This window comes from Hypanus sabinus, chromosome 15 (assembly GCF_030144855.1).
Source record: "Hypanus sabinus isolate sHypSab1 chromosome 15, sHypSab1.hap1, whole genome shotgun sequence".
NCBI classification, from domain to species: domain Eukaryota; kingdom Metazoa; phylum Chordata; class Chondrichthyes; order Myliobatiformes; family Dasyatidae; genus Hypanus; species Hypanus sabinus.
In genome coordinates, this window is record NC_082720.1 from 68259262 (window position 1) to 68331350 (window position 72089).

General features: G+C 41.9%; 1 protein-coding gene across 1 annotated transcript; it reads right to left on the reverse strand.

The window, feature by feature from the left end:
- Positions 1-32852: 32852 nt before the first annotated feature.
- Positions 32853-34112, reverse strand: pou4f3 (POU class 4 homeobox 3). Its single transcript, XM_059989880.1, has 2 exons — positions 33993-34112; positions 32853-33743 (listed from the first exon to the last, which is right to left on the reverse strand). Exons 1-2 carry the CDS (start codon positions 34110-34112, stop codon positions 32853-32855), a joined length of 1011 nt encoding a protein of 336 aa, XP_059845863.1.
- Between the last annotated feature and the right edge of the window lie 37977 nt (positions 34113-72089).

Below are 72089 nucleotides of genomic sequence, written 5' to 3' on the forward strand. Positions count from 1 at the left end.
TTGGTGAGCTTCTGATTCAGTGTCAGTAGTGTGTTCTGCTGACACTGTGCTCTTTAGACTCCGTATAAACCTTTCTGCCAAACCATTTGTAACTGGGTAGTATGGTAGTAATATTGTAGTAATATGTCTTATTCCATTCATTTTCAGGAATTACTGGAACTGTTCTGCAACAAACTGTGAACCATTTTCACTGATAAAGAATTCTAGAACACCAGTCCTTGAGAATAGGCTTCTCAGCAAATCAAAATTGTGCAAAGCTGTAGGGAATGCTTTTGGGAACACCGTGGTCACTTTGTAGCTGCAACCACTAATACCAAGAAATTTGTACCCATGCATGGTCTGACAAAATCCACATGAACTAGAATTTCTGCTGCACATTTCAGCCATTTTGGGTTGCTATGCAGTCCTGAGACAGTGTGAGGTCTTTTCTGGTTTCCCTTTGGATCATCCGTGCTGTAATAGGGAGACAGTTGATTTGCATTAGGGAGAACACACCAAGAAGAATGTACTCCTTTGTAAATTTTTCAGCTATTTCCTTTCCAAGGGTAAACAGGACTATCCACCAGCATTTCTTTCGAAAAATAGAGGGTAATGCGGTAGGGAAATTCTAGGCAGCTTCTAGAGTAGGTTACGTGGTCAGCACAAAATTGTGGACCAAAGGGCCTGTAATATGTTGTAGATTTTCTATGTTCTATTTCCATGATTAGTTGTCATCTTGAATTTGATTGTGCAATTGTGTCCTCCAAGAAACAGAGCCCACCTCTACATTTACACTGCTGCCGTTAGAGGAACACTCTTCAGTGGATTGAAAATGGACACGCAGCTGATGAAGTAATGAAGGTAAACTCTCTCCCACACAACCCAATCAGACTCAAAGCCACTATGTCAATCAGTGTGTAATTTTTCTCTTCGGCAATAAGGAAACACGTGCAGAGGCTGGGGGATGTTCACTTCCATCACTCGTAACGTGTGACATGACTGCACCTACAGCATAAGGCCAGGCATCACAGGCAAGCTTCACTGGATGATGCGGGTCATAATGTGTGAGTATAGTGTCTGATGTCACCATTTCCTTCTGACATCATGTTGTGTTCAATGTTGAAGGACAGTACAGAGTTCACCAAGACACCAGCATGCAGGATATTCACTGAACTTTATTGATAACGCTATGTGAACTCCTCCCATGTGGGGGTGGCTAACTGAGTGACATAGATATGATGCTATTAATTACCAGTTATGTTATGTTTTGTCTCTCCAGAAACTAATTGAAAGAAAAACACACAAGCCAGGGATACTTATTTAGTGTTTCTTTTCCCTCTTTTCTTTAGTGAGGTGCTCACATATAACATGGTGGCTTAATGATGTATACCATTCACATACTTCTAATATATAACCCATAATGCATTATGTAAACAAGCAAAGAATGCTTAATAAAACAATATATTTACAATGCTATTCAAATATTACTGAAATTTAAATACAGTACAGTATGTCTTTGGAATGTGGGAGGAACAACCAGGTGGTTATGGGGAGAACAGACAAACGGATCCTTACGGATTGCAGCAGGAATTGAACCCGATCACTGGCGCAGTTAAGCATTTCAATAGCCTTTACACTACCACGACCCTCCCCCCCCCCCATGATATATACAGTATTGTGCAAAAGTCTCAGGCACTCATATAGAGCTAGGGTGTCTAAGGCTGTTGCACAGTACTGTATTCGTCAACATGGAGCAGAGAGCGAGTTTGTAAATCTAGCTCAGCAAAGGATGTTGATATTAGTCAGGATAGAGTGCCACGGGACAGGTGGCAGAGATCAAGAGCCAGGGACGGGGGCGATGCAGGTGCAGGCACACCCAGCTCTGAGACATCAGGCAAGGTAATTTGATTCCAAAGAATTGGTTTATTGATCATTACAAAATGTCCCTATGTTTTGTCCTGCTCCCTCCCTCCTCCCTTCCCCTTTTCTCAATCATGATTCCCCTCTTCCTGCTCCATTCCGACTCTCAGTCCACAATAGAGACACATATCAGAATCAGATTTATCATCACTCACATTTGTCATGAAACTTGTTTTTTTTTGTGGCAGCAGTACAGTACGATTCATAAAATTCCTACAATACTGTGTAAAAGCGTTGGGCACCCTAGCTATAGTATGTGCCAAAGACTTTTGCATAGTACTGTAGTGATATATGAAATATGGAGATTTAATAGTTTCCCAGAAATTGTTTTGTATTGACCTATGTTTGGTGAGAAGCTCGGGCTTATTGAGGGAAGTCAGTCCACCCTATCTCTGATTGCATAATATTTGTTACTTTATGGTAGGCCATTCAGGTGATTATTGGGTAAGGCGATAGCGGAGAGGATGGCAGAGTTTCTGGTTGTCAGTGAGGTTCCATGTCAATTATTGTTGATGCTTATGCATGTGCACTTTGAGTGATAATAGCTGAAGAGTCAAGATTATTTGTCATACGTCAGTATACAAGTATGAAGGAGAATGAAATGATTGCTACTCTGGAACTAATGCACCATAAAATACTCAATAAGTGTAAAGAACACAATAAAAATACAAAAATAAATCATAAGATTAACTTATATACATAGACAGATTGCCTATGATCATCTCTATTGCTTCTCTCCAATTGAGGCATCGAGTAAGGTTGAATTTGATAAGGACGGGAGCAGAGGACAGGCGGATGTTTGGCGTTGTCTGCCTACATTTGACCGGACTTCCTCACCCTCTTGCTAGCTGCTTTTGGAGGAAATCGCAGGAGTCTTGGGATCCATGTTGCAAGGATTGATTGGTGAGGCAGTGGACTCATTTTGGGGGGGGGGTTGAGGTTCTGGTTGCATGTGTTCCTGGATTCTGGCTACTCTTTTTTTTTACAGCTTTTTTGGGATTTGATCAGGGCAGTCGACGTGGACTGGGGCACTTCGGTGAAGAACGACTCTGTAGTGGGCTAGAGGCCCTACACTGAAATGAAGTGAACGCGAAAGTGAATACTACTGGACTCCTAGTTTGACATTTGATACTCAATCTGTTGTTCGCTCGTTTTTTGCCTTTGGTATAATTGTCCTTTTTTCATGCATTGGGTGTTTGATGTTTTCATGATTGGGTTATGGAGTCAAAGGAAAGTACAGCACAGAAACAGTCCCTGCGGCCCATCCAGCCCATGCTGAAGCCATTTAAACTGCCTACTCCCATTGAGCTGCTCCGGGTCCCTAAGACTTCAGCCCTCCATATCTGTACCATCCATGTACCTATCCTAACTTCTTTTAAATGCTGAAATCAAGCTTGCATGCACCATGTGCTGGCAGCTCATTCTACACTCTCATGACCCTCGGAGCCAAGAAGTTTCCCCTCCTGCTCCCCTTGAACATTTCACCTTTCACTCCTAACCCATGACCTCTGGTTGTGGTCCCACCCAACCTCAGTGGAAAAAGCCTGCTTGCGTTTACCCTATCTATACCCCTCTTAATTTTGTATACTTCTTATCAAATCTCCTTTCAGTCTTGTTTGTTTAATGGAATAAAGTCCTAACCTATTCTGTTTTTCCCTATAACTCAAGTCTTGTAGACCCAGCACATTGCTATTTTACCTGCCTCAACCATTTCCAGATATTTCATTCGGAGTTTCCATGCTGTTCCCTTGTTTCATGGCTACCCATGGAAGGATGAAACTCAGAGTTGTATTCAATACACATACTTTGATAATAAATGTAATTGAAACTTTGATTGTATGTACAATAAAGTGATGCTTGGTACAGGAGTACTTGTACACAAGAAGGCACTGACAGGAAATGATAAAGCTTAACAGCACAGATTCAAAATTCAACACCCAAGATTGTTTAATGTCCTTTCCAGCACACGAGTGTAAAGGAGTCCAAAATAATTGTTATTTCGGATCCAAAGCAGCACAAAAAAGCACAATAAGATAAAGGACACAATAATAAAAACACAATAAAGATAAATATAAAAGCTAGTTTACATACAGTTCATAGACTGATTGTATGCCTGCAAAGCGACACCAGACACAAGAGTGTCTGTAGTTAAGGTGACACAGAAAATGATAAAGTAGAGTTGGTGGGGGTGAGGTGGAAGTGTTTAACAGCTTATTGCTTGGGCAAAGTAAATGGTTTTGAGTCTGGTAGTCCTGGCTTGGAAACTACGTAGCCTCCTCCCTAATGGGACTGGGACAGCAGTCCATAAGCAGTCATTTTCTGGCACCTTTCTCTATATATATCCTTGATGACAGGTAGGCTGCTGCCAGTGATGCGCTGGGCAGCTTTGACTACCCGCTGTAGAGCCTTCCTATCCGCCACAGTGCAGTTTCTGTACAATGCATGATGCAGCTTGTTAAGATGTTGTAGATGATGTGAGCACTAATGTGCATAGCCCAGCTCTCTTCAGCCTCCTCAGAAAGCTGGCAGCTTTCCTGATTATACAGAAGGCGTTCGGTACCATGACAGGTTGTGCAAGATGGGTACTTCCTGGAGTTTGAAACTGCTTTCATCTTCCACTTCCGTGCCTCCAGTCTGAAGAGGGGCAGAGATGGAGTGAGTTTTTCTGAAGTCAATAGTTTTCTTCATTGACATTGAGGAAGAGGATATTTGCCTGGCACCAGGCCTCAAACTCTTCCACCTTGTCTCTGTAGGTCATCTCACCATTGTTGGTGGTGACCCCCACCACTGTCATGTCACCAGAGTCGGATGAGAAGAGTTACCTAAGGGGCATGAATGATTATGGGTATTTAACTCAACTCAATGTAATTGAATTCAATGCCTTTACCGGCATCTCAGCCACACTAGCTAACTGAGCCCAGACTGCAATCCTCTGATCTGAATAACTCGGTTAGCTTATGTGTTAACTGGTTGAAACCACTACAGTATAAATTTCCTTTGATAAAGTCACCCTGGCTTAGTAGAAGCTTTTACATCCCTGAGTTATAAGGTCATGGATTTCAGCCGCACACAGGATATTCAAACAGATAATCTGAGCAGAAACCTGAGCACAGAAATGAGAATGGTGCATCACTGCCGATGCTGAGGTAGACTTCGTTCTCCACTACCTGGCTGATAGTCTGGCCAAATGGATTTGTGAATTCTTTTTGAAAACTCCACCCTGCTATGCACCAACTCAGATCTTAAACTGAGTTTATCTTCACCTCTTCAGGAGGAGATAAGACAACTCAAGTCACTTCTTCAAAGAGAATGGTTTCTTGACCAAAATACAGTCCCTAATCAACACAGATCAGTTAGTAATTTGCATCATCACTGTTGATGGGATCTTCCTGTGAAGAATTTAGCCGTCACATTCGTTTTCAAAACTTCGGGGCTGCAAATGAATAAACCCTTATCGAGCATTCTGTGAAAAGCAACGTAAAGCCTTTTATTTCACTGTAGAACCAGATCTGTAAATTTACAATCAGTTTGCAGAGCTAGTGACTTAGAGAACCATTCAGTGCATTAATAGTTCAAAATAGAAAATTAACAAAAATAGCAAAGCAAAAATATTAAAAATGTTGCTATGGTGACTTTCTACACCAACCTAATTCCTGTGCAGCATCATATAAAATAATAATGGAAATAAATTGAGGAAACAGGTATCTTCCAATTAATACATGTCTATGACTTATTGTCTTTTAATTACACCCATTGTAGATGATTACATCAAAGAATACTTTCTCAATGACAGGAAGAGACCTCAGGTGCCTCCCTTCAAATTGATAAGATCAGTGCTTATGTCCATAATTAGAGAGCAAAGCAAAAGCTTCTTAACTTGTCTAGTTAAATGATGAATGAGGGGTGACCTCATTGAAACCTATCAAATGTTGAGAAGCCTTGATAGAGCAGATGTGGAGAGGATGTTTCCTATGGTGGGAGAGTCTAAGACCAGAGGACACAGCCTCAGAATAGAGGGCATCCTTTTACAATTGAGATGATGAAACATAGACACCTAGAAAACCTACAGCACCATACAGGCCCTTCAGCCCTCAAAGTTGTGCCGAACATGTCCCTACCTTAGAAATTACTTGGCTTACCAATAGCCCTCTAATTTTCTAAGCTCCATGTACCTATCCAAAAGTCTCTTAAAAGACCCTATCATATCCACCTCCACCAATGTTGCTGGTGGCCCATTCCACGCACTCACCACTCTCTGCATAAAAACTTACCTCTGACAGCTCCTCCGTACCTACTCTCCAGCACCTTAAACCTGTGTCCTCTTGTGGCAACCATTTTAGCCCTGGGGAAAAAGCCTCTCACTAGCCACACATTCAATGCTTCAAATGCCTGATGAGGAATTTCTTTAGCCAGAGAGTGGTGAATCTGTGGAATTATTTGTCAGAGGCAGTATATTTCAGAATTGGAATCAGATTAAATATCACTGGCATATGTCGTGAAATTTGTTAACTTAGCAGCACCAGTACAATGCAATACATGATGATAGATAGAGAGAGCGAGAGAGAGAGAGAGAGAGAGAGAGAGAGAGAGAGAAAGAGTTGAAAAACTGACTTACAGTAATATATATAGATATAGATATAATAGTTAAATTAAATAAGTAGTGCAAAAAAATTAAAAAGTAGTGAGATGTGTTCATGGGTTCAATATACATTCAGAAATCAGATGGCTGAGGGAAAAAAGATGTTCCTGATTGTTGAGTGTGTGCTTTCTAGCTTCTGTACCTTCTTCCTGATGGTAACAATGAGAACAGGGCATGTCCTGGGTATTGTGGGTCCTTAATGATGGATGCTGCTCTTCCGAAGCACCGCTCCTTGAAGATGTCCTGGATACTACCATGATGGAGATGACTAATTTTACAACTCTCTGCAGCTTACTTTGATCCTGTACAATAGCACCCCAACCCACGCATACCATACAGTAATGCAGCCAGTTAGAATGCTCTCCATGGCAGAGGTTGATAGATTCTTCGTTAGTCAGGGCATGAAGGGATTGGTGGGGGGGGGGGGGGAAGGCAGGAGATTGGGGCTAAGAGGGCAAATGGATCAGCCATGATAAAGTGGTGGAGCTGACGTGATGGGCCCAATTCTGCTCCCATGCCCTATGGTCTTATGGTTCAGGTACTGAAACCGGAAGGCCAGGATAAGATCAGACCATTCCTAATATAATCAGAGCATTTAGACAGGAAACCTACATAAATAATTGTTTTTCCCCCAAAGAACAGCACTCTTTTCTAGATCTCTGTAAAACATTTTAATGTGGTAAATAACTATCTGCACAATATTCATCAAGGAAGGTCATTAAGGATTCATTAAGGATAGCAGTTAGCATAATACTCGACAGCAGCAGTGAGTGGAAGATCAGGGTTCAATTCTCATCATTGTTGGTACATTCTCCTCATGACCCTGTGGGTTTCCTCTGGTTGCTGCAGGTTCCACCCACATTGCAAATAGACGCACGGGTTAGTAAACTGTGGGCATGCTATGTTTGTGGCCGGTCCCAGCACATCCCCGGAGAGTGTTTGCTGCTGACACAAACAACACATTTCTCTATGTTTCCAAGCTTTGATGTACGAGTGACAAATAAAGCTAATCTTTTCTACATCAACAAGACAAAGGATAAATTCATCCTGTCACCGGCATCTTTGCTACACTCCCTTTGACAGTCAGTAAATGCTACATGCTCTCAAAGTTCTAGACAAGCCATGCACATGGCTGCTGGATATTGGAATCCTGGAAGACAAGTGCGTGTGTGCACACCACAGTGACCATCTCAAACTGGGCGTGACACTGGGCACAGGCTTTTCAGGCGTTGAAAGCATGATCCTGCTATCAAATAGCTTGGCGCAACCATTCTGGTCTGTTGCCTGTTTTAATTTGCTTCAGATACCAAGAGTGCCCCTATCGATTTTCTCTGTGCTTTTGTTTGGGTTCTGAATAATTGATGAGATAATTTTTCCATCAACATCATCTGCAAAGGCAAATTTTATGTAAAATGAAAATCAATCAAACAAATGCCACGGGTCTCTTTGCTTTGTTCTGCTTCTTCCGTCTCCAAGTTAAGCAACTCCAGGGACCGAGTGGAGATGATAAGGAATGCGGGGAGAAACCTGGATCATTGATTGATGACAATACTTAATATTGGACAGCATTAGGGTGCTGACACCCAAAAACAGCTTCTGTGAGGTGGAAAGATTTATTTGGTGTAAAGCTTCGTGATCACTTTCCAAAAAGATCTAGCTTTACCGACTTAAGTAAAGACATCCAGATGCTTTATTATAAATAAAGATAAATAATCTTGGGCGGCACGGTAGTGTAGTGGTTAGTGCAATTACTTTCTGACACCAATGCTCACCAATCCGGTTCCAATTCCTGCCGCTGTCTCTAAGGGGTTAGTACGGTCTCCCTTTGACTGCATGGGTTTCCTCTAGGTGCTCCAGTTTCCTCCCACGTTCCAGAAAGACATACGATTTGGGTCGGTAAGTTGTGGGCATCCTATATTGGCAACAGAAGCATGGCAACACTGGTGGGCTACCCCCAGCACAATCCTTGCTGACTTGATTTGACTCAAGTGATGTTATTCACTGTATGTTATGATGTTTCAATGTGCACGTGGCAAAGGAAAGATTATCTTATCCACATATTCCCCATCTTTATTTTAGATTATTCCCATCGACTTTCAACAGAAGAGAAGTCAACAAAAACTTCTACAAAGAAATTCCTCTTTCTGGCAGTTTATTGACCTTGGTTTTGTTTGCCTACTCTGCTTGTGGACTTTCAGATTTGGACCTGAACAAGTCACGACAGACCAGTCCCATTTTTGAATGACTGGGCTTTCTGCAAAGTTGTGAAAAGTGAGCAGGGCATTGAAGAAACGATCATTACCTCAGTGCCCTGGTCTGGGAACCTCACACACTATTAGATACCACAAACCTCACTTGAGTCAATCTATCACAATGGAAGACAAATTGAGCTGTGTTTATGAAGTTGCATAATTAATCTACATTAATAAGCTAGTAGTAGGACTGAGAAGTCAGTAAATTGCATTTTGGCTTTGAATGAGAAAAGAGCTGAAGCTTGAGTGAGGAGTTTGTACAGATGGTTCAAGACAGCAGCACAACACCTCCTTCTCAAGGGCAACTAGAAATGAACAATAAAATGTTAGTTCTCCAAAGACCTCAATTCCTCAATCTTTTGAATATTTAGCCATCTACACCTTAAATACATTCAGTGGCCACTTTATTAGGTACACCTGTAAACCTGCTGGTTAATTAGCCAATCAAGTGGCAGCAACTCAATGCATAGAAGCTTGCAGACCTGGTCAAGAGGATCAGTTGTCATTCAGATCAAACATCCAAATGGGGAAGAAATGTGATCTAAGTGACTTTAACCATCGAATGACTAGTGGTGCCAGACAGGGTGGTTTGAGTATCTCAGAAACTGCTGATCTCCTGGGATTTTCACATGCAACAATCTCTAGAGTTTACAGAGAATGGTGAAAAAAACAAAAAAAAGTAACAAAAATAACTCCCAATGAGCAGCAGTTCTGTGGGTGAAAAAGCCTTGTTAATGAGAGAGCTCAGAGGAGAATGGTCAGACCGGTTCAAGCTGACGGGAAGGTGACAGTAACTCTAATAACCACACGTGAAAACAGTGGTGTACAGGAGAACATCTCTGAATGAACAAGACGATGAACTTTGAAGCTGATGGGCTACAGTGGCAGAAGACCATCAGCATAATAAAGTAACCACGTTATTAGGTACAAAAAGTACTTAATAAAGTGGCCACTGATATAATCCAAGCACTTTCAAATCACTGAATCAGTGCCTGCCCATTCTGGGATGAGAAAACTATTGGTATGGTTATAGGTTATTGTTTGTAACTGTCAACATGTTCCAAAATAAAGTGAATATCTTGCCTGGCACTGTTCATATAGATCAAATCATTACACACTGGCAAAGAAAAATACAGCGTAAGAGGTACAGAGAAAGTGAAGACTCAGAACAAAGTAGACAGTGAGGTGAAGAGGAAATGTCTTATCGAGCAGGAGCTCCATTCAAGAGTCCGATAACAGTGGGATAAGAGCAGTCCATAAGCCTGGTGATACATGCACTTAGGATTTTGTACCTTCCCTGTAAAGCTTCTGCAGAAACATTAACAGAATTATAAGTGCAAGTGACCAGGAACTCCACGCCATGCATGTAAACTGAACTTAAATGATTCACAAAGCTATCACGCAGTGCGAACTCTGCCTTTTCAAAGTTGCAGAATATACAGTACAATATTTAAAAGAGACAGAGACTGAGCACCAGGATCATGTGCTTGGGGATCTGTGTGAGGGGGAAAGCAGTCATACCAATAAGTTGTTCTCTCATTATGCTTCCAAAGCTATGTTGGAAGTGGTGGAAGTCTTGTTGCATACAGTATAATGCATTTGGAATGCTGAAAGTGAAGTAGAAGTATAGGTAATAAAAACAGAAAATGCTGAACGCACTCAGCAGATCAGGAAATTTCTGTGGAAAGAGAAACAGAGTTAACTTTTGAGAACAATGGCTAATTCTGATGAAAGATCTTTGTCCTGAGGCATTAACTCTTGTTTCTCTTTCCAAAGATGCTGTCTGGTCTGCTGAGTGTTTGCATCATTGATAGTTCTATGATTTTAATCACTATTGCAAATACTGCCATTTCTCTCCCACGAGAGCCCACCGTGAAGTTGTGCTCCTCTCTCCGGGGGCCTCCCTCATCCTACCCCACCCCCTATGGTTTCTGCTACCCTGCCCATTCCTTTGTCCTATACATCCCTCCACCAGTCTCCCTACAACTAAAACTAATCTTTACAGTAACATTCCTGGTTCTCTCTCCATAGCTGCTACCTGACCTGCTGAGTGTTTCCAGCAATCATTGGAGAGAGGTTCTCTGGCCCTCCAGCTCCACACTGACCATTGGTATCCACTTATTTGTTCTACCCACATTCCAGCCCCCCGATTCCACCACCCACCTTCTTGGTCAGAACAACTTAACATCCTTGGCTAAATAATGTCCCAGCCCACAGCTTTGGGGTTTGAGAGGGAACCAGAGCACCTGAAAAAAAGCTCACATGGTCACGTGTGAATGTGCAAACCATAGATTGTCAAGAGCAGAGCTCAGTATTGAACCTTGGCTGCTGGAGCTATGAGGCACCATTTCTTCCATTACAAACATCAACAACTATCCCAGTGGGTGCTACAGTAGCATAGCAGTTAGCACAACGCTTTACAGTGCCAGCGGTCAGCAAACGGAGCCCAATTCCCACCACTGGCTGTAACGTCCTCATTCTGACCGCGTGGGTAATCCCGTTTCCTCCCACATTCCAAAGATGTACGGCTTAGGGTTAGCGAGTTGTGGGCGTGCAATGTTGGTGCAGGGAGCATCGTGACACCTGTAGGCTGCTCCCAGCATATCCTTGGACTGTGCTGGTCATTGACACAAACAATGCATTTCACTGTATGTTTGGATGTGACAAATAAAGCAAATCTTTAATCATACGTTATGATGGAAAGGAAATCACCGATGAAGCTATCTAGGCCTAAGGTACTGCTCTAAGCAATGTTATATTAACACACAATAACTGAGAAGCAAGAAACAGACGAATTAGTGGGAAACTACTGGTACTAGTCATACCAAGAACATCAAAGGTACAACTACCCCCTAAATGAAAGTGGGGACAAGGTCAAATGCCTGCTCAAGATTCACTCAAAATCAACTAGAGTCCACTGAATGAAACTTTCTGTCAGCTTCTCTTGCTCTGCTCTCCTAGAAACATTAGCTACTGTTGGTTGGGTGTCAGGGGTCTGTGCGCTTGCCTCACTGAAGTATTCTCACCCTGTCTCTCCTTGATCCCATTACATTCCAAGCCCAACACCCACCACCTTCTCCAACCTCACCCTTAGCGAGAAGGCACAGTACTCTCAACATCAAGCCATCAAGGTACCAGAAAAAGGCCAACAATATCACGAAGAATCCCAGCCACCCTGCTCATGGACTGTTTGTCCCACTCCCATCATGGAAGAGGCTACGCAGCATCTACAGTAGAACCAATAGAGTCAAAACCAGTTACTTCTTCTAAGCCATCAGACTGATCAACAGCTCCACCCACGAACCATCCCCACCACCACTACTTTATCATTTCCTGTCAGAGTCACCTTATGTACAGACACTCCTGTGCCTACCATCACCTTATATGCATACAATCAATCTATGTATATAAGTTATCTTATGTATTCATATTTATTGCATTTTATTGCGTTCTTCTGCTTCATTGTACTTGTGAACTGTATAATAATATGTAATTTTGAATCTCCTCTGTGATAACATTTAGAGTGTACAGTGTCGTTTGTGGATTTCTCTGTGCCGGTAGCACATGTAGGAACCTGGATAATAAATCAAGCATGAAGGTTAAAAACCTGTGGCTAATATTATTGCTGTCTGAATGTTTACATACTCTTAACGTTATTCTTCAAGTACTCTTAAAGTACTTTCAAATGTAAGGAAATTATGAATTATTGATTATGGTAGTCTATAGATATTCCGACAAAGATGAAGTGTACTGGCAGGCTTCAAGACTGCATTTGCAGGCTGTAAGGTTCAATAAAAATTGGGCAACCTTGAGAGAGAAAGCACAGTGACTGAGATGTGTGTGCATTGTGGCACTGCCTGGTGCTAAAAACTGGAGCAAAGGAAATCTGACAATCCTGACAAAGCAACACCAGCAATACCCACAGAATATAATATCTTATGAACCCCATATACCCATAAGACCATAGAACAAAGGGGCAGAATTAGGCCACTCAGCCCATTGAGTTCTGGAGTGCTACTATTTCAGAGGATCTGTCCTCTGCCCCACACGTAAGTGCAATTGTAAAGAAAACACACCAGTGCCTCTACTTCCTTAGGAGTCTGCTGAGATTCAGCAAAATTTTGACAAACTTCTATAGCTGTGTAATGGAGAGTTTATTGACTGGTCTGGTATGGAAATATCCACTTAATTACGTTTTGAATGGAAAAACCTGCAAAAGCTAATGCATTTAGTCCAGTATATCATCAGTAAAGCTTCACAGCCATTGAGCACGTCTACATGAAATGCTGTCGTAGGAAAGCAGCGTCCATCATCAGAGATCCTCACAATCCAAGTCAAACTCTTTTCTCACTGGTAGAAGATACAAAAGTCTCAGGCCTCAAATCACCAGGTTCAAGAACAATTACTACCCTACAACCATCAGGATCTTGAACAAAGAGAATAACTACTCTCACTGCCCATCCACAACCAATTGAGAGGTTTCCACAACCAATGAGTTCACTTTAAGGACTCTTTGTCTTGTTATCTCATGTTCTCATAATTTAATGCCGTTTATTTATATTTGCATTTGCACAGTTTGTTGTCTTCTGCACTATGGTTGATCCTTTAATGACCCTGTTATAGTTACTATTCTATAGATTTGCTGAGTAAGCCTGAAGGAAAATGAATCTCAGGGTCGTATATGGTGACATATACTGTATGTACTTTAATAATAAAAATTAACTTTGAACTTTGCACCTGCTCTGCTATTCTATCATGGCTGATTTATTATCCCTCTCAACCCCCATTCTCTTCTCCCCATAACCTTTGATGCTTTTGCTAATCAAGAACCTAACTCCCTCTGCGTTAAATATACCCAAAGATTTGGCCTCCACAGCCATATGTGGCAACAAATTCCTCAGATTCACCAGTCTCTGGCTAAAGAAATTCCTCTTCATCTCTGTTCTAAAGCAATGTCCTTGTATTCTGAGGCCGTGCCCTCTTGTCCTAGACTCTCCCTCTATAGGAAACATCATCTTCACATCCATACCGATTATTACTAGTATGATAGAACATAGGAGAGTACAGCACAGGAACAGGACCTTTGGCCCACAACGTTGTGCTGAACCAGTTAACTTAGTAATCAATTGGCTAATGAATCTAATTTCTTCTGCCTACACAACATCCATATCTTCACATTCATTAGCCTATCTAAATGTCTCTTAAAAGTCTGTAGACATTTCAATCCTTTAAAAAGGGTATTGTCTGTCTACGTCTATCTATGCCTCTCATCATCTTATAAGCCTTTATCAGATCTCCTCTCAGCCTCCACCACTCCAGAAAAAAACAACCCAAGTTTGTCTAAACTCTCATTATAGCACATGCCTTCTCATTCAGGTAAAGGTCTTCTGCACCCTCTACAAAACCTTAACATCCTTCCTATAATGGGGAGACCAGAATTGTTTGTAATGCTCCAAATACGGCCTAATTAGAGCTTTATAAAGCTGCAATATAGCTTTCTGACTCTTGAACTCAATGCTTCAGCTAATAATGATAAGCATACCATTCGCCTTCTTAAACACCCTATCAACCTTGTGTAGCCACTTACAGGAAACTACGAAGATCCCTCTTCTTGAATCGTGTATGATGTTCTCCTAAGAGGTTGCCTATTGGTGGGTTCTCAGGTGGCTTCAGAGGCCATCCAGGACTCACGTGAACTGGGACGTTAGGGTGGACTCTCTTAATGGAGAATGCCAGTCTGTTGTCTTCTGCACTCTGGCTGATCTGTCATTGATCCTGTTATAGTTACTATTCTATAGTATGCCTGAAGGAAAATGTATCTCAGGGTTGTTGACAGATTGGGGTTGGGGTCCAGTGGCATGGAATGCAAAACAACTGTGGACCCTTCACTGCTGCAGGCTTCCTTCACCTTTACTCCCATTGTATCAACATCTTCCACCAGCTCCACTGTAGAAGTCTCAGCTGGATTGCTCTTTGTCTAGAACCTCCCCCTTGACCATACTGCCATAGGTGACCCTACCAGGAGCTAAGCACCAGATAGCTAAACTCCAGACAGCTTGTGGGATCACTGGAAGCCACAAGCTTCTCCACCATGAAAAGGTGACTATCATCAGAGAGGATGACAATCATTAATCCAACTTTTCCAGATATTTATCTATATCAGTCTTCAGATTTGAGCAAAATCTGTAGGGGCTGGAAATCCTACACAACATCGGGGAATAGCTGCAGTGCTCTGCAGGTACTGGTATCGGTAATGCTATAGTTAATGCTATTAGCTTTGGTATTGGTATTAGTTCATTATAGACATCTGTACAAATATACAGTGAAAAGTTTGTCTCACATGCTGTTCATACAGATCAAATCATTACACAGTGCATTGAATTAGAATAAGGAAAACAATAGCAATGCAGAATGAAGTGTAAAAACTATCAAAAAGCGCAGTGCAGGTAAACAATAATGTGCAAAATCATAACGAGAGCCAAGAGTCTATCTCATCGTACACAAGGTCTGCTCTAGAGACTGACTGCCAACCATTGAAAGGCCTAAATAGAAAGGACATGAAGAGGACGCTTTCTATAGGAGGCAAGTCTAGGACCAGAGGGCACAGACTCAGAATACAAGGATGTCCCTTTAGATGAATAGGAATTGCTTTAGCCAGACGGAGATGAATCTGTGGAATTCGTTGTCACAGATGGCTGTGGAGACCATCGGTGGGTATATTTAAAGACGGGATTGATAGGTTCATGATTAATAATGGTGTCAGGGAGAAGACAGAAGAATGTGGTTAACAGTGATAATAAATCACCATGATAGAATGGCAGAGTAGACTTAATGGGCCAAATGGCCAGATTCTGCTCCTCTGACTTACAATTACAGTGGGATAGAAGAGATTCAATGTTAAGTTCCTGGGGATCACTAACTTCGAAGACCTGTCGTGGACCCATCATATAAATATTATTGTGAAGGAAAGACGACACTACCTCTACATCTGCAGGAGTTTGCAAAGGTTCAGCATGTCATCAAAAACCTTGGCAAAACTCTATAGAAGTGTGGTGGGAAGTGTGCTGACTGACCGCATTATGGCCAGGTATAGGAACACCAATGCTTTTGACTAACAAATACTACAGAAGGTAGTGGATTCAGCCCGGCGCATCATGGGTAAAACACTCCCAACCCTCTACATGAAATGTTGCCGTGGAAAAGCAGCATCCATTATCAAAGATTGTCACCAAGCAGGCCATGCTCTATTCTCACTGTTGCCATCAAGTAGAAGGTACAGGAGCCTCAGGACTCACATCACCATGTTCAAGAACAGTTATTACCCCTTAACCATCATGCTCTTGAACAAAGGGGATAGCTGCACACATTTAAGGACTGTTATATTGTTATTTCATGCTCATTATTTATTACTGCATCCACATAGTTGCATTTGCACAATTTGCTTATAGTTACAATTCCTGATATTTACAGTTACTATTCCATAGATTTGCTGAGTATGCCCGCAGAAAAAGAATCTCAGGGTTGTTCATGGTCACATGTATGTACTCTGATAATAAAATTTGACTTTGAACTTTGAACATTTAAAGCTGTTCTTGAGCCTGAAGACTCTTAATAAGGTCATGGACCCTTCATCAGAAATGAAACACGGAAAAAGTCAGTGCATTTAAATTGCAGTGAGTGAAGTGGAGGGAATGAAGGGAATGTCTGTAAACAGACATTCAAGCCTTCAAGTCCGACCTTCCAAAGTATATCACTTCACACTTTCCTATACCACCCCTCAGCCCAGCTCTGCATCTTATCAGTGTCCTTATCAGTGACCTGAGAAAACCTTCCACACGTTCACATCACTATCAACCTTTATCTCATCCTTTCACTTCCTTATCCAAGTCATTTATAAAAATCAGAAAAAGTAGGGATCCAAGGACAGATCCCTGTGGAGCACCTCTGGTTACTGACCTCCACAAAGAACGTGCTGCATCTTAGTACCACCCTCTTCTATCTGTGGATAAGCAAGCTCTAAATCCATGTAGCTAATTTCCTTGGATCCCATGCCTACCATATGGAGCCCTGCCAAATGCCTTACAAAAATCCATATTCACTACCTCCACAACTCTACCTTCATCAGTTTGTTTTGTCACTTCCTCAAAGAATTTAAACAGATTTGTAAAGCAATTGTTACCTTGACAACTTTGGTCTTCACTTCATCACAAATAGTCCTTCCATTCATTCCATGCCTACCCACTCATCTTCTCAGTTTTGAATTTAGAACGTGGCTCATCAGCTCAAAATATAAATCCTCTTCTTGCCCCACAGAAGCTGTCTGTCCTACTGAGTAGATACAGCATTTTCAGTTTGTGTATTAATCTTTAATTTGTTAATTCATTTTCATATTTTCAAAATTCTGTATGTAAAAGAAGCTGACTTGTCACCCTTCCTCTTCTTCATTTAAAACTATACTTTTGTTGGCGAGTTGATGCTTGTGTTAAATATAGATAAATATATATATTAAATATAACATTCGATATAGGCTATTCTATTCTATACAATTCTATTTAGTATGTTGTGTTGCCCTGGTATATAAGCTTCTAATTCCATAGCTCTGAAAACTGGGCAAGAATGAATTAGCATTGGAGCACACAAGACTTCTTTTTAACTCTGTAAAAATGCAGAAGGGTCAGAAATTTTCATTTTAAGGTAAATGGAAAATCCCAGCCGGACGTTACTTGCAATATAAAAGGAAAAAATGAAGAAAGTTCCGAGATGTGTTCGCCATATAACAAAGTAAAGAGAGAGAACTCTGGGTACTCTGGGATCCTGGTGGCCACATAACCAAAGGCCAATTCAGTCATATTTGAAGCAACCATTGACTATTAAGAAGTTAGTGATTGTCAGTAATTACTCTAGAAATAAGTTACTGTAGTATTGGACTGTAACAGTGATGGGAACTGAGTGAAGCTTTTATTATCTCATTGATTTCCAACTATTTTAAGTGACAATTGCTGAACAACCTTATTTCAACTACTTATGTGATTCTGATTGCTTCAATTGATTGCCAAATACTTCAACTGAAAAAAATATCTTAATATATAATCATAAATTAAAATGTTACTAATAATTCATAGTTATTTTTTAAAATGTAATATGAAGAGTAATATCTGAAATACTCATAACAGGATACGCTGATAATATGAGTATCTTGTTCACTTACCAATGAAGGGTCAAACATAAAACCTTGGAAATGCTATGAGAGGAACTGTGCTACGAGGCATTGGCCCAGCATGAATTTATTTTGCACTTTGTATTTCTAAATAATTTGTGTTCATTGAGACAATAATAATCCACTTCAGTTCAAAAAGGGAACAAATTTATATGTAATAACATAGTGGTAGAGCGATCAGTTCAGTTTAGCATGATGTTCTCTTAAGGAGCTGTCTTTTGATGGGCCCTCATTTGGCTGTAGAAGCCAATCCAGGATCCACATAACTGTGATGTTAGGGTGGACTCCCTTGAGAATACCTTCACATGACTTTGTTTAATGTGGTGAGGCTGATGCACAGGCAGCCACCATATGTGGATTGTGATCAAGGTCCAGTGGCATAGAGTGCAAAACTAATGGGGGATCCTTCACTGCTGCAGCCTTCTTCAGCCTTCACTACCATTGTGTTGTGTCATTATCTTCTGCCGGCTCCACCACTGAGGTCTTGGTTGGAAGTGTCCACCATGCCAGCTCCACCATAGAAGGTTTGGTTGGGCCCCTCTTTGTCTGCTACTACCCTCTTGACATTACTGCCATAGTGACACTAATAGGAGCTAAGCTCCAAACAACATTGCTCCCGGAAACTCATAAGCCTCTCCACCACAACAAGGTGTTGATCCTTGGAGAAGATCTAAATCAAAGTTGAAAGTTCTAAGTTCAAAGTAAATGTATTAGTAAAGTACCTATAGGTCACCATATACATATACAACCCTGAAACTGATTTTCTTTTGGGCATTCACAGTAAATACAAAGAAAAAAAAATAAGCTACTTAATAATAAGCAATAAATATTGAGAACATGGCATGAAGAGTCTACAAGATGTGGGAGCAGTTCAGTGATGGGGTAAGTGAAGTTGAGTGAAGTTATCCCATCTAGTTCAGGAGTCTGGTGACTGAGCAGTAATAACTGTTCCTGAACCATGTGGTGAAGTCCCAAGGCTCCTGTACCTCCTTTATGATAGCAGCAGCAAGAAGAGAGCATGGCCTGGATGGTGGGGGTGTCTTAGGGAGGGTGCTGCTTTGACAGTGTATGTGGTCAATAGCTCTGTAACTCTGGGTAGAAAGGAACCAGTTCTCCAGATATTTGAGTTCAACCTACTCCAACCGCTGGCAGTTGGTGAGAAGAAGGAACAAATTGTGTCACATAGATATGGGCCAATAACTTGGTTGTGTGTGACAAATGGTCTAACATGGCCAACGTATTCCATACTAACATGACCTACAGATTCAGGTTCACATTCACATTCATGTATTGATCACATGTACATCAAAACATAGAGGGAAACAACCAACAACCAACACAACCTAAGGGTGTGCTGGGCATAGCCCTCAAGTGTCAAAGGACCATAGACCATAATATTTAAGAGCAGAATTAGGACATTTGGCCCATCAAGTCTGCTCCGCCATTTCATCATGGCTGATCCAATTTTCATCTCAGCCCCTCTCCCCCTGTCAGGAATTGCCTGAACCAGTCAGGAATCTATCAACCTCTGCCTTAAATATACATTAAGACTTGGCCTCCACAGCTGCCTGGGCCAAAGAATTCTACAGACTCACCATGCTCTGGATAAAGAAATTCCTCCCCATCTCTATGCTAAAAAGACACCCCTTTATACTGAGACTGCATCCACTGTTCTTAGACTCTCCACCATAGGAAACATCCTCTCCACATCCATTCTAACAAACTCTTTCATCATTCAATAGGTTCCAATGAGGTCACCCCTCATTCTTATGAATTCCAGTGAATACTGACCCATAGGCATCAAACTCTCTTCATATGACAAGCCATTCAATCCTGGAAACAATTTTGTGAATCTCCTCTGAATCTTTTCAAGTTTCAGCACATCCTTTCCAAGATAAGAAACCAAAATTGCTGACAATACTCCAAATGAGGCCTCACTAGTGCTTTATGAAGCTTCAACATTACATCCTTGCTTTTATATTCTCGTATTCTTGAAATGAAAACTAACATTTGCCTGCCTCACCACAGACTCAACCTGCAAACTAACCTTTAGGAAATCCTGCTCAATGACTCCCAAGACACTTTCTGCCTCAAATGTTTATATTTTCTCTCCATTTAGAAAATAATTTGCGGTTCCATTTCTTTGACAAAATTGCATGACCATACACTTCTTGACACTATATTCCATCTGCCATTTCTTTGTCCATTCTCCTAATCTGTCCAAATCCTTCTGTAGCTTCTCTACTTCCTCAAAACTACCTGCCCCATTCACTTATCTACATACTGTCTGCAAACTTTGTGACAAACTCATCAATTCCATCATCCAAATTATTAACATACAAAGTAAAAAGAATCAATTCCAACACAGACCCCTGAGGAACACCACTAGGTCACGGCAGCCAGCCAGAGAAGGCTCCCTTTAGTCTCACTCTTAGCCTCCTGTTTTATCCATGCTAGGATCTTTTCAGTAATACCATGCACTCATGGTTTGCTAAGCAGCCTCATGTATGGCACCTTGTCAAAAGTCTTCTAAAAATCCAAGCACAGAACATCATCCAATTCTCCTTAGTCTATCCTGCTTGTTACTTTTTCAAAGAATTCCAACAGATTTGTCAGGCAAGATTTTCCATTCAGGAATCCATGCTGGCTATAACATAATTAATCATGTAACTCCAAGTACACTGAGAACTCATCCTTATTAATTGACTCCAACATCTTTCCAACCCCTGAGGTCAGACTAACTGACCTATAGTTTACTTTCTTATGTCACTTTTCCTTCTTAAAGTGTGGAGTGACAATTGCAATTCTCCAGCCTTCCAAAACTATTCCAGAATTTGGTAATTCTTAAAAGATCATTACCCATGCCTCCACAATCTCTTCAACCACCACTTTCAGAACCCTGGGGTGTACAGCATCTTGTCCAGGAGACTTATCTACCTTCAGACCTTTCAGTTCCCAAGAACATTCTCTCTAGTTATGGTAACTTCACATACTTCATGACCCCTAACACCTGGAACTTCCACCACGCTAGTGCCTTCCACAGTGAAGACTGATGCACAATACTTATTCAGTTCATCTGCCATTTTCTTGTTCCCCATAACTACCTCTCCAGCATCGTTGTCCAGCAATCCAATATCCACTCTTGCCTCTCATTCACACTTAATGTATCCGAAGAAACTTTTGGTATTCCCTTTAATATTATTGGTTAGCTTACTTTTGTATTCCATTTTTACCTTCTAAATTACTTTTTTAGTTGCTTTCTGTTGGCTTTTAAAAGCTTCCCAATCTTTAACTGCCCACTAATTTTTGCTCTAATGAATGCCCTCTCTTTGCCTTCCCACATCCCACAAGAGGAGCATTCAACTAACCTGCCTGGCATCTCTACTGTCCTAGCTGAGCAAATATAAAGAAGGGAAGGAAAAAAAATAACTTTGATCTTTTCTTTCCTTTACTTTCTCTGTTTGAAGCCTCTCTTTGCTGAAGCCTCAAGTAGCTAAAGCCTCAGGATCACTGCCCTGTGCCTATCCACACTGACAGTGGTCGCAGTGCTTGGCCCTGTCCTCCATTAATTTGCTCTTGCTAATCAATCCCAGACACTGATTGGTCGCTGCTCAAAGCTCTTTTTCACTGTAGCGACCCACTGCTGCATTCTGTGGACCTGGTTGAGGACCCCTCTCTCACAACTTCTGACATCCAGACTGGTGAAAGCTCTTTTCTGGAATGGTCACCACACATTCCGGTGCCAACATAGCATGCCCACACTGACAATGACCCATATAAACTGAGGATGCCACCAATTTTGATTGCTGCTGAAAATTCCAAGGTAGTAAGAAATACTGTGCCAACAACATCCTGAAGGAATTAGCAGAGTGCTGCCAGTGGTTCCTTGCTAAACTATAACTCCCTTGACGATGTATAACAAATTGCTGTGCTGACAAGAGATACCTATTGTAACAAGAAGTAGCAAAGCTTAATGGTATAACTTATGGGAAGCCTTCAAAGTTCAAAGTAAATTTATTATCAAAGTACTACCCTAAGATAGATTTTCTTGCAGGTATTCACAGTATGTACAAAGATTCATCATCATCATTACGTGCCATGTCGTATGATGTAAATTATCATGATCATTTCACGACCATGGCAAATTTTTCTACAGAAGTCGCTTGCCATTGCTTCCTTCCGGGCAGGGTCTTTAAAGGATAGGCAACCACAGCTATTATCAGAACTCTTCAGAGGTTGTCTGGCATCAGTGGTCACATAACCAGGACTTGTGGTATGCACCAGCTGCTCATACGGCCATCCACCACCTGCTCCCATGGCTTCACTTGACCCTGATTGGGGGGGGGGGGGCGCTAAGCAACTGCTGCACCTTGCCCAAGGGTGACTGCAAAGGGAAGGAGCACCTTACAATTCTATTGGGAGATGCATCTCCACCCTGCCACCCAAAAATACAAAGAAATACAATAGAATCAGTGAAAACTCGCACACACAATCAACCAGTGTGCAAAAGAAAATACTTCATTGTACTTAACATCAGAAACAGCATTTGCTTTTCTTGTTTGCCCTGAATGCAATAACTGTGCTGTATACAATATTGCACCAGATATGTAGAATAGATCACAGACCTTGGATGGGGGACACTTGGCCCATTATATCTGTATCTGTGTAAGATTTTTTAAACATACTCAGATGTACTCAGATGCAAATTCCGATCCAACTGCTCTGTTTTGTATCCTACAGTATGTACTGTTTTGACCCCTTGTCCCAGAGAAATGCTGTTTCGTTTTGCTGCATACGTGTTTATGGTTGAATGACAATAAACTTGAACTTGTACTCTTAGCTTACTCTGCTTCAAGGTAAGTTGTGGTGTCCCATCATTCCACATAACCACAGCTGTCAATTCAAGGGGTCCCACTGATAGTTCTGTTGCTATGAACATAATTCCCCCCTACACAATCTTCCATCGTGCTTTAACTATTGTTTAACACATCATACAGAATTTATACATCATTTCTTCACAAGCCAAGTTCCTCTGGGTTTGTTTATGCTTCAGTATATTAGCATCCACAGTTCCATTAAACGATACTGCAACAGTTCCAGCAATGTCTGTTCTATCTGACTAGGATTAATGCATCACAACAGGGGATGTCCTATGCCTGCAGTCTGCATTAACTCATAAGTGTCCCGTCTGCCAATTTAAGTGATCATCAAAACTAATAGAGCAAATTCACACTTAGAATTAAATTACTACATTTAGCTTTATAATGTTTATAATAAATGCAGATGTTGAAAACAACTGCCTTATGCTGTTCCATGCATCACTGCCCACTGTTGCTCGTAGAAAGAAAAATAGTTTCCTGAACAGAAATTTATCCATAATTTATCCATTAATTTAACCAGAGAGTGTAAGTTTTATAGAATAATTGAATTATACAGCTTGGTAAAAGTTAATTCAGCCCACAGAATCCACAATGCCCACCAAGTAGCCATTAAAAAATGTTATGGAAGATCAATTCTTTTTTATGTAATTAAAAAGTTAGTTACGTGAATGACATTTTCCCTTCTATATATCTGTTACATCACATCTTGCATCAATGTGGAAACTACTCTGCACTGATGTAGCAGCTTACAACTTGTTCAGTCTATTCATAAGAAGAAGAGATTTTGAGGATTCTGGGAATCCAGAGTAACATATAACATTCTGGAGGAGTTCAACAGGTCAGGCAGCATCTATGGAGAGTCATAAAGGTTGCTGTTTTGAGCCAAGGTCCTTCACCAGACCACTCATAGCTACCATAGCTCAGTTTTCTCTTGTCTCATATTGACTCACATAACAGGGAGGTCACATTTTGTGATTACATGAGGAAAATGATGGAAGATCACCTCTGAAATATAGGCCTATACAAGTTTGATTCTGGAAATAAAAACAGGAAATGCTTGAAATATTCATTAAGTCAGGCAGAATCTGTGGGAAGAGAAGAAGCATTAACATTTCAGGTCAAAGGCTTTTATTAAGTTCTTCAGAGTTCCCATGAAGGATCTTTAGCTTGTAACACTAACGTGGATCCTCTTTCCACGGATGCTGCCATTTCCTGTACTTTCTGTTTTTATTTCATTTTTACAGTAGTCCATTGATTGCCAATATTATTTCACACAATAGTAGGATGCTATTGTTTCTGGTCATATTTCATTGGAAATAAAGATCAAGGGTCCCACACACCCTTCTCATGGATTGCTCGTCCCATTCCCATCAGGGAGGAGGCTACACCAAATCCACGCCAGGACCATCAGACCCAGAAACAGTTATTTCCTTCCAGCTGTCAGGGGGAACAACACCTCTGCCCATTAACGCATACCACCACCCTTCCTCCATCCCTGCTTACACATCATCCAGCATCACTCTATGTACAGACACTTTATGAAAGTTATAGTTACTTTCTGTTCTATAGGGTTGCTTTTACAGTATATTTACATTTATTGTGACAGTATATTTACATTTATTGTGTTTTTTTAATTGTTTATAGTGTTCTTTATGCTTATCGTGTCTTTAACGCTGCATCAGATCCAGCGTAACAATCATTTCATTCTACTTTACACTCACGTACTGAGGCATAGCCATAAACAATCTTGAATCTTGAATATTGCTGCACATTCACAATAATAATATCTTACACAGAAGACTTTGTCCTCCAACAAAGTTTATGTGTTTATTCATAATCACTTTCCAGCATCATTAGTTCTTGTTCTGTTGGGCTATGTGGAAGTGAAAGGTTACATTGATCTTGGAGTAGGTTAAAGGATCAGCACAACATTGTGAGCTGAAAGGCCTTATTGTGCTCTGCTATTCTTGTTCTATATGTTCCATAGGATGTTCTGTTAGATTGCACTGACAGCTCAAACTCCACAAAGCTATGAAAATAGTTTGAAGACTCAATCATTCCTATGAACTAAGCTTTAAAGAGAATTTAATATAAAAATTATGGCATGACCTCTTAAAGTTTTTGCCACACTCTACCTTTTTACAATGCTCATTAAAGATAGAAATGAATTTGTATTGAATACCTATATAGATCCTGAAAGATGTTAGAGCTGCCTACTACTAAGTGGCTAATTAGTTCCTCATATCACTTAAACACAGATACATCACACTTTTATTAGTCAGTTAAAAACCTTTCTAATAGACCATATAATGACAAATTTCAATTTGATTCCAGCAGGGGCTCTGGAAGGTATCTGTCTGGAGGACTCTGTGCAATTAGCTGCCTTTTATATAAATGGACTGTGAATAAAAAAGAGCTACTTCTAGTGTTGATTTATGATCCACAGACATTAAATGCACGGGATAGATTATGACGGACTCAAGATAGCAGACAGGAACCAGAATGCAATGGAGATGGGGGAGAGACAAAGAGCGAATGATGAATGTGTTGGAGAAAGAGGGAGTGTGAATGCTAAATGTTTTATAAAATTAAAGAGTATTGAATGTTTTATAAAGAGAGAGGGAGCATACTGAATGTTTTATGGAAAGTGTTGAATATTTTAGAAACACGGTGAATACTGAATGCCTTTGGAACTAAAAATATTGAATATCCTATTGAAGGAGAATATTTATAGTCCTGTAAAAAGAATATTGAATGCATCAGAGAATATACATTCAGTGGCCACTTTATTAGGTACCTCGTGTGCCTAATAAAGTGGCCGCTGAGTATGGTTTGGTCTTCTGCTGCTGTAGCCCATCCACTTCAAGATTTGATGTGTTGAGCATTTAGAGATGCTCATCCACACACCACTGCTGTAAAACATGCTTATTTGAGATATTGTAGCCTTCCTCTCAGCTTGAACCAGTCTGACCATTTTCCTCTAATCTCTATCATTTTTCCCCCACAGAAATGCCACTCATTGCATTTGTTGTCCATTGAACTCTGGAGTCTGTTGTGGATGAAAATTCCAGGAGATCAGCAGTTCCTGAGATACTCAACCCACCCTGTCTGGCACCAACAACCATTCCACATTAAAGTCAATTACATCACATCCCCCCCCCCCCCCGCCACATTCTGATGTTTGGGGACAAGCTTGTTCACGAGGTTAGGGTTAAATCAAGGTTAGCAACAGAACACAACAGAACATGTCTGCATGTTTCTATGCATTGAGGAGCTGGCACATGATTGGCATTTAGATATCTGCATAATTGAGCAGATGTCCAGGTGTACCTGATAAATTGGCCACTGAGTGTATTGGAAATACATAGACAGAATATTCACTGTGATGTTGTGCAGGAAATGGCATTGAGTTTACAACACAAAGCCAGCTCTTCCAACCCAGCTGCTCTGGACTGGTGCCTCTGGACCGCAGGAAACTCCTCACGGTTTTCTTCTTACTTATTTCCCTTTCCTGCACTTATTCTCGCCCCTTAAATTATCTACCTTACTCAAACAAATGAATAAAGAAAAATCAGCCTCCGGCTGAAGATGTAGTATTCTGGGGACTCACCGTCTATAGAAAAAAAAACCCTTTCATCGATAGGTATTAATCTTCTCCATTAATTGTTACTTCCTTGGTAATTCTTACGTTCACGAATTACTTGTGCGCAATGACTGGAGTTACCCATTCAAGCCGTATTGAGGAGGTGAAGGGGAGTAGGAAGCAAATATGTGTTGAGAGAACGGGATCTTCTCCCCATTTGTGTTTGACGCAAATGGCTTCCAATGTTTCTAAAGAAGATGGAAACTTTTGCGCTCTCTGTAGCTTGAAGCACTCCAAGCAAATTTTTCTAATAATTGTTAAGTGAAATCTATCCAGATCAGGATTCTCTTCTCTAATCAGTTTGACTAATACTTGAGAAAGCTGCCATAATCTGACTCGTTTTCTTAGATCTGTTTCTCTCAGACCTCAGCTGCACATGAAACAGAATCTAAACACCCGACTGAAAAAAGAAAATCTTTTCATTCTCCTCTTACTGAGGTAAACTTTCAACATAATTATTAGCGAGAAACAAATAGCTCCGATTTAAACCGAATCGGTTTCAGGGAAATGTTAACCGCTGTGAAACGAATAAAGGATGCTATTTGGAGACCTGTTGATCTCTTCGCCATGTCGTTTCCACACAAACCAGTGGCGCAAACAGAACAATGGAAACAACTCAGCGGAGCTGAAGATCCAGTTGAAATCACAATTCCACTGAAAACTGAATAACAATAGTTAAACTTAAGATATTTTTAAAAGTCGATTACCATCTGCAAATCACACACACACTACTCAATACATATCCTCCGGTAGACGCACAGACTCCTTGCACATTGACCCGTTCAGTTCAAGAATAGTCAGAAGGGCTTACCACGGCTGTAGGACCTACTGCCTCTCCGCGCCGAAGTCCTGTTGGAAGTGACTGTGCATTCGATGCCCAACACGCTTTCTCTCTGTTTTATATCAACCTGGCCGATTAATATTGCATTAACCGTCTTCAACATTTTCAAAACGAGCAATATAATGTGCATCCATTTATTATTAACAACAGTTTGATTAGGAACAAATATCTGTGGCAGCATTCCTGTTTGGGGGAGAGAGAGAGAGAGGAAAGCGCGCGGATTCACAGGAAAGGGAAAATAGCAGAAACTGGCAACATCTCCCCTACAATAAGCTCATATCATTTTTATTCCGACTCCGATGCCTCCGCATTGAAATTCTCAGTAAAATATTCACAAGATACTCGGCCTGTTACATTAATTTTTTATCATTACAATGCTTTGGGGATTCGAGAATAGAACCATTTTGGCCTCTTTTAATAGGAGGCCTCTCTTTCCCTCGATATTACAAGCCAGCAGTTCATTAAAACAGTTTGTTTCTTACACATCTACTTTACTTCCACAATGTAAAGTGCAAAAGAAAATAAGTACAAAATCAAAACAGATCCCAGATGAAAGGAAACGCACACAAGATGTATGTTCTAAAATAATAAAAGAAAATCTCTAATTTTGCTGTCATTATAGTAGTAACTATTGCGGGTTATGTTTAATCTTACCCGATAATAGATTATTTTGACAAATAATGCCCGTGCTGTGATTATGCGTGAATATTATATCAATGCTCCCGAACCGCAGTCAATGTTCAGATAAATGACCGTGTTCTGTTTTTCGGCCTTTGTTTCTTCATGGCCTTTCTTTAGCCATCAAGGCCTCCCTCCCGGTTCGTTACCCGGTATCAGTGAGGAGAGGCCATGCCAAAGCGTCATCCGGAATGATGTTCTCAGCTGGATGAGAAACTCGTGCCAGTGAGCTCTCATCCAGAGAATGACATACAGTTTACAATGAGGAAACTGTTTATAAAAGACGTTATTTTATTCAATGATAAGCTCTGTAACAGGCCCTTTCAGCCTAACGAGTCCGCGCCGCCCAATTACACCCTACGTGGGCGGAAATCGAAGCTTCCGGAGGAAACCAGCGCAAGTCACAAGGGGGACCGTACAATCTCAGGGAGAACGGGGAAAATCCTTACCGAGTCATGCCGGGTCGCTGGCGCGGTAATATTCCTGTCGTGGTGGAGAACCTTGTGTGGTCCTGAGATCCCGAGAGCGATGCCGTATGGACCTATGCTCCTGGTACCCATGGCGGTAAGGTCGAGGGTGAGGTCCCTGACAAAGAACAATCCAACCAAGGCCTAAACGGTGGAACAGGCGGACGAAGTTACTGCGAAGTCAACACAAATTGGTTGACTTGTGAAGTATCGTGTGCTTCTTGGAGTGCAACATCAAGTACACGTTAAACAAATACACGCACAGGCGTCCTCGCTCTGTGGAAACGGAACGAAGACCATCATCCTCGACCTCGAGGGACAGCCACCACGACGACATTACCGCGTCGCCTCGCCCTACTTCGTCTCTAACCCATCAAAAAGCCGTCAAATTCTAATTAGCCTCTTCATTCCACTTCTGCGTGTCAATATGTGAAATAGTTTGACCTTAGCAAATGTATTATCAAAGTACGTGTAGGCATTTGCATTGGAAATAGAAAGCTGAAGGGAATCGGAAGTGTAGACAGCACACAGGCTTCTCCTGTGAAGCTGGATATGAGTGTGTGTATTTCAAGGATTTTCATCAATTGGCAAGCACGCATGAGACTTGCAACACACGTCTTACATTTACAAGAACATTTCAGAAATTTCAGGACTAACAAGGAGATAAAGTAATAGGCAAAATTTCAATTTGTAATGGGGTCCTGGGGCATGAAATTCTAACTGGCCCTTACTAGACTCATAGTATTTCTTTATTAGAAATGCGCTTGCGAAACAGGGATGGAAGGGGAACAGTGTCTTTGGAAAATTAATCTATGGGCCAGAATACTAAATGCACATAATGTACACTTGGGGAAGGTCCAAGACAAAGATGAACCCTAGCCAAACAGGAATGAAATGGACGCTAGAGGTCTGTTGACGCTGCCGTATGTGCGGTTAAGGGAATCTTAAACCACGCTGGAGTTTAGTTGCCTGAACTTGATTAACTCCGGAACTTATTTCAAAGTTCAAAGTAAAAGTATTAACAAAGTACGCATATAACAGCATATACTACCCTGAGATCTATTTTTTTTTGCAGGCATTTAACCACTACCGTAATTCAATTTCATTTCCCCGTGTATTTGACACTTTACCCGTCTTTGTGAGCCGCATGACAGAACCATCATATTTCCCAGGCTATCCTTCCACTGGTGTTATTGAATTTCTGATCTCTCGTCTCACCCGGGCCTGAATGGGTGTCTCCAAAGGATGAGTGAAAACGCTAACAAATTATTGTTTAGGAATCTTGGGACATCTTTCTGATTGAATGAGTTGTTTTAAATTTCATGACCCCTGGTTATTGAAGACGTGTAACTCAAACTAACCCATTCAATGGGTAATATTTCTTTCATTTCCTGAAAATGCTACCTGACCAAATCAAGCGCAGTGTGCTTCTAAATTTCGACTCTGTTTGTGCCTTTCAATACTGCCTACGGTTAATCTGTTTTTTAAAATGCAAGGTAAGGAAATGAATATCAACAATGTCATCGGAGATAGAGAAAAAAATCACTCAGTGGAGTGAATTCCGGCCAACACAGGCCGCCATTGAAATGAAACGTCGCCAAGATAAAGGAGTCGTTGAATTCGCGCCTTATTTGTAAGAGATTCTTTTTGAGTAACCGAGAAGAAATATTATATTTTCTTTTGGCGATGGTAAACGATGAGGTAAGATTTGATTTTATTGTGTGTACTGTACCGCGTTGACCTCACGCTTCAGGGAGACGAGGAACTAGAACCTAAGGCATGTGGTTATTGGCCCAAAGACTCCCGAACCGTTATGGAGCCTGTGCATGAAAAGATGCAAGGACGGAGCTCGGATGGCGGATGGGACAAGTGCAAATAGAAATCCTGGTGGATATGTCAGCGAGCTATCTGAGCTTTTGGGTGTAACCTGTAGCGAGCGAATCATTTGCTAGTGTGTGACGACAATTAACCAATAGACACAGGAAGCTTCAGTTCAATTAATTTTCTAGAAAGCTTATACTCAGCTGAAGGGAAACTTGAAAAGTAACCCCGCTCCATTTTGTGTCAAGGTTCTGATAACAATCAACCACTACGCCATGGAGAAGGGTCTCGGCCCGAAACGTTGACTGTTCATTGCCTGACCTGCTGAGTTCCTCCAGAATTTTATGTGTGTTGCTTTGGATTGTCTGCATCTTCAGAATCTCTTGTACTTACGGAAGTCTTAATTTCAATCAATTTTCAAGAAAGCTTACTTATATTCAGTGAAGGGAAACTTAAAATGTAACCTCGCTCCATTTTGCGCCCAGCTTCTCGATCACACCCAAAACAGAAACTAGTTCACTTAATTTAGCTTTATTTAAAATCAGTAATCTACAGCAGTCCTTCACGTTTGTTTTTAATATTTGAAGATAAATAATATTGGTGAGTGAACAAGTGCATTGACATCCACGTAGAAAATAACACGCATTAACAAGAACATCTTTTTAATAATTTAAATTATAAAGCTTTTATTTTAAGAAATATTCTCCAGAACAAAGACCGCACACGCTCAAACAAGAAAAAAATAAAGATTATTATAAGGTGTTCGAAGTTGAAGATGTTATTGCTAACCTCGGTATAATTTGCAATAAATTATTTATATACAATATATAGATTGTCTGAATAACATACACGCCTCCGGATTTTTTTTTTTTGTGCAAAGGGCCACACTTTGAAAGACCAATATACTGCCCAACGCCCTTGAATACCATTATTCTGACTTAATGGTTTCTTTGCAAATCAGACCAATAAGAATGAGGGGGGAATGGGATTGTATGTAACAAGACAATGTAATAGTCGCGGGTGATTCTCTTAAAAATATAACATTTTACTATATAGTTTCAAAGATACTTTTACTCATTCGATGCCGGCGACGAGTATTGTAACCGGTGAGTTTTTAATTATTAAATTGCCAACTACCAATGTTATCATCACTTCTTACTGGGATCTCTTCACTTAAAGGATATAGGATTCAACCAAAGTACTTCTACAGGCGAAAACACACGTCTGCAGAGAAACGGCTTGGAGCCTCTACTGATAATATAAAATATGACGTGTATCTCTCATAAAGATCTCCTTAACTTTATTGTCGTGTATTACAATGTAGTGGAGACAGCTGATTTTTCAGCTGTGCAAAGATCGTCTGTTTATTAAGGCAGATCAGGAATCTCATGGACCTCTCAAGTCAACTCTTTTCCACACACAAAGTTGGAAGGATCTGGAAATGTGAGAGGAATCGAGTCCGATATTAAATGCATAATTTCCAGTCTGTTCCTTCATACCCTTTTCCAGGTATCTTGTACTTTCCGTTGTTAGGCTCTCCGTAGGTTTCAGAGGAATTCATTGCCACAGACGGCTGTGGAGGCCAAGTCATTGGGATAATAAATCGGCAGACTCGATGGGCCGAATGGAAAAATTCTGCTGTTATGTCTTATAGTATGCACGCTCTTCAACTCAATTCTGAGAATCTGCCCAGAATCCGAGGAGTAAGTACCGTTCTAGTGGAGACCGAACTGTGCCTCCATCACACCAACACGTGCAAAGGCAGCGAGAGCTCCAGGTACTCGATTACTATGTTCCGCACACGCCCTTTGCAGAGAGTATTTCGTAAAAAAAAATGCAGCCGGGCGAGCTTCGGACAGATGGGTTTGCAGACGCTTTGCTATACAATATTCATGTTCGCTTGTCAGCAACTCATTAAAACAAGGAAGTGAGGCTGCCAAACTAGCGGCGAAAGGAGAAGCTGAAATCACACTGAGGACACATGTAGGTAGGGGCCCGTCCCTGGTTATTCAGAGTGACAGACACGGCGTGTTAGTCTCGCAGTGGCAGCTCTCGTTTTGTTTTAATAACCCAGGAAACAAATAACATTAAATATTAATTTAGCAGTGCAATTACCTCAGGAAAAATAGATTAAGGATACTATTAAAACCGAAGTGCTGAAACTCATTTTCACTCGAATATCCGTGACAACTCTTGGGATTTAAGTTTGATCGTGGGTTTTTTTTTGGAAATCAGGAAGGAAATGAGAAAATCTGGGATCTTGGATCGAACTCGTGGACGGACGGAGCGAAGATCATTGTTTTCCCAAGGAGAGGAGGGCGGGGAGCAGAGAACCGCTAAACAGAGTTATCTGTCGCACATCCTTCCAAAGTGACCCTCGATACACACCGGGGCTTTCTCTGAGTTTGTTGTTTTAGGAGTGTAGGAAGTTAGTTTGATCTAAGGTCCATGGCTTAAGTCCTTAGCGAAGACATTGAACATTCCAGTCTGTTTGCTATCTCCCTACGCCAGCCGGTCAGTGATTTGCTGAGTATTTCATCCGCTTCTGCTTCTGTCTTTGATTACAAAACCAGACCCTTACCACATTTTTCTTAAGGTCTAACTTCTCTGCGATCGCTGCGATTTTCTCTGAGGAGGGACGGGGCTGGATGGCAAAGTAAGCTTCCAGAGAACGCTTCTCCGGAGCCGCGATGGAGGTCCGCTTGCGCTTTCTCTCACTGGAGCTGAACATCTCCGGCTTGTTTGCCTTCTCTCTGTAAGCGTTTTCCGCCTCTTCCAGCCATGTCTGAAGCACCGGCTTAAGTGCGATCATGTTATTGTGCGAAAGAGTCAAGGATTCGAACCTGCAGATGGTACTCTGACTGAGGGAGCCCACCCCGGGAATCTTCAAATTGGCCAAGGCAGAGCCGACATCAGCCTGGGTCACTCCCAGTTTGATTCTCCTCTGTTTAAACCTCTCGGCAAAAGCTTCCAGCTCCCTGGGGTCGGCTTCTACGTCGTTTAGGCACGGCATACCGTTGTGGGTGGCGAAGGAGTGAGGGTGGCTCATGGACATCGCTTGGTGAAGATTCCCCATGGTGTTGAGGTTGTGTGAGTGGGCTTGCGTGGAGAGCATCGACGATGGGTCTGGTCCTGCCATACCCGTCAAACTCGGGGAGATGTCCAGCAGCTCGGTGTCCAGTATCTGGTGGCCGGGGTGGACATGGTGAGACGACAGCGTCGACGGATGAGAGATGGCGAGGGTCGATGAGCTGGAGCTGCAGGGGACGCTGCTCATGGTATGGTAGGTGATGTCCGGCTTGAAGTGGTGATGACTCTTGCTGTGAGCTACCACATCCACAGCTGCCAAAGCTTCAGCGCGGGCTAACAGAGACTCGTCAAAGCCGCCGAATATATTGCTCTGAAGCTGCAGGCAAGAATGCACACACATGCAGTCAGTGGGGAATTCTGTCAACTCCGTATTAAAAAACATTTTCGTTAAAAAAAACTTCCCTCAAAGCACAGGTCATAAAAATTAATCTGAAGTCAAGAGACTTGGCTGAATAGACATGTGAAGAGGTAGAAGAGCTACGCGATTGTTCTGGTGACATGAAAAAAACATTAAGCCGCGCCTGTCAAAACCGTGCCTTAAAGCGGTAATCATACAGATACGTACCGGTGGGGTTGGTAGACAAACTCTCCTCATGGCATCTGAGCTGGTGTGCAAGCTCGGGTACTTGGGCTCCTGGAGAATTGGGTGCATACTGAACTGTTGCTTCCCGTTCATAGCCATCATGATTACACACCTTGCAGGTAGACAGTCTTGACATAGATGTTGGCGCTTGGTGCCTGCTCCTGCCAGCTATTTCAATGACACAGCCTCTTCCCCCACCTGCTCCTTACTCATCTTACCAGCAACAACTGCTGGCGGCGCGCAGGCGTGCTACAGCCGCACACAAAAGCAGGAAATTAGCCCGAGGAGTCAAAACCTTTTCACGTTCACCTGCACAAAGAACCTTGCCTACCTATCTCCCACTGAAGACACCCAACAATGGCCTCTCCGCCCTGCGTCCCGGCTGCAGAATCCGATTTTACACCACTTCCCCGATTATTGACGTCTAAGTTAAAGCGGATGGGTCCTGTATACCAAAGGCACAAAGTTTGCAAAGAAAAGGGTGCAAGCTTCTTTTAATTTAAGCCACATTTTTTTCTTCTGTTGGGTCATTACTCATGCTACTTTAAATGAAAAATTAATAGGACACGACATTAGACTGAAATTACAGAAAGTTCTCAGAAGTACTGATCTCTCATGAAAGATTAATTCTGTTGTCTATTACACACGGCTCGTAGTCTAAATAACAATCAAATAGTTATTCTTGACATGCATACAAGCAAATATACGTTGCTTTCGGAAGTTTCTAATAACCACATCTTCACATGGGAATTCTGGCCAAACCCACTGGGGGATAAGTTAGGGACTGGTGTCAATAATCATACAACAGAGAACCGATCTTGATTGGGTGCAACTTACTATTGAATTTGGCACAAAGCACCCGAAATAGATTTGAATGGTTGGTTCTACTAGGGTTAAGGTGGGAAACTAATCAAAATTGACATAAAAATCCAGCTTTTGCGAACGGATGGAGGACGATCAGAAAAAGTGTCAACGTACCCCGGGAATTGGATTGGAAAGGATATGAACTGTAAACTTTTGAAAATGTGTATAAAGTTATTTGACATATAATGCAACAACTTAAGGTAACTCTGAAATACATAATTTCCTTTAACCACATCTGTACATTGATTTATTGATTTTCCCCTACCAACCTTAAATGAAATTGCGGACGACAATATTCCGCCCCCCCCCCCAATTTAACTGGATATTTCATTATTGCTAAACCCGCTTACGGACGGCCTGAATGTGTTTCGTGCACTTGCGCTGAAGTCGAACAATGGCTTTTCCTCGGTTCTGTAGCTTCTATGCAACTCGGTGGTTATTATAATACAACTGCAGGTCGCTTTTATAATCTGATGACAACGGCAAAACCTACAATGAGCGAGGACGTTAGATGTAACATCGAACACGCTAAAATACGGAAGACGTACAGTATGAAAAGAATATTTAAGCGTTAAGTTAAGAAGCCGGCGGCTTCCGAACAAACATTACACGTTAACAGTCCAAGATTACTCATGTGCGGCGCAATGCTCTTACTGAACGCCAGTCCGAATTTTAATGACTTAAAAATGCAAAATGAAACACATTTTCTTTTCATTTTGATTACGATCAAAGTAAATAGTGTGGACTTGCGTAACTCTAGACTCTATAAGGTCTGGAAGTTTCAGCGTTGAAAAAACAAATTTTCTTTATCGACCGAGGTTGTTATCAAGCACGTATTAAATACACGAGCTGTACTTCAACCAATACTTTAATTAGATTTAAATTATAAATTAAAATACAATAAATAAATAATTTGGATGTCTAAATATTTTTAATAGCAACATATGCACAGTGAAAATTATTTCGTAATAGAATCTAGTGTATAATGCTAACTATATACTGCCAACTTTGAACAGGCTATTTTAAAGATAAATTGCATACTCATTGTAAGGGAGATTTATAAAAAAAAACTATCCCTTTCTCTTTTCAATACTTGCAGGAATATGTAAAGTATCTTCCCCGAGCAGAGCGATTCATGTTCTAAGAAGAGCACGCTTCTAATCCTTCCCTGACCGGCTTAGAGTGTAATAAAGGTACGTTGTCTTCTCAACAAGTGTTAGCAAAACGCTCACACTCTTGGGGGGGAAGTTATTGACTGGTCTTCTGTACACGGAGTGTGATCAAACCAAAACGGTCCCTGTATTTGACTGTGGGATGCATTGTGTTTTTACCTGATAACGCAATTCAAATGCTCAATGAAATGTTCAGCACTGTTTAGGTGACTCTTTCCTACTTGTTCTCCCCGGTAACGGACGCTTTCTGCTTTCCTCTGTTGTGTGATTGCCACAACCTTTAGTCGGAAAATCAAGCATCAGTTATGACTGGCCCAATACCCAAGTATGTGAAAGTATGTAAACTCTTAAAAGGAAGGTGATGCGACTGAGGGTAAGACTTTAGGCCCAATGCACAACCATCCATGAAACGTTCCTTCTTTATGTTTTAATACTAATGCTAAATAAAAGGCCTGTTTTATTATTTATTTCAGACAAACGGTTGTTTTAAAGTCATGGTGATGATAGTTTCGATTCCCCTTGGCGACTGTTCAGATTTCCTGCTCCTGAAGTTACCTATTACGAACGGGTGTGCCCAAATAAAACAGCAATTTAAAACAATTAGGAAAGGAATCCATAAATGATAGCGGCCTAAGATGAACCCAAACAATCTGTGCAGAGTATGGGAAGCAGCTGAATATTACGTTTAATCGGTATCTAATTGCCGATACAGAAAACAGACAAAGACACAAAACATCTTTAATATTATTGAAGTACTTCTCGGAGTATTAGTGGATTCCAGTTGGAACTGGGTTAGTTTTATGCCTTAAACAGAGGGACTACATGAATGATAAACTGTAAACTTTAGCAAGATAATCACTTAATTTAAAATGACTTTCCCCAAAATAACTTCGCAGACATCCTACCTCTCCCCGCCGCCCCCTAAAAAAAACTATTAGAAAATTCTCAAACCGTAAATAATAGTTTAAAAACTGCTGGAATTCTAGAATCCTACTCTGCAGTCAAACTTTCGGGTCCGCAACCCAACGTCAGAATTCACTCAACATGCTCTGCTGAGTTTTCCCGACATTTTCTCAAATTGTTCCTCCTTTTTGTTTCAAGAGCGGACAAAAAAAAGAGTAAAACAGTAAATGATTCTCAATGATACTCACGCAGGAAATTAGAGAAAGTCCACCCCCCCCCCCAGTGAGTTGCTTTGTGAAGTGTTTGTGTAAGAGTTTACTTTGAGCCGAGTTGCCCCTCTGAAGGAAAGAGTTCAACATACTTTAATCTCACTTCAGCACCATGGACAAGTCATCTCGCCTTTTCTTTATGGATTCTGGCATCCTCTGCGCTTGGGGCTTAAGAGGCTTTTTTTTGCAGCTCCGGGCGGTGACAGGGCAGGCGAATAAAGTGCCTGCGGTAGGAAAAAATACTGCAGCATGTCATCAGTCTCAGCAACCCCAACAAGTGACACAAATGGAACAGGAGCATTAGCGAGGCCATGGGGAAAGTATTTCCTTCATGTCAACGGGCGGGGGATGGTGGCGGGCGTAATCAGCGTCTTGTCGCATATATACATGCAATGATTTATTATAAAAATTTAACGAAATCATTTATATTTCAGGGGCCCTAAAGAGCTGCATGAAACTTTTATCTAAAGTGGCACAGTATTTATAGCAAGGCTCTGTCTGTAGGAAGGTAATTAATAGTTGTATAAATTGCATTGGCTGCTTTTTCATTATTCAACGTTTTCAGAAGGTGCCCCTTGTACGTGCGGAGAGGAAGCTCCGTTGTAGAACATGTGGAGCAACTACCTGAACGCTCACTCCTCTGAAAACTCAAATGAAGCCAGAAATAAGACGATAGTCATTAATTGTCAAACACTCGGCCCAAAAACGATTACTATTCATCAGTATAAGAATACATTTTAAAAAACATTTATAGGCAAGGGGGATTAAGGAGATGCAAGCGTTGAACAATTGCGAAGACAGGAAAGGGCAACTTGCGTAAGTTTTAAAAGTTAGGCATTAAATTGTGCCAGGATCAGCAGAGAAGAGTAACACAAACAAAATATGGGAGGAACTCCGCAGGTCAGGCTGCATCTCAGGAAAGGAACAGAGTCGGTGAAAGGTGTCGGCCCGAAAGGCCGACTCTTTATTCCAATCCATAGATGCTGCCTGACCCATTGGAACCCCCTAGTATTTTGAGTGTTGGACAGTACATTTCCAGCATTCGTAGTCCCCTGCATTTACTATTGATAGGTTGGATAGGTTAGGTGAGTGGCCAAATTCATCGCGATGCAATTTAATGTAAATGAATGTGAGGTTATCCACTTTGGTTGAAAGAACAGGAGAACAGATTATTATCTGAACAGTGGCAGATTAGGAAAAGGGGAGATGCAACGAGACCTGGGTGTCATTGTACACCAGTCATTGAAGGTGGGCATGCAGGTACAGCAGGCGGTGAAAAAGGCAAATGGTATGTTGGCATTCATAGCAAAAGGATTTGAGTACAGATGCAGGGAGGTTCTACTGCATTTGTACACGGCCTTGGTGAGACCGCACCTAGAATATTGTGTGCAGTTTTGGTCCCCTAATCTGAGGAAAGACATTCTTGCCATAGAGGGAGTACAGAGAAGGTTCACCAGATTGATTCCTGGGATGGCAGGACTTTCATATGAAGAAAGACTGGATCGACTAGGCTTATACTCACTGGAATTTAGAAGATTGAGGGGGGATCTTATTGAAACGTATAAAATTCTAAAGGGATTGGACAGGCTAGACGCAGGAAGATTGTTTCCGATGTTGGGGAAGTCCAGAACGAGGGGTCAGAGTTTAAGGATAAAGGGGAAGTCTTTTAGAACCGAGATGAGGAAAAACTTCTTCACACAGAGAGTGGTGAATCTGTGGAATTCTCTGCCACAGGAAACAGTTGAGGCCTGTTCATTGGCTATACTTAAGAGGAAGTTAGATATGGCCCTTGTGGCTAAAGGGATCAGGGGGTATGGAGAGAAAGCAGGTACGGGATTCTGAGTTGGATGATCAGCCATGATCATACTGAATGGCGGTGCAGGCTCGAAGGGCCAAATGGCCTACTCCTGCACCTATTTTCTATGTTTCTATGCTTCTACTATGTTTGAATGGTTTAAATCTCCTGAAAAAAAAATCAGACATTTAGTTTTGTTTTATATACGTGTCATAGGCGTTACAACCGAGGTGCGTTGCGGGGAACTGACACTTGCTTCCGCTGATGCAGCTTCAGCCATGAGACATGAAAGAACCAACTCCCTACGAATAAGGTGTGGGCGACGGGCCCAACGTCGCATGCTCAAACCCAAATGCGTCTCATTTTAATTAGGGCTATGAAACATTCATGAAGCTGGCTCCTGGTATTGACGTTACACCTCGAGAGAAGAGAGGGAGGCTCGGGTCAAACAATAGCGAGGAAAGCGGATTCCACCTGGTGCCCGCTCAAACTGGATCAGAATAAGTAAAGGTGTCACGTCACTGTCTGACCACATTCATTCACATTCTGATGCATAATTTATCACTCCTCCGTTCCAGATGAAATTCAGGTTCGGCTGAAAAAGTGCGTGGAGTCTTCTTCCTCGGTGAACCCGAGCACCGAATAGCGTGGAGTTAAGAAATATTAGATCTCCTCGCGCAATATTTGGCAGAGATACAAAATCGGATTAAAGATAATTAGAGCGAACCGATGCAGTGAACCTTTTGAGAAGAGGTCAAAACTAAAGTCGCCTCACATCTCATAAACGTGAGCAAGTGCACGTGATGGCCTGTGGGTCACAAACTACATCGTTATATCTCCTGGTATGCACTCGATGGGCCGAACAGTCACCTGTTCCTTAGCTTGCTACAATTCAAAAGAACCACCCGGGAACTGGACAAGGCAACCATGTTCACTTTGCAGCCTCTCTGTAGCATTCTGAAGCATATTAGTGAACTGACGGCTTCTTATGACAATCCAGTACATAGAAAAAAATTACAAATGTGTGTGTAATCAGTTGATTTCAAAACTGCAAGGATGCAATGTGAAATTTCGGATATCAGTGTGAGTCATGCCGTGTCCAGTAGCAATATCAAATATAACATACACTCCTGTATGTTAGGGAACTCCTGTACCTAATAAAGCGGCCATTGATTGTATGTTCGTAGTTGCTAATGCTGCAGCCCATTTAGTTCAAGGTTCGATGCACTCGGAGATACACTTCTGCACATGACTATTGCAATGCATGGTTATTTGAGTTAGTGTCGCCTCCTGTCAGCTTGAACCGGTCTGGCCATTCTCTTCTGACCTGTCGCTGCATGTTTTTTTTGTTTTCTGTCGCTGGTCACTGTAAACTCTAGAGATTGTTTTGTGTGAAAAACCCAGATTATCAGCAGTTTTTGATCTCAAACCATCCGGTCTGGTACCAACAATCATTCCACGGTAAATGTCACTTTGGTTACATTTCTTCCCCATTGTGATATTTGGTCTGAACAACCTAATCTCTTGATCATGTTTACATGCTTTTATGCATTAAGTTGCTGCCTCATGATTGGCTGATAAATATTTGCATTGACAAGCAGGTTTACAGGTGTACCTAAGAATGTGCCCACTGAATGTATTACATACTATACATCCCAAAATATTCAAGTCAAGTCAAGTCACTTTTATTGTCATTTCGACCGTAACTGCTGGTACAGTACATAGTAAAAATGAGACAATGTTTTTCAGGACCATGGTGTTACATGACACAGTACAAAAACTAGCCTGAACTACGTAAAAAAAACACAGAAAGCTACACTAGACTACAGACCTACACTGGACTACCTAAAGTGCACAAAAACAGTGCAGGCATTACAATAAATAATAAACAGGACAGTAGGGCAAGGTGTCAGTCCAGGCTTCGGGTATTAAGGAGTCTGATAGCTTGGGGGAAGAAACTGTTATATAGTCTGGTTGTGAGAGCCCGAATGCTTTGGAGCCTTTTCCCAGACGGCAGGAGGGAGAAGAGATTGTATGAGGGGTGCATGGGGTCCTTCATAATGCTGTTTCCTTTGCGGATGCAGCGTGTAGTGTAAATGTCCGTGATGGCGGGAAGAGAGACCCCAATGATCTTCTCAGCTAACCTCACTGTCCACTGCAGAGTCTTGTGATCCGAGATGGTGCAATTTCTGAACCAGGCAGTGATGCAGCTGCTCAGGATGCTCTCAATACAACCCCTGAAGAATGTGATGAGGATGGGGGGTGGGAGATGGACTTTCCTCAGCCTTCACAGAAAGTAGAGACGCTGCTGGGCTTTCTTTGCTATGGAGCTGGTGTTGAGGGACCAGGTGAGATTCTCTGTCAGGTGAACACCAAGAAATTTGGTGCTCTTTACGATCTCTACCGAGGAGCCGTCAATGGTCAGCGGGGTGTAGTCGATCCATGCCCCCCCTGAAGTCAACAACCATCTCTTTTGTTTTGTTCACATTAAGAGACAGGTTGTTGGCTCTGCACCAGTCCGTTAGCCACTGCACCTCCTCTCTGTAAGCTGACTCGTCGTTCTTGCTGATGAGTCCCACCACGGTCGTGTCATTGGTGAACTTGATGATGTGGTTTGAGCTGTGCGTTGCAGCACAGTCGTGGGTCAGCAGAGTGAACAGCATTCTTTTTCTTATAGGCATCCCAAAACATATTTCTTAAATCTACATAACTTAAAATATGCATTATAGAGCATATTCAAATTTTTATGTGTATTGCATAATGTATTCAGAAGTTCAGATAAGTGCTGGTTTAAAATTCATTTGATTACACTTAGTGTGCTATCTTTTTGGCATTTCATATTTCTAATATCAATCTCTTGTCATGGTATTAATTAATATGTTACAGGCAAAAAATTCTACTGAAGTAATTAATAAGGGGGCAGAGTGAATGAATTTATCATTTATGTCTATTTTTAAGAATAATTGCTATGAAGGTTGAATTTATTTCACATATCATTTTTCCACCCCAGGTTATGTGTTAACAGTCTGACATGATTAATTGTGGAGAAATAAGAAATTTCATGGATTGAATTTTATGCTAGGTTTTTTTTAAATCACACTTCATAATCAGACAGCAATATATATTGATAGACTTTTAGAACATAAAACAGTACAACACAGTATAGGGTGTTCAGACCACAATGTGGTGCTGACCTCTTAACATGCTCCAAGATCAATCTAACCCTTCCCTCCTACATAGTCGTCCATTTTCCTTTTATCCATGCGTCCATCTAAGAGTCTCTTAAAGGTTCCTAGTTTTCTGCCTGTACCACCACCCCCAACAGTATGTTCCACCCACTTACTGCTCTCTGTGTAAAAATATTACCTCTGACATCCCCTTCATATTTCCCTCCATTTACCTTAAAATTATTTTCTCTTGCATTGGCCATTTCCACCCGTGGAAAAAGGCACTGACTGTCCAGTCTATCTGTGCCTTTTATCATCTTGTACATCTCTATAAATTGACCCCTCCAAAGAAAAATGCCCTAATTTGTTCAACCTTTCCTCATAATCAGGAATGAATTGCTCCCCCATGGACGGTCCTGATACCAGCTGTGAAAAGAGAAGGGTTGGCATGGGGCTAGCAACCCCATCCTGTAAATCCCAGAGCTACAGAAACAAAAACAGAAGCTCCAAAGGGCTTACCCCTGGGAGGAGAAGGATCTTAGAAGATGGACTACATCTGGGGACAAGTTGAAAGCCCAGGATAGAGGACTCTGAGGAGCTGCTGTCTTTGGCCTATAACCCAGTAGGGGTGATGGGCTAAGAAGAAGAAGAACGAGTGAGCAGCTTCATTAATCAGAAGAATTTTGTACTTAGAGATCATGCAATAAATTAAATGGGTAGTCTGAGTTTTATTTTCTTTTTAATTTAGCCTTGCACAGGACTGTATTTCTTCTGCTGTGAATCCTTGTAGACTTCAGCAATAATCCAAAGACTGGTGAGTACTGGTGAAATCATATTGACACAAGAAGGGGTGGGGTTCAATATGGGAAGAAATATTATAGGAGATGTGTTTCTATACAATGGTGTAACTGACATGGAACACTCTTCCAGATACACCAGTGAAGCAGAGTCTTCAGTATATTCCAAAAAGGAAGTGAATGAATATTTTAATAAGGAGTGTTTAACAAGGTAAACATTACATTGTTCTATTTAAAATTTAGTTTATCCCCTGTAACAGTACTCAAGATGGAGAGGACATCAGAAATACATTTGTTTCGACAAGGTATAGGAGAGAGGATGGAGTTGGAATATTTTTAAATGCATTTGTTCACTGGACCTAGTCATTGCTGGAAATATATTGTAGCTTTACCCACCTCAAAGGAGGTAGTTGAGTGTCACCGAAAGACATAGGAAAAGAATTAGGCCATTCAACCCAATATGCCGTCCCCTCTAACCCATACTCCATCCTTCTCCCTGTAATCTTTGATACCCAGCCATCTTGACTGGGTCACAAGATTTCTTTCCTTGAAGGAAAAATTAGATGATTTTTTACAACAATCTGGCAGCTTAATTTTAGACCATTAGACAAAGGATCAGAATGGGGCCATTCAGCCCATTGAGTCTGCTCTGCCATTCTATCATGTCTCAACACCATTCTCCTGCCTTCTCATTGTAACCTTTCATGGCTTGACTAATCAAGAACCTATCAACCTCCATTTTAAATATACTCAATGATTTGGCCTTCAATGCCATCCATGACAATGAATACCACAGATTCATGATCTTTTGGCTGAAGAAATTTCTCCTTATCTCTGTCTGAATGGACACCCTATCCGGAGGGTGTACCTTCTGGTCCTAGACACCCACTTTTGGAAAATTCCTTCCTACAACTACTCTATATAGGACTTTCAATATTCAGTAGGCTTCAATGAGATCCTCCCTCATTCATCTAAACATCTGCAAGTATGGGATCAGAGTAATCAAATTCTCCTCTTACATTAATTCTTTTATTCCCAGAATCATTCTCGGGTATCTCCTTTGGACTCTCTCCACTACCGGCACATCTTTTCTTAGACAATGGGCCTAAAATTGCTCACAATGCTCCAGTGCCTGATCAATGCCTCATAAAGCCTCAGGCCTTCCCTTCTCCATGTGCATTGAAATTCTGTTAAAAATACAGTACATGTATTTATGTTTCTTAGATTCCAGGATGCTTGAAGGATTTGTTTAGATAGTAATTAAATTAGCCAAAGCCTGACAGTGCGTAAATGATCAGCTTTACAAATTAAGATTTCTAACAGATAAGATAAATATTTGAACAAGCAAACATAGAATTTAGTTTTGCCATTTAAGAAGCCAGAAGCCAGTCATAGTACCAAACTGAGGAAATATTATACAAGAGCAGACTGCAAAATAAGTGCCAGCATGAATCTAAGGTGAAAGTGGCAAATGGAAGATTTAGTACACATTGTGTTGAGAGGGAGAGTCTGAGTACAAAAAAATTCAGACATAGAAATAAAGCCCTGTTCCATTACACAATGTGATCTGGAAAGATTTACCCTTACTCAGGCGCTGAATTATTGATAAGAACCTAAGCAAAAGCTACGGTTACAGAGACAGATATTCCTCTTCATTAAGGAAATTAAAGAATGCCATGGGTGATTTATTGGAGACCTGCACAGTTACTTACTTCTTTGCAAAATGGTAAGCCTTCATTCATCTCTAGGTTGTGCAAAATCAGTTTAATCACTTAAATTTCAATAAAAAGACAATTCCCTCTACTTTTTCGTCCTTTTACTGTTTCCCCTGTAATCCACAGAAAATGACTCATTCAAGAGGACAGAAACCTGACCTATATCCAGTTTTCCATAGTGGGGGATCAGTCCAGCTGGTAACGGTAGTATGAACTGAGGTGGAGGTGACAGCATTTTCCCATTTGCTACATATCCAGTGATGGAGAATGCTTACCAGTAAGTGTGGATGCGGGTATGCTTTTCCTTCAATAACTTCCACTGCTTAAGATTAGTAAAATGTCCAATCTAACCCAAAGATTATAATTTATAGACGTAAGAGCAGACTATATTTAATTAAAGATTCGAAGAAAATTTATTATCAAAATACAGATGTATTACCATATATTAGCCTGAGATTCATTTTCTTGCAGGCATTCACAGTAGAACAAAGAAATACAATTGAATCAAATGACACACGAAGACTGACGAACAACCAGTGTGCAAAAGAAGACAATCTGCACAAACACAAGGAAAAGTAAATAAATGGAAATATGCATTGTAAAGTCCTTGAGGGTGAGTCCAGTTCAGAGTTGAGGTGAGTGAAGCCTTCCACACTGGTTTAGAGCCTGGTGGCTCAAGGGTAATAACTGTTCCTGAAGCCAGTGGTGTGGGACCAAAGGCTCATGTATTTCCTTTCTGATGGCAGCAGTGAGAAAAGAGAACAGCCTGGAGCTGACGTTCTTTAGTGATGGATGCTGAGGTGATTTGATTTGTCACCAAAGACTCTCGCAAATTTCTACAGATGTACCACTGAGAGCCTTCTGACTGGTTGCTTCACCACCTGGTTTGGAGGGGGCAATGCACAGTATCAGAAAAAGCTGCAGAGGGTTGCAAACTCAGCCAGATCCTTCATAGGCACTGGCCTCCCCAGCATTAAGGACATCTTCAAATGGCCATGCCTCAAAAAGTTAGCATTCATCATCAAGGATCTCCACCACCCAGGATATGCTCTCTATTCACCATCAGGGTGAAGGTACTCTTCTTCTTTGGTTGTCCATCGAAATCCGATGACAACATCCACTCCTTTAACGGTGAGATCTTTGATGACTATACAGTCCTATCCTGGACCTACAAGCTCTATTGCAGGTGGGACATGTATATGTGGTATTGAGGGTAGTGATGGCAATCATGGCTGCATTTCTCCTGGCTCTCTTCTGGTTGTTCTTTCCATCTCCAGAATACGAACCCCATCCCTACACAGCTGTCGCCAAGTGATAGGGTCAGCAGCAACATCCTCCAGGTCCTCGGGTCTGATCTTGCACTTCCTTAAAGCATTCTTATCCTTATAGTGCTTCTTCGGCCCTCCAGTTGAGGGTCAACAATGATATAACTGGCCGTATAACACTCTGCGGGGTAGCCGACATGGGGGCATCCTTATCACATGCCTCAGCCACTGCAGCTGATGCTGGGTGATCATGGTCTCAATACTTCTGCAGTTGGTCTTTACAAGTGTTTCAGTGTGAGGCACTCGCTCACGCCAGGTAATTCCCAGGAGGCGCTGAAGGCAGCTTATGTGGAAGAGCTTCTTCCTCTCTACCGTCAAAGTTCTGAATGTTCCGAGAACCCTTGAACTATTTTTGCTGTCTTTGTATTTTGCACCATGTTTCTTATTGTGATTTGCATATTTTGTGTACTGCACTTTACTGCTGCCACAAAACAACAAATTTCACAATTTATACCGATGATAATTAACCGGGTCCTGATTCCATGAGACTATATAGCCTTGCCCTTCAGATTGTGGCTGATCTGATCCTGGTTTTGGCTCCACCTTCTTGCTTGTTCTTCAAAGCATAGAGTCAAGGTCAAAAATATGCATCTTAGCCTTGAATACATTCATTTGGTCTTCCCCATGGTTCTTTAGGGCAAAGAAATCCACAATTCACCAACCCTCAGAAGAAATTTCTTCTCACATTCTTCTTGAATGGGTAAGATACTGGAAACCATGCCCCATGGTACAAAATTCCCACAGGGTTAGAGGGGACACATTCTCAGCTTCCAACCAATCAAGCACTACTCCACCTCTCCCTCCGCAAGTTCCAAAAATTTTCGTTCTTTTAAACTCCAACAAATTCAGTTCAAGCTGCTCATTTCAGAAATCAACCTAGTAAATTGCTTGGAACTAGCTCCAAATCAGATAAGACCTTCTTCTTCAGAGCGCTCCTTCTTCCTCTTCACTTGTCCTTTAGGATCGAGGATGACTTGCTCCATCCCAGTTCCACTCCATTTCCAAACTGCAGACTCTTCAACCATTGTGGCAGGAGGTGTTTGATGGGACAGGGTGGTAGGAGTTTGTGAGCTGGTGCATTACTTCCACACAGAATCTTGAATTGTTGAGATTCATGATGCTAAGTTTCTCAAACCATTTCCAAAAGCACCACTATTCTGACTGTCAGTGGGCCAGAGGTTCCCAGGGGTGAGTGGAGAAGTTGCATATGAAACTCTAAGCTCATCTTAAATTTTTTCCTGTCTACCTACTAATTTTCTTCTAAAAAAGAGCTCAAGATAGAGTATCTGCTATGGGAATCTAGTGTCAGGGATGCAAACAATGTGGTCTATCAAATATAGCTAACATAGAGTAACGAGGGTCTTGGTGTTGGGGAGGGTGTTCTGGTGGAGGACACAAACATTGGTGTTGGTTTGCTTATATTTCTGGTGAATTTGGAGGATTTTTTGGTTTTGGTATTTTTTCAGTGTCTTGAGATGTCTAAAGAGTCATAGAACACCACAGAAACAGGTACCTTGGCTTACCTAGTCCCTTATGAACCATTAATCTGCCTACTTCCATCTACCAGTACCTGGATCAAAGGTCTCTATATCCCTACCATCCATGTACCTATCTAAATTTCTCTTAAATATTGAACTCAAACCCATATCCACCACTTGTGCTGTAGCTCATTCCACACTCTCATCACCCTCAGAATGAAGACATTCCCTTTCATGGTCCCCATTCACTCTTAACCCATGACTTCCAGTTCTAGTCTCACCACCTTAGAGGAAAAAGTCTGCCTGCATTTACCCTATCCATATATTTCATAATTTTGTATACCTTTGTCAAATGTCCCCTCAATGTTTTATATTCTAGGGAATAAAGTCCTAACCTATTCAATGTTTCCCTATAACTCAGATTTGTAAGTCCCAACAACATACTTGTAAATTTTCTTTGCACTCTTTCGGTCATATTTACATCTTTCATGTAGGTAGGTGACCAAGTCTGTACACAATTCTCCAAATTAGGCCTCACCAATGTCTTACACAATTTCAACATAACATCCCAACTTCTGTGCTCAGTACATTGATTTATGAAGGCCAGTGTAGCAAAAGCTTTCTTTACAACTCTATCTGTAATGCCACTTTCAAGGAATATGCATCTGTGTTCCCAGATCCCTCTTTTCTTCCGCACTCCTCTCTGCCCGACTGCTCACCTGGTTAGTTTCCCAAAGTACACCTCGCACTTGTCTGCATTAAGTTAATCTCTGATATTTCAGCTCATTTTTCCAGCTGGTCCAGATCCCATTAAAAGCTTTGATAGGCTTCTTTGCTGTCCACTACACCCCAAATCTTGGTGTCATCCACAAATTTGCTGATCCAATTTACCACAGTATCATCCAGATCATTAATATCAATAACAAACAACAACAAAAGACCCTGCACTGACAATGCAGCACACCACTAGTCACAGGGATCCAGTCAAAGAGGCAACCATCTACTACCACTCTCTGGCTTCTGCGAAGCCAAAGTCTAATCCAATTTACTATATTACCTTAAAAGTCAAGTGACAGAACATAGAACATAGAACATGGAGCATAGAATATTACAGCACATTACAGGCCTTTCGGCTCACAATGTTGTGCCGACCTTCAAACCCTGCCTCCCATATAACCCCCCACCTTAAATTCCTCCATATACCTGTCTAGTAGTCTCTTAAACTTCACTAGTGTATCTGCCTCCACCACTGACTCAGGCAGTGCATTCCACGCACCAACCACTCTCTGAGTGAAAAATCTTCCTCTAATATCCCCCTTGAACTTCCCTCCCCTTACCTTAAAGCCATGTCCTCTTGTACTGAGCAGTGTGCCCTGGGGAAGAGGCGCTGACTGTCCACTCTGTCTATTCCTCTTAATATCTTGTACACCTCTATCATGTCTCCTCTCATCCTCTTTCTCTCCAAAGAGTAAAGCCCTAGCTCCTTTGATCTCTGATCATAATCCATACTCTCTAAACCCCAGGCACCATCCTGGTAAATCTCCTCTGTACCCTTTCCAATGCTTTCACATCCTTCCTATAGTGAGGCGACCAGAACTGGACACAGTACTCTAAGTGTGGCCTAACTAGAGTTTTATACAGATGCATGATTACATCGCGACTCTTAATCTCTGTCCCTCGACCTATGAAAGCTAACACCCCATAAGCTTTCTTAACTACCCTATCTACCTGTGAGGCAACTTTCAGGGATCAGCGGACATGTACCCCCAGATCTCTCTGCTCCTCCACACTACCAAGTATCCTGCCATTTACTTTGTACTCTACCTTGGAGTTTATCCTTCCAAAGTGTACCACCTCACACTTCTCCAGGTTGAACTCCATCTGCCACTTCTCAGCCCACTTTTGCATCCTATCAATGGCTCTCTGCAATCTTTGACAATCCTCTACACTATCTACAACACCACCAACCTTTGCGTCGTCTGCAAACTTGCCAACCCACCCTTCTACCCCCACATCCAGGTCGTTAATAAAAATCACAAAAAGTAGAGGTCCCAGAACAGATCCTTGTGGGACACCACTAGTCACAACCCTCCAGTCTGAATGTACTCCCTCCACTACGACCCTCTGCCTTCTGCAGTCAAGCCAATTCTGGATCCACCTGGCCAAACTTCCCTGGATCCCATGCCTTCTGACTTTCTGAATAAGCCCACCATGTGGAACCTTGTCAAATGCCTTACTAAAATCCATGTAGATCACATCCACTGCACTACCCTCATCTATATGCCTGGTCACCTCCTCAAAGAACTCTATCAGGCTTGTTAGGCACGATCTGCCCTTCACAAAGCCATGCTGACTGTCCCTGATTGGACCATGATTCTCTAAATGCCCATAGATCCTATCTCTAAGAATCTTTTCTAACAGCTTTCCCACCACAGACGTAAGGCTCACTGGTCTATAATTACCTGGACTATCCCTACTACCTTTTTTGAACAAGGGGACAACATTCTCCTCCCTCCAATCCTCCGGTACCATTCCCGTGGACAACGAGGACATAAAGATCTAGCCAGAGTTTCAGCAATCTCTTCCCTTGCCTCATGGAGCAGCCTGGGGAATATTCCATCAGGCCCCAGGGACTTATCCATCCTAATGTATTTTAACAACTCCAACACCTCCTCTCCCTTAATATTAACATGCTCCAGAACATCAACCTCACTGATGTTGTCCTCACCATCATCAAGTTCCCTCACAGTGGTGAATGCCAAAAAGAAGTATTCATTGAGGACCTCACTCACTTCCACAGCCTCAATGTACATCTTCCCACCTTTATCTCTAATCGATCCTACCTTCACTCCTGTCATCCTTTTGTTCTTCACATAATTGAAGAATGCCTTGGGGTTTTCCTTTACCCTACTCACCAAGGCCTTCTCATGCCCCCTTCTTGCTCTTCTCAGTCCCTTCTTAAACTCCTTTCTTGCTACCCTATATTCCTCAATAGACCCATCTGATCCTTGCTTCCTAAATCTCGTGTATGCTGCCTTCTTCCACCTGACTAGATTTTCCACTTCACTTGTCACCCATGGTTCCTTCACCCTACCATTCTTTATCTTCCTCACCAGGACAAATTTATCCCTAACATCCTGCAAGAGATCCCTAAACATCGACCACATGTCCATAGTACATTTCCCTGCAAAAACATCATCCCAATTCACACCCACAAGTTCTAGCCTTATAGCCTCATAATTTGCCCTTCCCCAATTAAAAATTTTCCTGTCCTCTCTGATTCTATCCTTTTCCATGATAATGCTAAAGGTCAGGGAGCAGTGATCACTGTCCCCCAGATGCTCACCCACTGACAGATCTGTGACCTGACCTGGTTCGTTACCCAATACTAGATCTAGTATGGCATTCCCCTAGTCAGCCTGTCAACATACTGTGACAGGAATCCATCCTGGACACACTTAACCAACTCTGCCCCATCTAAACCCTTGGAACTAATGAAGGGCCAATCAATATTAGGGAAGTTAAAGTCACCCATGATAACAACCCTGTTATTTTTGTACCTTTCCAAAATCCGCCTCCCAATCTCCTCAACCTTCTTGACCAACGTCCCATGCTGGATGTAGTCAAAGGTCTTGCTGAAGTTCATGATGCCACCATCCACTGAGTTGCCTTAATCAAGTTTCTTGGTAGCTTCCTTGAAAAACCCAATGAGATTGGCTAAGCATGACCTACAATGCACAAGGCCATGTTGCCTACCACTAATCAGTCCTTGTCTATCCAAATACTTCTGTATCCAGTTCCTTAGATTATCTTCCAATAACTTTTCCACTATTGATGTCAGGTTCATTGACCTATTATTTTGTGGCTAACTCTTTCTTAAACAATGGAACAACATAAGCTGTAACCAATCTTCCAGCCCTCACCCATGGCTAACGATGTTTTAAATATCTCTGCGAAGACCCCAGCAATTTTTGTGCTAGCCTCCTACAGAGTCCAAAGGAACACCTTGCCAGGCCCTGAGGATCTATTCACCCCAATCTGCCTCAAGACAGCAAGCATCTTCTCCTCTGTAATTGATACAGGGTCCGTGATCTTGCTGCTGCTTTGCCTCACTTCTATAGACTTTGTGTACACCTCCCAAATAAATACAGATGCAGTCAAATCCATTTAAGATCTCTCATCTCTTTTGGCTCCATGCATAGATTGCCACGCTAATCTTCCAGAGCAACCTTATGCCTTTTTTTAGCCCTCTTAATTTCCTTCTTCAGCATTTCTTATACATTTTAATTAACTCATTTTCCCCTACCTGCATACACCTGATATGTATTTCCTTCTTTTCCTTAACTGCGGCTTCAATATCTCACAAAAAACAAGGTTCCCTAAATCTCTTATCTTTACCTTTTATTCTGACATGAACATACAAACTCTGCACTCTCAAAATTTCACTTCTGAAGGCCTCCCACTTACAAGTACATCTTTCCCAGAAAACAGCCTGTCCCAACCCATACTTACCAGATACGATTTGATACCATCAAAATTGGCCTTTCTTCAAAACAGAATCTCAACCTGAGGGCCAGACCTATCCTTTTCCATAACTACATTGAAACTAATGGCATTATGATCACTAGTTGCAAAGTGATCCCCTACACAAACTTCTGTCACCTCCCATGTCTCATTCTCTAATAGGAAATCAAATATTGCACTCTCTCTCTCTCTCTCTCTCTCAGTGGGACTTCTACGGCTCGGTGCCTGAGTTGAAGGGGGAGTTCCGGCTCGATGTTCATTCCCTGTGTCCGCGTCTGTCCCCTTGAAGAAGAGTCCAGGCTCGATGCCTGATCTGAAGGAGGAGTCCTGGCTCAAGGTTCTTTGTCCTGTGCTTTGGTGTCCACGTGTCTGGCTGCGGTGAATCAAGGTCCTAGTCCCCTCGTCCAGGGTCCGCGACGATCCAGGTTCCACATTCCCGGCTGCGCCGATCCATGGATCCCAGCGTCCAAGTCCAGGGGCCGCGGCGGTCCCAGTCCCCAGCGTCCAAGTCCAGGGGCCGCGGGGGTCCCAGTCCCCAGCGTCCAAGTCCAGGGGCCGCGGCGGTCCCAGTCCCCAGCGTCCAAGTCCAGGGGCCGCGGCGGTCCCAGTCCTCAGCGTCCAAGTCCAGGGGCCGCGGCGGTCCCAGTCCCCAGCGTCCAAGTCCAGGGGCCGCGGCGGTCCCAGTCCCCAGCGTCCAAGTCCAGGGGCCGCGGCGGTCCCAGTCCCCAGCGTCCAAGTCCAGGGGCCGCGGCGGTCCCAGTCCCCAGCGTCCAAGTCCAGGGGCCGCGGCAGTCCCAGTCCCCAGCGTCCAAGTCCAGGGGCCGCGGGGGTCCCAGTCCCCAGCGTCCAAGTCCAGGGGCCGCGGCGGTCCCAGTCCCCAGCGTCCAAGTCCAGGGGCCGCGGCGGTCCCAGTTCCCAGCGTCCAAGTCCAGGGGCCGTGGCGGTCCCAGTCCCTAGTCCGAGGATCGTGTTCCTCTTTGTCCTCCTTGATTTCCCGATTTTCTGTGTAGCGAGTAATAAACGCTATTTTATTGTACCTAAGAAAGACGTGTTTGTGTCCTGCTTGTGGGTCCTCTCCCAGCACCCTTGTCCCCACCTCGTGACAGCTTATCTGTCTACAATACTCCTTGCTTTGAAATATACACAGCTCAGATTATTAGTCCCACCATGTTAAAAACTTCTGATTAATGACTTTGTACATAGGCTTAACAACATCTATCTCCACAGCCACTCCACTATCTGTTTTGGTACTATGGTTCTCACCCCTCTGCAACTCTAGTTTAAACTCCTCTGTGCAGCACTAACAAACCTTCCCACTAGGATAGTTGACCCCTCAAGTTCCAGGGCACAATCCATCTTGTATAGGTCCCAACTACTCTGGAAGGAAGCCAATGATCCAAAAATCTGAAGCACACCCTTCAGCACCATCTCCTTAGCCATGGGTTAAATGGTATGATCTTCCTGGTTCTGGCCTGACTAGCTTGTGGTATAGCTAGCAATCCTGAGATCACAACTCTGGAGGTCCTGTCCTTTAACTTAGCACCTAGTTCCCTGAACTCACTTTGCAGGACCTCTTCACTCTTCCTACCCATGCTATTGGTATTGACGTGGAGCATGACCTCTGGCTGTTCACCCTCCCAATTAAGAATGCTGCAGACTCAATCCAAAACATCCCTGATCCTTGCACCCAGGAGACAGCATACCATCTAGGAATCTTGTTCTCATCATTGAACTTCCTTTCTGTTCCCCTAAATAAATAATCCTCTCTCACTACAGCTTGCCTCTTCTCCCCATTTCCCTTCTGAGTCACAGAGCCAGACTCGGAGCCAGACACCTGACTAGGTGCAGCTTTCTTCTGCTATGGATGCTCTTCTTGCAGGTGTAGTCATTGGGCACTGGAGGTCTCCTTGCTTTCTCACATCCTGCAAGAGGAGGGTTCCACTACCCTACCCAGTATCCCCATTGCTCAAATGTGCAATAAGAAAGAATAAAAAACAAAAATAACTATCTACAGTCTATGCCTCTCCTCACTGAAGCCTCGATGAGCCAAAGCCTCAACTCCCCACTCTAACTTTGGCCCACTCATACAATGACCACTCCACTTAAACCTAAATTCTTTTTATTGGGTCTAGCCAAGCGCCTAATAATGCACAATCCAATAGCTACTAGGAAAATGCTGCATGCAAAATGTGCCAACTGCCCCGCCTGCTTCTTTTAAACTTTTCCTCTACACAATCCAATGTCTCCTTGGGAATGGTGGCACATCCACTGTAAGAAGTCTTGGAAAGGATGACAGGGTTTACTTCTGCCCTGTAGACTATGAATTTTGCAGCAGATCTGCAGTCTTGATCTTCAAATATCTTTTCCTTAGTTGGCCAGAAGGCTGCACCAGGTGGTCATCGATGTCTACCTTTACTGAGAGATGGCTCCTGAGATATGGGATATTGTCTGTGATCAGAATCAAAATCAGGTTTATTATTGTTGACATATCCAAATTCTCTGTTAGTCATGTAAGTTGTTTTTGTTGTAGCAGTATCGTGCAGGACATTAAAAAGAACTATAGGTTACAATAAAAAATAAATAGTGCAAAAGAGGAACAGTGAGGTAGTGTTCATGGGTTCACAGATGATTCAGAGATCTGTTGGTGGAAGAGAAGAAGCTGCTCCTAACATATTGAGTGTGGGTCATCAGGCTCCTGTACCTCCTCCTTGATGGTAGTTATGAGAAGAGGCCATATCCCAGATGGTGACGATCCTTAATGATGGATTCTGCCTTCTTGTGGCATTTCTTCTGAAGATGTCCTCAATGGATGAGAGGCATGTGCTCGTTATAATGTACAAAGACTCAAAAACTGTTGGAAATGTGAGATAAGAGATTTAAATGATTGATTATCTGGAATTTCTGCATTCAAGATGAGCTATGAAGATCAGTAGGCTGAAATGACATTATGTTTATTTGTATTGAACATCATTGGAACAGAAAACGTAGACCCATCAGGGTGAAGGAGTGAGTTAGAGTTCAAATGAAAGCCACCAACACCCACCAGCTATGTACAGCTTGTGTCCTGAAACTGACTCATCTATCCAAATTCTCCTCCTCTGTTAGTTTGCCATACGTCTTTCCATGTTAATTTGTTAATCACCAGGCAAAGAACTCAGTGAGCCAGGCAGCATCTCAGGAGGCAAATGTTTCAGGTTGAGACCCTGCATCAGAACTGAAATGCCTCTGCAGCCAGCTACCCAATTTGTTCCATTATTTATTATTCTGGGGAGAAATCCAAAATACAATCTATAAATATCCACAAGATTGTATTTGCTCAGTTGGGATGAAGATTTAAATCACTCACAATCAAAGGAGTCAATTTGTTAAATTAATTAAAACTATTATTAGGGCTTGTAGACAACCCTACCAACTGCTAATTCCTACCTTCATCTAAACTTTTAAGCTAAAATGATTCCTTAATGCTGCACAGATCTCATTCTTTACTAACAGAACTATCTCACACTTTATTTCTGTCTTCCTTTCTGAGCTTTTCAAAATGTTAATTACCCCAGGATAATCATTTCCCGGTTTTGCTCACTTTATCTTTGTTCATGTCGTCCTCTTGCACCATGATGAGGTGGAGGAGCAACACTTTACATTCAGTCTGGGCAGCCTCCAATCTGATGGCATGAATATTGGTTTTGCCTTCCGGTTAAAAGAATTTCCCTACCCTTCCCCTCTTCCTCTAGTCCCCACTCTGACCTCTTCTCACCTTCCCCTGCTGACCCTCATCCTTCCCTTTCTCCCATGCTCCACTCTCCTCTCCTATCAGGTTCTTTCCTCTTCAGCCCTTTACCACTGACCTGGCTTCACCTTTGAGCTAGCCTCCTTCCCCTCCCCCAACCTTTTTATTCAGGCATCTTTCCCCTTCCTTTCCTGCTCTGAAGAAGGGTCTCTGCCCGAAACGTCGATTGTGTGCTTACTTCCATGGATGCTGCCTGACCTACTGAGCTCCTCCAGTATTTTGTATGTGTTGCTATCTTTGTAAAGTTATCACAGAACAATTCATTATTAATTCATCCGACCTGTTACAAAAGCTGTGCAAATTCAGATCAGGAGCCTTCACTGTTGCTTTTGTATCATTGTCCCTCTGTTCGGATCGTCTTTCAGGTGCATTCTTTTAGTTGTACACTGTCTTCCACTGCTCCAGCTCGGTTATTGGTATCCATTTTACAACCCTGCACTGACAACCTGACCGTTCTCTTTAACTTTTCACTTGCCTTCTCATGAGGCAGCCCTTCGTGAGGATGATAGACTTCCACTCCGGTTTGGAGGGTTCTGAGGTAGCGGGTGAAGAACTAGCTTGGGAACTACAGATGGGGCAGGCACGGTTTGATGGAATGGTTACATAGTTCACTCCTGCAGGTCTTTGTCTGCTCGTCATACATGACCTTGAAGTTCTTATTATAACTTGCAAAACACCCTCGCTTTGAAGTTTAAAAGGTTGTGTACATTTCTTGCTCACAATTTCACTGGGACAATGGACTCACTTCAATCCCCTGTATGTATGGTATCTGGAAATTGGTTACCTCAATGGTTAATAAGCATTTTAACCATTAACCTCATAACTATTGAGCAGGGATAAATGGTTATTGTGCATATTCAGAAAGTATTTTCTCTAGAAGTGGCAAACCCAGCCAGTCTCTCATCGAATCAAGCTGCCAGCTCACTGTCCCAGCAACTGGCTTCACTCCTGACCTCTGCTGCTGTCTGTGACCGCACACGTTCCCTCCAGCCAGTCTAGTTGCCTTCTACATTCCAAAGTCAGAGAGTGTCTTAGGCATGTATAGGGGAACGGTAGAATCTGAGAATGTGGGTCGAATAAACTGGTGGGATTAGCGGAGTGTGTGCTTTGTGGTTAGAATGAATATGCTGGGTTTAAAGACCCGATTTCAATGCTGCCTGACTATGGTTCTCAATCTTTTAGAGCCCCCGTTGCTGTAATTTCCCAAGAAGACCAGCAAAGTCCCAGGGTAATGTTATGACTATCTGCATTGAAATTATCCAACAGAAATATGGAACAGCAGAATATTTTGTTTGTATTAACATGTATCTATTTCAAGTAATTGATATTACATTCCAATGATGTACAGCACAGTAACACACAAAATGCTGGTGGAACACAGCAGGCCAGGTAGCATCTATAGGGAGAAGCACTGTCGACGTTTCGGGCCGAGATGAAGGGTCTCAGCCAGAAACGTCGACAGTGCTTCTCCCTATAGATGCTGCCTGGCTTGCTGTGTTCCACCAGCATTTTGTGTGTTGTTTGAATTTCCAGCTTCTGCAGATTTCCTCGTGTTTGCTCTTTAAATGTACAGTACAGGTTAGGGGCTGCCCACTGTGCTGGTCATTGACACTAATGATGCATTTCACTGTGTGTTCTGATGTACATGGGAGAAATCCTTACATTCTGAACCAGGATTTTATCACTCTAATAGCTTGAGTTGACTGAGCTCTGTGAATTGACAAGGGCTACAGGCTGTGAGAACCAGGTGGCAGCTTTTGGAGACCCGTTCTTTCACTTATGACCTCTGCTCAAATACAAACTAGAAAGAGGATTAAAAAAACTCCCGTGTGCCAAATGTAATTAAAACAACTCTGATCTTAAGAGGGCAACAATTTTAAAAGTCTAGGTCATATCTAGGGAACATTATCACTCAAGGCATCCTGAAGGATGAATGGTGTATAACATCAGACAGTAATGACCTGCATGTCTAATGCCAGAGCATGCTATATCCAAGATATTGGTGTAATTATTGCTATTCGTTTGTACACAAGTATAAGAGAATGAAATTATTGTAACTCGAGATCTGATACAGCATAAAAATACTATAAGCATAAGTAATGAAAACACAATAAATATAAGTACTTTAGATTAGTTTATATATATATATAGACTGCCTGTATGTACATAAAGTGACACTAGAGCCATAGAAAAGTACAGTGCAGAAACAGGCCATTCAGCCCATCTAGTTTGTGGCTAACCATTTAAACTAGGCACAGAAATGTCTGTACATAAGTTTAATCTGACAAGAAATAATACAGTACTGGTAGTGGGGGCTAGTGGTGGGGTGGATTAATGGGTGGAGGGGTTCACCATCCTGATATATTGGGGTAAGTAACTGTTTTTGAATCTGGTGGTCCTGGCATGAATGCTGCATAGCCTTGTCTCTGATGGGAGTGGAACGAACAATCCATCAGCAAGGGGGCTAGGATACTTCATGATATTGCTGACTTGTTCCCTGCACCTTTCCGTATACATGTCATTGCTGGTACTGGTGGTACAGAGCAGAATTTAATGCCATTATTTGCAGGCAAAATGGAAAAGGAATCCCTTAATCAACTCATAATTACAATTAAAATTGTTAATGAAAAAAATTATCTTTTTCCCCTCAAAAGGTGCTGGAGGAACTCAGCACACCAGGCAGCATCTATGGAAAAAAAGTACAGTCAACATTTCAGGCCAAAACCCTTCAGCAGGACACCTGGCCCAAAACGTCAACTGTACTCTTTTCCAAAGATACTGCCTGGCCTGTTGAGTTCCTCCAGTATTTTGTGTGTGTTGCTTGGATTTCCAGCATCTGCAGATTTTCCCTCGTAAATATTTTTTCCAGTTTGCCACAATTTGATTTTAGCGGAGGCTATTCCAGTTTATCACTGATGCATGTCTAAAAGCTCAAAGATCACTGGTGGGAGTGGGGGCTTAGAAACAATGGTATTTTGGTCCCCTAAACAATGACAAAATAAATGCCTTTGTTTATTTTAAACACAAGAGATTCTATAGATGCTGGAAACCTTGAGAAACACACATAGAAATTTTTGGAGGGACTTAGCAAATCAGAGCGCATCTATGGAGGGGAATAAACAGTCGATGTTTCGGGTTGAGACCTTTGTCAGGACTGGAAAGGGAGGGGTCAGAAGAATATAAACCTAGCCTGTTGAATTCCACCAGTATTTTATGTGTTTTGCTTGTGTTTATTTTCTTTCAGCCTTCCTCGCTTGTTACCTTCTTGTCAGGGTACTAGAGTGACTTTATATAAGATGGAGTATGTACATCTGCTGCTGGAAAAGGCTGGGGCAAGCTTCCTCATTATAGTGTCTGGGTAGAATACAACTGGTAGCTTACATTTCACAATTCCTGTGACAGATTGAAAAATTGAAAATTCCAGATACAAGATCTCAAATGTGAAACCATCGTACCACTACAATACCCCTTTACCACTGAGCACACAAGTTTGTCAAAAAGAAAGTAAATCAAGGGTTAGAAGCATAAGACAGTGAACTTCTGAATATTAAACTTTAATGACCTTTAATGTAATTGCATTACATAAATCTGTTATGAAGATGCAGCTCTCCACAATGCTATGCTGTCACAAATCTTTCATTCTGTCTAAAGTGATTTCAGCTGGCGATTAAATTGCTGTCAGTGTTTGTAAATTCATGAAGGCCCACACTGTAAAGTGAGAGTTTTTATAACACCAGGTGATATGTAGTTGTGTTACAAGTAGGCATGTGTAGACCAGCCTCCTCCCTCAGATTGTCCTTCCAGATAGGGAGATGCTTGGTGACACTGAAAGCTGAGCAATAACTGGAACACTAACAGGTCAGTAATACTAGACAGCTCCTATCACCACTAGATGAGTTGGGCCCCAGTGGAAGTTGCGCAATGCCATTTAGAGTTATGCTTCTTTGTTACAGTAGAACTTTCCTGCCTCAGGAACACCCCTAACTGAAATTATCTTTCTTTCAGAGTCATCAGGGATGCAACAACCTCCTGGTCACCTTCTAGCATTCCAATCAATTAGAGTCTTGTAAGAAGATGAGTCAAATCCAGGGCCTGCATACCAAGGAGATCAGTGGTCAATCCAGAATCAGCTGCAAAACTCTGGTCTTTTGGGTGGGGGGGATGTGTTTTTAGTTGCTCTCCTCCAGCTAAGCAGACTTGACCTGGGCAGTGCTCAGACAGAAGACACAAAATATTTGCTGCTTAGAGCAAAGCAAATGATCTACCAAGGTTAGTTGAAAGTCTATACAACATCCACTGCATTTCTTTTAGCTATCCTACTTGTCAGCTCCTGAAATAATTCTAACAGGTTCATCAGGCAGGATTTTCCCTTAAGGAAACCATGCTGACTTTGTCCTATCTTGTCCTACAGCACCAAGTACCCAATCACCTCATCCTTAACAATTGACTCCAACATCTTCCCAACCACTGAGGTCAGGCTAACTAGTCTATAATTTCCTTTCTCCTTTCTTAAAGAGTGGAATGACATTTTCACCATGCCAGAGTCCAATGATTTTTGAAAGATCTTTGCTAATATTTCCACAGTCTCTACCGCTACCTCTTTCAGAACCCTAGAGTGCAGCTTATCTGATCCAAGTGACTCATATACCCTTAGATCTTTCAGCTTTTTGAGCACCTTCTTCCTTGTAATAGTAACTGCACTCACTTCTGTTCCTTCGCATCATTCAACATCTGGGACACTGCTATTGTCTTCCACAGTGAAGACTGATGCAAAATACTTATTTAGTTCATCTTCTATCTCCTTGGCCCCCATTATTATTTCCCTGGCCTCATTTTGTAGTGGTCCTATATCCACTCTCATCTCTTTTATTTTTTACATACTTGAAAAAGCTTTTACTATCCACTTTGTTTGCTAGCTGGCTTTCATACTTCATCTTTTCCATTCTAATGGCTCTTTTGGTTGCTCTCTGTAGGTTTTTAAAAAGCTTCCCAATGCTCTATATCCCCGTTAATTTTTGCTTTGTTGTATGCCCTCTCTTTTGTTTTTACATTAGCTTTGACTTCTCTTGTCGGCCACAGTTGTATTATTTTGCCATGAGTATTTCTTTGTTTTTGTAATACATCTGTCCTGCACCTTCCTCAATTTTCCCCGAAACCTCATTGCTGCTCTGCTGACATCCCTGCCAGTATCTCCTTCCAATTTACTTTGGCCAACTCCTCTCTCATACCACTGTAATTTCCTTAACTCCACTGAAGTATTGCTACATCAGACTTTACTTTTCCCCTATCAAATTTCAAGTCGAACTCAGTCATATTGTGATCACTGACCCCTTAGGGTTTTTACTTTAATCACCTCTGGTTCATTACATAACACCCAACCCAGAAAAGCTGATCCCCTAGTAGGCTCAACGACAAACTACTCTATAAAGCCATCTCTTTGGCATTGAACAAACTCACTCTCTTCAGATCCATTACCAACATGATTTTCCCAATCAACCTGCATGTTGAAATCTCCCATGACTATCATAACATTGCTCTTTTGACTCACCGTTTCTATTCCATGCTGTAATCTGTGGTCCACATTCCAGCTAGTCTGGGAGGCATGTATATAACTGCCATCAGGGTCTTTTTACCCTTGTAGTTTCTTAATTCTACCCACAGGGATTCAACATCTTTTGATCCAATGTCACATCTTTCTACTGATTTGATGCCAATTCTTTATCAGCAGAGCCAGGCCATCCCCTTTGCCTACCTTCCCATCCCTCTGATACAGTGTGTAACCTTGGACATTTAGCTCCCAATGACAACCATCCTTCAGCCACGATTCAGTGACGGTCACAACATCGTACCTGACAACCTGTAATAATGCAGCAAGATCATCCACCTTATTTTTATGCTCTGTGCATTGAGAAATAAAACTTCCAAGTACTGTATTTGCTGCCCTTTTTGATTTTGCATCCCTAATGGACTGATACTCACCCTGTTGGCTACATTTTTGTCCTAACATCTGTTTGCCCTTCCTAACAATCTAACTGCATGCTTTGCTTTTTTACTATCCATCCTGAGTCCTTTCATTCTGGTTCCCACCCCACCTCCACAACAGCTCTAACAAACCAGCCCGTGAGAATATTGGTCCCTCTCGGGTTCAGGTGTAGCCCGTCCCTTTTGTACAGGTCATACCTCCCCCAGAAGAGATCCCAGTGATTCAGTTTAGTTCAGTATTGAGCCGCTCGCTGACTGCAGGCCACACAGCCAGTGTTTACCGAAGTGTGCTGATCAAGCAGCTCAAAAACAGCCAACGAAAAGAGTAACCAGAATCCAGAAGCAGAGTTACCACAACACGGACCAGTGCCCGGGAAGAGAAATGGCATTCTGATGTTTACATCTTTGCTGTCCAGATGTTTTGGGATTGAGTGAAGAGCCAATGAGATGGCATCTGTTGTGGACCTATTGCTCTGGTTGACAAATTGGAGTGGATCCAAGTTGTCTCTCAGCTGCTATGTTTCATCACAAACATCTCAAAACACTTTCAGAGTAGCAGTGACTGAAGCTATCCAAGCCAATTTAGGAGTCTGATGCTTGTAGGGTGGTAACTTCCTGAACCTGGTGGTATGGGGTCTGAGGGTCCTGTACCTCCTATCTGCTGCCAGCAGCAAGAAGACAGCATGGCCCCGATAGTGGGGGTCTTTGAGGATGGATGTTGCTATCTTGTGGTAGGGCTCCATATATTCACTAAGTGGCCACTGAATGTACCTACTTTGATAATAAATTTACTGTGAACTCTGAGTAGCTAAGAAAACTAAAGATATTCTTAATGATACTAAGAGATTGATAGGTTCTTGATTAGACACAGCATTAAAGGTTACAGGGAGAAGGCGAATAGGGTTGAGCACAGGGAAAAAGGATCAGCCTTGACTGAATGACATGATTGAATGATACTGGTGAGGATGGTGAAAAGTTCACCTTGGCTACTCATGCTAAGACAGCACAAAAAATCTGGTTAAGTGACTGCACAATGAAATGCATTACCATTGCCAAAGCAGAGAATAAATTGTCAGAAGCCACAGTAAACTTTGAACCATTTTACAGAACTGCACCTCCAAGAAGAAAATAGTGCTTATATAATGACAGACTGGAACAAATGTGAATAAACAGATAGACTGGGAAAGATTAACAGAAAATATTTGGTTACCCAAGCAAAGAACCGTTTGACATTAGGATGGATTTCCTTCCAGAATCAGTGTCCTATTCAATGGCATTGAGTAAATATTTCTAGAAAGGAAAAAAACTGCAGGAACTGCAAAGGAAATTAACCTGTGTGAACTCCAGAAAGTGTCCAATGTAATCAAGGTACTGGGAGATACAAGCCCACTGTCATTGTGGTTTCCTGCCAGATGGCTGAGCACACTTGGTTGTCAGATTTTATCATGATGCTTCTGCTAGAAGTGGCCTGAATGTGCTCTTTTATGCTTTGTTCCCTGTACACTCATGACTGTGTGGCCAGGTTCTGCTCTAACTTCATCGACGACTTTGCAGATGGCATTGCCGTAGTCAAGTCATAGAAAAAGACAGCACAGAATCGGGCCTTTTGGCCCATCCAGTCCATGCTGAAACCATTCAAATTGCCTACTCCCACTGACCTGCACATGGACCATAGCCCTCCATATCTCTACTATCCATGCACCTATCCAAACTTCCCTTAAATGTTCAAATCGAGCTTGTATGTACCACTTGTGCTGGCAGCTTGTTCTACACTGTCATGATCCGAGTGAAGAAATGTTCCCTCATGCTCCCCTTAAACGTTTCACCTTTCACCCTTAATGCTTGACTGTATCTGAATTAACAATGGGTCAGAGTGCAGGAGGAAGCCTGGTGACAGGGTGTCACGACAATAATCCCTTCCCTCAATGTCACCAAAACAAAAGAGCCAGTCATTGGCTTCCAGCCGTGGGGTGGTGCTCACATCAATGGTTGAAGTGATGAAGGTCGTGAGCTTCAGGTTTCTAGGGATGAACATTACCAATAGCCTGTCCTGATCCATCTACGTAGATGGTATGGCAAAGACTGCTCACCTGCACCTCAACTTCCTCGGAAGGTTGAAGAAATTTGTTATGCCCCCTTTGACCCTCACCAATTTTTATTGATGCACTATAGAGAGCATTCTATCTAGATGCATCAAGATGGCAGCTACTCTGTCAAGACTACAAGAAACTGCAGAGAGTTATAAGCACAGCTCAACACATCACAGACACTACCCTCCCCTCGATAACTTCTATTGAAACTCCTCTCCGCCTCAGTAAATTAGCCAACGTACCTAAAGATCTCACTACCTCACACATTCTCTCTCAAAGTTCAAAGTTGAAAGTAAATTTATTATCAAAGTACACATATGTCACCATATACCACTTTGAGATTAATGTTCTTGCAGGCATTCACAATAGAACAAAGTAATACAATAGAATCAATGAAAAGCTACAAAGACTGAGAAGCAACCAATATGAAGCCTGAACACACATATGCTCAATGGGTTCAGGGACAGATTCTTTCCCTCTACCATCCAATTCCTGAATAGGCATTGAACCCATGAACATTACCTCACTTTTTTATTTTTGCATTACTTAACTATTTAAGATATTTATACTTATTGTAAATTTAAAAAATATATACTTTTCTCTCCTAACCACTTCCTTTTGATAGAAGATACAAAAATCTGAAAGCACGTACTATTATTATTTTTTCTCTCTCTCTGGTAGATTATGTATTGCATTGGACTGCTGTTGCTAAATTAGCAAATTTCATGTCACATGCCGGTAATAAACCTGATTCTGATTCTGACCAGGCTCACTACAGCTTTCATGCCACTGTTATAAGACTATCGAATAGTTCTGTAGCATACTAAGATGGACCCTTGATCTCACAATTCATCTCATCATGGCCCTTGCACCTTATTGGCTGCCTGCACTGCACTTTCTCTGTGTTACATTCCCCATAACTGGGTCACTTACCAGCAAAGATAGAGAGGTCCGTTGAAGTCTGATGGTACTATTTTTAACAGCATTTATTGATAAAAATACACAAAAATAATATCAATGCAAACATACAGATAATATACGTCATCAATACTAAATCTAAAAGCGCGGGTATAATAATAATCAATAAGAAATAGCTCTATCGTTGTCTAGGGGATAATGTATTGTACGATGGAAATATAAAAGTCACTCAAGTTCATTCAAGCTGCAGCTTTTTTGTTGGAGAGAAATACGGAGGTTTAACTTACCCATTCCTTTTATGATGTCAATCCTTCGAGAGTCGTTGGGGACTGATTTCCCATTTGTGGTTAGCTAAAGCCGTGCTTCCATGGTAAAGGCCCACCGATTCCAAGGCAAATGGAGAAGGACGCATGTGGGCTTTTCCACTGACTTTCGTTATTATGCTGTTACAGGAGTTCTAGCATTTCTTCTGGTGCGTCTGAAGGGGCTGTTCCCCAGACCCTCTTTTATCCTGACTCACAGGGTCTCAGATGTCAATCAGGTTGGGATGATGCAATCCCTCCACCAACCCCCCCTCGATTCATTGCCGGGGCTTCGATGCATCGTACAGTATTCAATACACAATTCCGTCTCCAAGAGACAATAGCCGTTATCAATGGTTCCACCTTTCGGAGGCCAGGACACATTCCAAACTCTTTATGGATTCTGCATGACTTTCTCTCATTTCCTGGGTCTCCTGAACTGACTTAATAGTGATCTTGCGATTCTAGAAAAGGAGGGGGCCACGGACGTAACATCTGCAACTGTAACACTATATTCTGCATCCTAATATTGCTTTCCCCTCATGCCACCTCAATGCACTGATGTGAAGAAATGGTCTACATGCATGGCATTTTTATTGTCCTGCCTGGTTTGGAGGGGCCACTGCACAGGATCAGAAAAATGTGTAGAAAGTTGAAAACTCAGCTAGCTCCATTATGGGCACCAGGATATCTTGAAAAGGTGCATCTGTCATTAGGGACTGCCATCATCCACGACATGCCCTCTTTCTCATTGCTACCTTCAAGAGGTGGTACAGGGGCCTTAAGACACACACTTAGTGATTCAGGATCAGCTTCCTCCCTACCATTATCAGATACCTGAATGGATAATAATGTCATGGACGCTATCTCATTATTTTTTTCTTTCTTTTCTTCTCTTTTTGCACTATTTAACTTAAATGTATATGCATATACACTGTCTTTGTGCACACGCACACCTCATTTCATCAACTCAAAATATATGTATGATCAAATGATCATGGTATAAAATGGGAGATTGTGAATATTTAAGAAAAAAACTGGGTAAGAATTCCCAAATACTCAAAGCAGTACTTAGGTAATCGAACTATTGATTACAAAATTATGAACATAGAACAGTACAACACAGGAACAGAACCTTCAGTCCGCAATGTCATGCCAAACCAAATTAGTACATCAAATGGCCAACTAAACAAATTCCTTATGCCTAGCCAATGTCCATATTCTTCCATTTTCCTCACATTCATGTGCCTGTCTAAATATCTCTTAAAAATCTAATGTGTCTGCCTCTACCACCACTGCAAGCAAGGGACTCCAACATCTACCACTATGTGTAAAAAAAACTGCACCTCACACTTTGAGCTTACCTCCTCTCACTTTAAATGCATACTCTCTGGTATTAGACATTTCAACTCTGGGAAAAAGATACTGTCTGTTTACGTTGCCTGTACCTCTCATAATTGTATAAACCTCCCTTCAGCCTCCAAAGAAAACAATACAAGTCTGTCCAACCTCTTGTTATATAGCACATGTCCGCCAATCCAGGCAGCATCCTGGTCAATCTCTTCTGCATCCTCTCCAAAGCCTCGACACCCTTCCTCTAATGGGGTAGCCAGAACTGAATGCAATATATTGTCTAATATGTACTAAGAGTTCCTAACTTCAGACACTAGTTGGGTGTTGTTGTGGTGGAAAATAACTGGTTCTTTGAGTCTCAACAGTAGAGGCCTGGACACACACAGTTTTAATAAGAAGGAATTTATTTACAAGGGGAAGTTGGGTCAACACAAGCAACTACAATATTCTAACAAAAAAACGTTTAGGGTTAACACATGTGGGGAAGGTCGGGTCAGCTGTACAATACACAAAGAGGTGGAGGGACAGGGTACAGTTACACAAACAAAGAACAAGGGAAAAGCACTACGACACCTATCCCCCTTGACCTTGGAAAGCTGCGACTCGCTTACCAGGACAAACGATAAACCTTCCCAAACATAAATCAATGCACTTACCTTCAATGATGTGGTCTGTAAGAGAGACCGAGCCAAGCACATGTCTTACCTTTTATAGCATGGGGCTGGGCGAGATAATCCAACTAAGGTGACCAATAGTTTAGGTGTGCATTGATTAGTTAGGAGGGACCAAATGTTGATTGGCGTGTGGTGTGTCCTCTGACCAGCCAGGTGGCAGTGCATCTGTCACGTGGCCGGTATCTCTGGATACAGGTGTCCACCCCCCAAACACTGATGTTTGTATTGTTCACCTGCTCACTTCATTTCAAAGTGGTGTATTACAATAACAAAAATAATTTTACTTAACTATAAGGATTGCTTAGTCATGAATGCAGGCAGTTTTCATACTTTCTCACCCCTCATATTTACCCCGGTGTTAAGAAATAGTCGACAAAACTTTCCCAAAATTTCCAAGTCTGTTTCCCAGCCACATGAAAGTTATATATTTTATATATTGTACACAGAGTTCCTCTCTGTTTGTATATTTTATATATCGTACATGGAGTCCTTCTCTGTATATTTTATACATTGTACATGTTGTCCCCACTGTGTATTTAAGACATTGTACATGGAGTTCCTGTCTGTATATTTAACATAATGTATGTCGTTTCTACTGTATATTTTACATATTGTACATTGAATCCCTCTCTGTTTGTATATTTTATATATTGTACATGGAGTCCCTCTCTGTATATTTTGTATATTGTACATGTAGTCCCCACTGTATATTTTACATACTGTACATCGAATCCCTCTCTGTTTGTATATTTTATATATTGTACATTAAGCCCCTTTTGGTGCCCACTGTCATATTTTGTTTCATAATGTAACTGTTACTGTTCTTGCTGCATCTATTTTATTCTGCACATCTGTAAGGTTTGGAGATATGTGAGTTCTCTTAGGAAAATATTGGCTGAAGATGATAAAATATCCAGAAAAATTAATTCCGATTTAAATACCAACACATCCATATTTAAAATGGGAAATGGATTCTAAGGCAATTAAATTAAAAACATTTATTTCTGTTAAAGTATATTAGATACAAGGGTACAGAGAATACATATAAAATTTATTGAAATATGGTTAAATGTATGGAGAATATTTCAGATCACTGATTAAAAATAAATCAAATATCAGTCCTTGCCTTGCAGTTCCATCCTGATAGAAAATGCATCAACCGTGTCAAAATGTGCATTACAAATCATATCATAATAACTCAAAAGGATATTGTTTTGGAACATGTAATCTATCAATTAACATAAATAAAGACCTATTCGGTACCTATGGTAATATTCAGGTTTTAAGGGGATATTGGTTTCATTCCTTGGGGATGCAGGTTCAAAGGCAGTCACACACAAGTGCGAAAACCAATGTTTTTTGAAAGACTTAAATAAGCAACTGACAGCTTGATAAGAATTCCCGATGGAAAGGTGCCCGCAGTAAAACCATGTCCATGAACACTGCTGAAAAAAAGGCAGAGAGGAACAAATCACTTAACACCAATTTATTGATAATACACACTCAGTGGACATTTTATTAGGTGCAGGAGTGGAGGCCAGGGTGGTCTTCTGCTACTGTAGCCCATCTATTTCAGGATTGGATGTGGTGTGTGTTCAGAGATGCACACCACTGTCGTAATGTGTAGTTATTTGAGTTACTGTGGCCTTCCTGTCAGCTTGAATCAGTCTGGCCATTCTCCTCTGACCGCTCTCATTAACAAGATGTTTTTGCCCACAGAATTGCAGCTCACTGAATTTTTTTTGTTTCTCGCACCATTCTCTGTAAACTCTAGAGACTGTTGTCTATGAAACTCTCAGGAGATGTGCAGTTTCTGGAATACTCCAACCACCCCTGAAGGTACCAACAATCATTCCACAATCAAAGTCACTTAGATCACATTTCTTCCCTATTCTGATGTTTGGTCTGAACCTCTTGACCATGTCTACATGTATTTATGCATTCATTTGCTATCACATGATTGGCTGATCAGATATTTGCATTAATGAGGTGTCAGGCATACCTAATAAAGTGGCCACTGAATGTATATATCCAAAAGAGAAGAGAAAGCACAATGTTATTAGCATTTCAACTACTTTGTGAATATTTATCTCTTTTGAAGGTTCGTAATGGATAGGAAATGTTGACAGGAGCATGTGCCAAACTTTGGCAAATGGGTCCAGCTTAGATCGGGATCCTGAATGGTATGGATGAGTTGGGCTGAGAGGTTTGTTGTATGACTCTGAGACATAAATACACAAAGTAATATTTAAGTTTGTTACAACACACAAAATGCTGGAGGAACTCAGAGGGTCAGGCAGTATCTATAGAGGGAAGCATTTTGAGGTGGAGTCACTTCATTTGGACTGATCTGCAGAAGGGAGAGGGCCACTTTATTTTTGGTTTATTTTATTTATTTCAGAGATAGAGTGCAAACAACCCCTTCTGGCTCAATGAGCCACACCACCCACTAACCCACTTATTTAACCCTAGCCTAAACACAGGACAAATTACAATGACCAATTAGCTTACTGACTGGTACATCTTTGGGCTGTGGGAGGAAACTGGAGTACCTGGAGGAAATCCACACGGTCATGGGGAGAACATACAAATTTCTTACAGGCGGCATCGGAATTGAACTCCAACGCCCCGAGCTGCAATAGTGTCACACTAACTACTATGGTACCAAGGCATACAGAGAGACCATGGGGAGGGGTGGATTAAAGATTAGATTCAGCTTTTTTAAAACTTTATTTGTCAAATGGCCATTGGAATTTACGGTAGAATGCATGCTTTGCGTCAATGACCAACGCAGTACAAGGACGAGCTAGGGCAGCCCGCAGGTCTTGCTATGCCTTTGCTGCCACAAGTGACTAACCCCAACACGTACAGAATCAGAACCAGCTTTACTATCACCGGCATATGTCATCAAACGCCTTTGGAATGTGGGAGAAAACCCATGTGATCACGGGGAGAATGCACAAACTCCCTAAGCACAATGATGGAATTGAACCCACCTCACTGGCTCTGCAAGGCTGTTACACTAACCGCTATGCTACCCTGCTGTCCCTGAAAAGGCAGGTGATTAGTGGACCCAGGTGGAGGAGGTTGTAACACTTGGGAATTAAATCGTTATACAAGTCTTAACACTGGTACTCTCCCACAGAACAGCAAGATTAATGTATCGGTACGTATTGGCCCATACCAAACTTGATTCAACAAGCCGGCCACACTCACACCCCACTTTGACCCACAGGTGCACCAAGATTCTGCACCTGTGTGGCTGCCAATCATCCTGAGGTGTTGATTCTACAGTTGGCCCCAGTGTGGAAGCTACAGCAAGGCAAGGGTTAAGGCAATGTCCAGGCAAGGACAGTTTATAATGCACAATCAATCCAGGTAAGAAAAATCTTTGAAGAGCATAGATTCCCTTTGCCGAACAAAACATTGGAGTCATTTGGCATAGCAAGGCAAGATGCAAACCACGGATTCTAGTGTGACACTCACTAGGGTCAGTTACTTTACTAATTATGAAGTATTATTGGTCTTTAGCATGTAGATTCTATTGGCTCTTAATACCTGTATGTTTGGTGATTGATTATGTAATGAATTTGAATGTGCACAAGGTGACCATTTGTTCAATATCTGTATCCAGCTCGTGAATGCCTGCGTAAAGATGTCATCTCTTTGTCCAGACATTAGGACAGCTTGGTGACGGGGGCTAGGCTGTTCCCTTCATGCACAAGTAAATAAAGTGTGATTGAAGAACGAGCGTGAGTTTTCAGAATCGGTGATGATACAGGAGCTGATCGGGACACGAGTGGTGACCAAGACCCTAAAAACTCTCTACTAACTTATACTCTTACAGGCTGACTTCAATATTTTTATATTTCAGAGAATATATAGCTGAAATTAATTTTGAATAATTAATTAAATTAAAAACACATTAAGCTACAGTTGACTAATTAAAAACATAAATATTCAGAGCAATAATCTGGGCTAAAATTACCTTCCTAATTAAAATTGGTGATCCCATCCATCAAATGTACAGGGCCGAGCTGGATATGTGACCATTGCAGGTGAACGTGGAGGTCAGATATTACCCATCAAAGCCACTGGCTCAGGCACTGCTGCTGGATATAATTGGCAAATCCAGAGGCAAAGTGAGATATGGGGTGGACTCCCATCTAAACACCCAGCATGCGACCAGGATCCCAGAAGCTCTGATGTGCACTTTGCTGCTACAGGTTGCTGATGGCTCTCCACTGACCAGCTGACTCTTCATCTGCAAAACATACTCAGAAAATTCAAGTGACCTCAACAGCCAGATCAAAAACATGCTGTGGCAGAAGCAGCAAACTAGGATCAGACAATGATATAACAGAAAAGAAATAAGATGCAGTTTAATTAAATAGGGTGAAAGAGAGTCCTGGGAATGAAAAGTCCAGTATACTGCAGGAGGATCATTTGAAAGCTCTGGGCCTGGAGTTGAGAAGAATGGAAGGGTGGGGGTAGAATCGTGTTGAAACCTATCAAATATTGAAAAGCCTAATAGAATGAATGTGGAGAGGATGTTTCCTATAGTGGGAGAGTCCAGGACCAGAGGGAATAGACTCAGAATAGAAAGATGTCCCTTTCGAACAGAGATGGATGAATTTCTTTAATGAGACACTGGAATCCATTGCCACAGACCAAGACATTGGGTATATTCAATGAGAAGATTGATAGCTTCCAAGGGTGACAAAGGTTTAAAGGGAGAAGGCAGGAGAATGGGTTTGGGAGGGATAATAAGTCAACCATGGTGCAGCAAACTTGATAGGTCAAATGGCCTAATCCTGCTTCCATGCCTTATAGAGTTAATTCAGCTTTCTAGAAGGGACAGGGAACATTTCTGTAGTTCTCCTTCAGTGTATTAGGAACGCCCATGATAAGAACAGACTACAGTGTGAACATAAAGGATTGTTCTTGTTCCATGCTGAATTTAG

Coding starts and splice junctions, on each gene's coding strand:
- pou4f3 (XM_059989880.1), bottom strand. CDS start 34,112: ATGATGGCTATGAACGGGAAGCAACAGTTCAGTATGCACCCAATTCTC. Junction 33,744..33,992: donor TTTGTCTACCAACCCCACCG/GTACGTATCTGT, acceptor TCTTGCCTGCAG/CTTCAGAGCAATATATTCGG.